At 44.9% G+C, this 72,089-nt stretch overlaps 1 long non-coding RNA gene across 2 annotated transcripts; it reads left to right on the top strand.

Moving 5' to 3' along the window:
- Positions 1–36,974: 36,974 nt before the first annotated feature.
- Positions 36,975–47,965, top strand: LOC137478790 (uncharacterized). 2 transcript variants are annotated; one of them, XR_011001793.1, is made up of 4 exons: positions 36,975–37,106; positions 43,481–45,470; positions 47,417–47,619; positions 47,716–47,965. It is a non-coding gene; the product is annotated as an uncharacterized lncRNA (long non-coding RNA). The 2 variants fall into 2 exon arrangements; XR_011001792.1 differs by having other exon boundaries at positions 47,417–47,965.
- The last annotated feature ends 24,124 nt before the right edge of the window (positions 47,966–72,089 follow it).

Raw genomic sequence — 72,089 nt, 5'->3', positions numbered from 1 at the left:
TGCAAACACCACTCACAACACCAGAACAAAAAAGAAGCCTGAAACGGGTGAAGGTTTCGCTCTGGATTTCAGCAGGGCTGGTTTGCCTTGGATCTGGAGTTGTGACAGTATCAGAGCCTTGGGGACAGAGCAAAAAAAACCTAATGATTAATATCCAAAATGAGCATCAGTACACAAATGGCTTTGCTTCTGAAGAAGAAGTAGGAAGACTGTCATGGGATTTCAGCAGCATCTGAAAGCAAAAATTGATTCAGATTTTTAAACAGTGACATTGATCTGGAAGCCCACAGAGAACCAGCCAAGTGTTTGGGAAGGACATAACATTTGTCTTGCAGTGAACTTTGCTCACTGGCACACTGAGGGTGGTGATGTCCAGCCTGACAGTGGCACCTTTTGTGGTCCTGAGAGAAAATATGATTATCAGAACATCCCTACTTCCTCTTTGCCTGTAAAATAGGAAGACAATTGAGTCATCTGCCCCAGCTGGCCTCACTGGCCATTCACTGGGGGAGGGATGGTCTTCTACAGCACAGCCTAAGGTCTGACTGTCTCATAAAGCAGGATGAGTTACCATCAGAAGTTACCATCAGAAAAAAGAAAGGTTTGTACTGCCCAAGTTTGGAAATGTTCCCTTTATTTAATATCAGAGAAATGGCTCTGCAGCTTACAAGAGGGCTTGGTAAAATGGTCATGGAAAGAGCTGGAGAGTTGGAGAATAGTCTCCTTTCAAGATATTTTTTCCTTTTGTACCTGAACCACAGCTTTGTTTTCCTTTTGTGAATGATCACAACTTTCTGGGTCAAGGCAAAGAGGTTTTCTGAACAGAGCAGGGCTATTCAGTACACACCAGAGAGCCACCAAACATCCCACCCACACCAGGCACCTCCAGCCACCAGCTCTTGGAATGACCTGGAGTGCCACTTAGCAACCCTAGCACAAAGCTGCTCTTCTCCCCTCTCCAAAATGAAAGGAAGTGCAGGAGATGTAGAAGTGACAGGAGCATGGGTCACCATGAGGCTGAGCAGAAGAAAGAGCAGGGCCTTGTTTCAAATGTAGTTATTTTTATGCTTGGCTTTCTCGGCATCTCTGAAGGCCTCTGTTCCACCATCTCCTGTTAAAAGCTGCTGGGTTTTGTTGTGTTTTTTAATATGGCCATAACCCCATTTTATGTAGAAGGGGAAATGCTGGCTCCCTGTGGCTTTCATGGATTTTCATATTGGTGTAATTCAAACAATATGATGGCTCAACTTGACGTCGTTTCCTGGCTGCACTGGGGCTCGTGGTAAGCCAGAGTTTAAACTTTATTGGGGCGCAGGATGGAGCAGCAGCCAGCACCACAGAGAGCCCTGATGAAGGCAAACAGTGGCCAGGCTGGTCAGCTCAGCCCAGCAAGGACACCTTGTAGCCCAGGTAGGTGCCCTCTGGCCAGAAGAGCCACCCAAAAATCTGCCACCTCCACCCAATGAGATGCAAACGCGCAAAGGGCCACAAGCACGTGCACAGAGACCAAAAACACCAACTCCACTCCCACTGCAACGGGCAAGAAGAAAGCACAAGTATAAAATGTCTGTGCTACATTCCCAGCACCTGCAGGTTGGCTTTTTGTGACCCCAAAGCCAGTCTGAATTCTCCTCGGAGTGTCAGGAGAGTTGGTGTTTTGTTCCAGTGAGGACAAGAAGCATTTGCACTCTGGTTTTAATTATAACTGGAGGTGGAAGGACAACGAAAAATTTGAAGAACTGAGGGTGAGAGGAAAGAGGTGAACAAAAAGTGGTGTCGTGGCATTTGTGCCTGTCTCCAGTTGTAAGCATCTTTAACAAATGCCTGCCTTTGTGTTGGGTGTTTGCACATCCCTGAACATGAACACATCTAGAGGCAGGGCTGGTAGCACAACCTCTTACTCAGCTTGCCAAACATTTCCAATTATAAAGCCCTGTTTTCAATTGCTAATAACTTTGTTAAACTTAAACCACTTGGGCTTCAATTTTCCATGCCAAGTGTCTGCCTTGGGCTGAATTTTTTGTTATCCCCTTTATTTTTTTTTTTTTTTTTTAGCTGTCAGCCAATAAAAAGGTTCAGCTGTTTCAGAGAAGATGGCCAGGGAAAATACAGGGGCTTGCAACACAGAAATATCCCAGGAAACTTGTCTTGCAAAATTCTATGTCTTCCAGTTGTAGAGAAAGGACTGGAAATCTGGAGTATCGAAAAACCTTATAAAATCTGAAGCAGCAAAATCGCTCTGAAAACCCTTTTTTTACCCAAGCAATAACTCTTACACCTCTGCAACTCCATCTTTCCTGGACACGTTTTAGCCTTTTGCCCCGCTGGCCATGGCAGAACAGTTTGACCACTCCATCACAGCCCCCCTGCACTCACATTAGGGCCAGAGAACATGGTTTTCTTTCATCCCAACTGTCCCATTAGCCACAAACCTCCCCTTCCCAAAGGCAGCCATCCTTGCTTTAACCTGCCGCCTCTCCCTCTGCATCGCTGCATTTTCCAGTTCCAGCAGGGAATGCAAAGCATAAAAACATAGTCCCTCCTTATAAAACCCACGTGATAGCAAAGATGTGCCATTTCCCCTTCTCCCCCCACGCAGCAGTACCTTCAGGATCCCTGGAGCTTGCCCACTTATTAATATCCCCAACGCTCACATCTGTTTCCGATCGGTTTATGTGAATGGGATTTAATAACAAATATGTTCCCCATCAATCCTGGCCCTTGCCGTGCCTACAGTCCCTAACAGGCTTAGGTATTTTCTGATCAGATCAGATGTTCTCTGTGGTTTGTTTGTCAGATTTGCTGTTTGGTGACTTTCTTCTGGCAAATCGTGTCTGAAATGTAAAACGTGTCGGGAAGTAGCATGGAGCCACCAGCACTGCTGGGTTCAGGGAAAGCACAGTGAGACAGGCATCCTGCAGCCCCACGTTTCCTGGATTTAGATTCCTGGCCTGATATACAGATATTCCAAATGGGAAGTTCACATTCCTCCTTGTATCACACTCCTGGGAGATGCTGGACACGTGGCAAATGGTACTTGTGCACCTCTGGCACCCAGAGGTGCCTCCCATGGCATCAAAATGCAGCTGAAAAAGTCATTCATACAGGCAGGTGTGGGAGGATTTCAGCCTGACAGGACTATAAACAGAGGGTGCAGAGTTCTCCGCTGTCACGTTTCTTAAAAGGTGGAGGAACCACTGAAATAATCCAGGTCTAACTCCCCTAACATCCACTTAAAAGATCTAGGAGAAATGCTACAGTTCAGAGGATCGTGAAACTAGAGATGCTGTGAAAAGCACTGGAAAGGAGGAAAAGAAAACAGTTTAATGTGATTTTCAGGTGGTCTTTCCCATGCACAGGTCTGGAAATAGAGCTGGACTAGAATGTCAGTGTGGTGGTTGCTGACATCAGGTGGGGCTTGGGAGCCTCAATATAGCTCAGGAATATTTAAGAGATGAAAGAGGCCAGAGATGGGAAAATCAGAAGCCCTGCAGTGGGGCTGTAAGCTGGGAGATAGGAAGTGGGAGTGCAAACACAGTGGCTTCCAGCAAGGCTGACATGCTCTCAGCAGTGAAGAATAGCACATCAGTAGGCCAAAAGACAGGTACAGAAACACAGGTGCTACCATGCTACAATAAAGATAAAATGCTAATGTTTGTTCTGCTTTCTGGGGAAAATGCTTCACTTAGTGATGTTATGAATTTACAAGTCCTCCTGGTAAAGATTATTTTGAGAGACACCATCACATACCCCAACTGTCCCTTTCCTACAGAAAATTCCATTTAATCATTGAGAAGATAAATTTTCTATTAGGGACAAAAAGCCCAAACCCATGTTTTCAGAAATAAAACTCACTAGATTTTGGGGGAAAAGTGGCTGCTCAAAGTCTATCATCCCAGCAAGGCACACACAGCCCCAGTACAGTAGCAGCAGAATTCAGACTGAGGCATAGCCATCAACTCCCACCTCATACATTCAAGAGGCCCAGAGGGAAACCCAGAGCAGTTTAAGACACTGAAATATTGTCTGAAAAAGATGGGAGTTTTCTTTTCTTCATGGTGAAAGCTGCTCTGCCCCCAGACAAGGTGTGCTCAGAGTCAGCCAGCAGCATTCATGAGAGATAACAGCACCATTGACCCTGCAGAACACACCCTGTGAACATTTCTTTTTCTGTTTTGCTTTCAAACAGTTCTGGCAGCACTGAGCAGGCTCAGAGGCAGAGATCACACATGGGTTGGAGCTGCTCAGGGTGGGGGCAACCCAAGAGAAGGAATTGGAGTATCTTGGAGACATTCCTTCCTTTGTCTGCACAGGCAAGAGCAAATCCTCCCCTCTCACCTTTTGGGTTGACCAAACACAAGCTGAATAAGCTAAAACTCTTATAGCCATCCTGCCTTGGACACTGTCCCAGCTGATCATCTCTGGCCAGACCTGGCTATGGACAGGTACACATTCCCTGGCCAAAGTTGTGCTGATTCCCAATTTCAGAGTCCCAAAGAGAGTGCCGGAAATCTGAGAGAGCTGCTGTCCCCCCTACAGCCTTTTCAGCTGGAAACCTTGCAGGGTGCAAAATTGAGACCAGGAGAGGCTGAAATCATTACCCAGAGCAGATTATGGGCTCTAATGAGGAGCCAGCACAGTGCTGGGCAGTGGGGCGTGCAGGGATGTTTCTGTTAAATCCATGTGCTCTGCAGCTCGGTCTCAGGGGAAGCACAGCCCACAGAGTCACAAAGACAGAAGAATGTGCATCACCACAAGGGAGAATTGAACCCACCCTCATCCTCCAGATGCCAGGTGGGAGGTTTGACCTTGGGCAGCAGACTCAGGCACAGACACACAAGTGCACGCAGCAGAGGAAGATGAAGTGCTTTTGCAGGTGACCCCAAGCAAAGTGGCAATCCCCAGTCAGCCAGGGTATCCCAATACCCACTTTGGGTCTGTAAGCTGTCCCCTGGGTAGGATTTCCAGGCACACAGGGTCGTATCTTTCACACTTTTGGAGCAGGGCTATAAATTATGGCAGAGTAACTTTAGTCTGCTCTCTCCATGCTCCTGGCGCCTGCTGGGGGGTTGCTGTTGTTACAGCTCCAAATGGGGACGTGTGCTGTAGGGCTGGGAAGGGACTTCCCTAACTGCTCCGTGAAGTGGTCACAAATAGGAAGAAAATGCAGTTTCCTACAATATTTAGCATTATATAGGCCCTCAGCAGTGCCACACTTTACTTCTTCATTTCTAGCATCCCCCTTTGAGAGTTCTACCCCACTTCATCATCATAAACATGTCAACAATCAGTCCCTGTGGAGGGCTCTGCTGTTTGTTCTTTGGCTCACATGGAGAAAGCATGTCCCTGCTCCAGCCCCCAGCACACATTTCTGTATCCTCAAAGGGGCTGGAGTTGGAACAGGGCCATCTTGTGGCTCCCGGACCTTGATAGTTAAGGAAGAAAGAAAAAAAAAATCTAAAAAAATAGTAATAAATAAAAAGCAAGGAACATGAACTTGATAAATACGATCAGCTGCAGGGAACGTGCCTGCAGCCTCCTGCTGCTGTTGTTGACACCAGAAAAGCTGCAGAGCCTGCGAGATGGGAGGAAGTTTTATTGTCTCGCTCCTACCAGGAGCACGCGATGCTGCTGCAGCTGCCTGGTGCTGCCCCAGCCACCCGCCTGTCACCGAGGAAAAAGGACATCACTTCTCACCTCCTGCATCCAGCAGCTTCCCTCTGCCTCTCCCAGAACCTCACTGAACCTTTTCAAAGGTTCAGTGGAAGCACTGGTGGAAACCAGTGCTGGCACGACTGTTTCCCCAGACTAATTTTTTACTACACCTGAAGTTTCCTGTCAGCCACCTGACAGCTCCCCTGCCTCCAGGGCTGCTAATTGGGCTAAATTTTGTGGCCAGACAAGGAGCAGCTGAGCCCAGGGAGAGGTGCCCCTCCAGGATGCAGCTGTGTGTTGGTGCTTTTTCTAGAGTGACTTCAGCTGGTGGGGCTGGGCAGCCCCAGCTGAAAATGGTTTCATGTTTTAGGAAGAAAGAGGACCCAAAACTCAGCTTGCTGCTTTGAGTCCATGTTCCCCATCAAAGCTCAGCAAGGAAGTTCAGGTTTCCTTAAACTTCACCAACACAGTGAGTTGTTCTATTAAAGGACCAGGAGTGAATTTCATGAATAGTGATGGAGAAGAAAGAAAGCCCATACTAGTTAATACATATATTATCTAAATACTAATTCAAGCAACTGATACTAGTTAATACATATATTATCTAAATATTAATTCAAGCAACTGAGCTGAAAAGAGATGAAAACTCCTTGGGGAAAAGGGAATCTGAAGCAGTGCAGTATTTTAGCAGGGACATGGTAAATAATTTTGCAGTGACAAGTCATGAATATATGTGATGAAGACAGAAATACATGAGCAATCCCACACAAATGCACTTTCAGAGCTTTTCCACCCTTTTATTTTCTTCCAGGGTGCAATGCTCCCTCACTTTTTCAGGTCCATGGCATTTGGTATAGGACAGGAGGGAATTACTATCTTTCATATGCAGAGTTTAGGCCCCCTGAAAGGAGCTGGATGGACAGTTATAAAGATGTAAACACTCTGTACAGACCCAGAATAAACTTTCCCAGTGCTTTGCTAAAAAAATATGGTGCAGTGCTTGGCTGGATGAAGCATGGTGAGAGCTCAGTTTTCATGGCTCATTTAGCCAGGGACTTTTCTTCAGGGACAGCCAGCAAGAGCACTGAGTTTTATCACTTTCTTCTGATGCAGGCAAAATTATTCTGGGTTTTGGACTGAGCTTGGCTTAATTCACAGGTCTTTTAAGAGGCTTCAAAGTGGTCACCTGGAGAAGAGTTTCCAAATCTGCCCCACTCCAAGACAGCCAAATCCTTTCTCACATGAACTTAAAGCACTAAAGTCTTTGAAAAAGAAAACCTCTGTTCAAAAATGCTTTTCTAAAAAATTGCTTGTCATCCAGTTATGGCTGCGTGGGTATGTCTCCTGGCCTCAGGTTTCTCCTGGCCTTTTGTAGAAAATGTTCAGATCTCCCTTCAAAGTAAAAGAAAGTAGTTTTTTCTTTAAAAAAAAACCTAAAAACATTTCATTTGGCAGAAACAGAGAGTTCCTCATGAACACTTTGGGTCCTTAATAGCCAAAGCCCTCTGGCAGCAGTGTCCAAGCAGCCCTGGTGTAGGATTGTCAGGGGCACTCAGGTATGAAGGTGCTGAGAGACCTGTAAATATCTGGACCAAGAGATGGAAAGAAAATGCAAAACGAAACTTTCCTGAGTAGCTCAAGGGTTCCTTTTCCAAAATTACTAGAAAACCTTTACTACAAACTCCTCCTCCCTGATTAACCCAGAGACAGATTTAAGTAGTGCTGTGCTTGGCTAGGGAGCTCTAAGGAGCCCTGGAGGCAGCCAGCTGAGATGAAAGGCCACAGCTGAGGGTTTCTGCAGAAACAAGAGCTGCACCATGAGACAGATGTTTTGTTATATTGATATGACGTGGCAAAAGGTCCTGGAAATGGGAGGAAAGGTGTCTTTGTGCACAGTCAGGGCCCTTCCCCTGCAGGGATGTAGGACACACAGGGATGTAGGACAAGCAGGACTGCAGGACGCACTGCTATCTGACACATCAGATATCAGGCAGGAAAATGAAAGGCACAGCCACCTCACCTGTGAGCACCCAGCCTCTCACTGCTCTGCTCCCACTCTGTGAGTGCCAAGGAAGGAAATGCAGCCCTGTGCTGGTTCCTACCCCAGGTGCACAAACCTTCCCATCACAACCTTATTACTACTGACCCCTCCATGCCCCAGCAGCACATCTGGGGAGCATTCCCTGCTCCCTGCATGTTTTAATAATCCCTGTCTCTCCACTCAGCACTGCCCCAACTCCCCAGGGGTGATCTCCTGAGGGACAGACCCTCACACCTGAGCACACACCAGCCCAGGCATCAGGGTGCAGGCAGCACCTGCCTTTCTGCACTAGCCCCTGCAGAACCTGCTCCTAGAGCTCTTTTACCCCGCATACACCTGCTCCCTAAATTCTCTCCTAGCTCCTGAAACAGCCTTTACTATCATTAGGAAGCTGAAAGAAAACAAACTTTCACATTTTTATTATTCCATTTATTGTTTTTATTTTTATCAATCCATTTAAAATGTTTTAAAATTTTATTATTCTATTTAAAACTTGTTTACCACCTGTTCCATGTCTCTGTTAAAATGTGACATTAATTTGGGTCCAGGCTATGCCCTCCCTTGTCATCAAATCATTGCACTTAGATTAACCAAGACAAAGACACTTTTTTTTCTTTCCTATGTAAATCTACTTTCTTCTCCATGCTAGACATGACTCTTGGCAAAGATGCTGAAGAGAGGAGCTTGGAGGAAATGAATAATATTTTTGATCCTAGAGAAACAAATGTCAAAAGTCAATCTTGAAAGATAATACAGCTTCAATTGACTCACGTGTTTGTCAAGATGCTGTGACTCCACAGAGCCCCAGCAAAAGGAAGAAGCTGTGATTTTAAGCTGCACAAACTGTTGATCTTTGGCATTGTTTGGACTTTTGCAATCAGATCTGTATTTCAGTTAATAAAAATACGGCAGTTACTCAACTTTTTTTATATTCAGGGCAGCAAGCAGACCAGCTTTCAGAGACACCAGCCAAGTCCTTCCAGTTAAATGCAATCACATGCAGCCACTCTCTTCCCTGTGACAAGGCAGCATGCCTGCAAAAGGGGTTCTCCCTCACTAATCCTGTCATTAAACCTGGAAAACAGATCCTGTTATTTTAATATTAATTTAATTCATCTGGCACATCATCACACAGCAGGACAAATTGATGTCGCTTCATCCCAGACAAGGGGAACCCAAACTGTCACCAGAAACCCAGGGCAAGTGTTCCACAGTCCTGTGACATGTTCTGTGTTATACCTGTGGCTCCAGGCCTTCCCTGAGCACGCCTGCAGGATGCTAGAAGGGTTTAAGGTCTCCCTGGTAAAAGCTCTATTTTCCCCCTGGGAAGTCCCACACAGGGTATTATTTTAGTGGTCTGTCAACACAAAGCTTCAGCCTGGCTGGGGTTGTGCCATCCCAGGAATATATTAATGAATCACTCCAGCAGAAGCATCTTAATGCAACCATCCTTTTAAAAAATCAATCAGAATTAAATGTAAACCGCAAAGCCAGTGAGTGGATGTATTGTTAAGAGGTTTTGATTAAAGCTTTTGAAATTAAAAGGATCAGACCAAGGATCACAGAAACATACCACAAAATCATCAAAAGAAGATGAGGAGCAGATTTTGTAGCCCTTGCTCTTGAGGGAGATAAATCAGTTCTTTACATTTCATGTAAGGAAAGAGTTGCAAAACTTGGCCTTTGATAGACGGAAAATCTTCTTAACTGATCCTGAGTCCTTGGAGCCTGCTTATCCTTTGTTGTCTCCCCTACAAGGAGTCTCTGGTGGCAGGACAGCTGCCCCAAACAGAGGTTTCCCTCCTGCCACTTGGCTGGATGTGCCAGGGTGAATTTTGGGACACCACCAGCACGATGACAAGCAGCAGATGCTGCAGCTCAGCCACCACTAATTGCTGAGAGCAGAGAAAGCTTTTATAAAGCAGAGATATCACTGAGTGAGGGAACTGCTTGTGTTTCCTGACGGGTAGAATTTAATGTTTTTATCATAAAGCTCCTTGCATTGAATTGCTTATGGAATAAGCACTGTGCCATATCCTGTTTTCTACAGTAAACCTTAAACATTGACATGAAGTTTTGCTTCCAATCACACTAAAAATGAGTGAAGAGCATTAAGCCTGTTGGCACTTTAACATGGTCAAGCCTTCATCCACCCAAAATCCCTTCTGAAACTCCATTCTTCTATTTATCTACCGAGCCTTCTCTTTCTATCCTAATTTCATCTAAAATTGACCCCTTGCTTGGATGTGCAGGTATAAAAATTGAGTGTTGGACTGAGCTTCTGGGTGTGAGTCTGAATGTGCACTATGTGAGCTGAAGGCAGAGGGATGTAACTGCTCTCCTGCAGTTACAGAGAGTCAGCAATCCCAGCACAGCTTGTGCAGTGAATAGAGCCCTAAATCCAGATGCCAGTTCACAGATAGTCTTTCTGTTCAATTACACCCAACTTCTCATTTTTAGGCTACCCAAAAGCCACAGAAATTATTCTGCTTTGCAGTATGCCTCTGCCAAACTAAAACCCAGCTAAACATATGCTTGAAGAAGCCACCTGATTTTTTTCTATATTTACTACACATTTAAAAGTAATATTTATAAGTGACAGAGCAAAACAAAACCAAAACAAAATCAAAACAACAACAAAAATAGGTGCTCTGCTGAGAATTTAAGTGGCAAGCTTTGCCCCAGAGTGCGTTTTTATGGGTTGGTTGTAAACCCCTGGAAACAGAAGGGTACATAATGAAAACATTGACAGATCCTTTCCTAGGATATTGCAAATGAGCACACCATAAAAATGACTAATTACAGTTATTGTAAAACTCAGCTTAGCTCTCAGGCCCAGCTGCTGAGCTCAACAGGGAGATGCAGACAGTGATAACAGAGGGTTTGGCCTCTGCTCCTGCTGGATTTTCCTGCATACAAACAGGCAGCTTCTTGTTTTGACCCTAATGAAGGGTCAAATAAATGGCCATGGCCACAACAGGAAATACATTTAATAATGTTGTGAGTTTAATGGCAAGAAGAGTGCTTGCAGGTTATCTGGCCTACAAAAATCCTGCCCTTTTTCACTGGCTGCAACAAGTCCACCCATAGTCCCAAGCATGTTCCAGCTTAGTAGACCTCACCTGTCTAATTCAGGTGGGCTTTGAGGAAGTGTTAGACCCTGTGCCAAACATCCAGACTCTCCAAGTGGTTTTGTCTGTTTTGTGAGAGTGGAAGGAGGTCTCTCAGAGGCTCGGAAGAGTAGCAGAGGAATGAGGTGAGGAGGTGGGAGCTGCCTGGATGGAGTCTGTCCTCATGAGAACACATGGGAATTAGGTAGTTGCTGCACTGGGCCTGGCTTCCCCCCCAAAAATGGCCAAAAATAAATGGATATTAGATGACAGGAGTACCTAGGCATCAGAAGGGGTAGTTAATTTTGTGTATACATATGGAGAAGTGTTGTTATTGCAAGCAACAATTTCTGCATGACAGCAGGGATGGTGCCCACTCTGCTGGAGTGCGAAACTGCTCAGACCAGGCTCCACCATTCCAGCATTGAGGGGTTGAGGAAAAGCCTTGCATCCTTTCCATCCATGCTAGAAAAGCTAATGTCAGCTGGCAAAAGCAGCAGGAAGATGGCTCTGGGCCTGGGGGAGATTTTGGAGAAAGACAACCTCCAGCATTTCCATTTCTCCCTGTCCTCCTTCATCTCCCTCCAAGCCCAGGTACCTCACCTTCAGTTCTGGGTTGGGCTGGACACAGATCCCCCGCAGTGCTTTCAGAAACCCCATCCCCAAGGCCAGAGCAAGCTGCTCTGCCTGAGGGACCGGCACTGTGTCCATCAGGAAACTGCAGTGGAGCCGGTCAGCTTTACGAGGGATGGAGGAATATTTCTCACTGCTGCAATAAAGGCTTCAGCAACAACCAGGGGACTGAGCCTGGCCATGGACACCCCCAAGGCCTAAAGATAAAGGGTTGGATTACACAAAGCAGCCTCTCATTATCCACTCCTTGATACTGGTTGGTAACAGTGTTTTTTAAGGAATCCCTTAATTAGGTTTTACAGTGCATAGGTTAGGCATTTTCCAGCAAGGGCTTTATTGTAATGGGTTACACATGTTCTCATACTGTACACCAAAATGAAACTTAGCTACAGGGCATTTCCTTCCGCTGCTCTTGCTGGGGAGCAGCTTTAACCTCTTTGCAGACACAAAGCCATATTTCACTGCTCAGAGGTCATAGCCACTCCCCTCTCCCATCACCTGGGTCAGTTCAACCCTTAAGTGTGCAGGGAACTTGCCAAGGTGCCACGGGGAGCAATCCTGAGGAGGTGGGGGAGAGGTGAGGCAGAGATGGAAGAGACCCAGGAGGGTAGAACCCAGCAGAGCCTGACTGCCAGCAAAGCCCAGGAGTCTCCAAGAGGAGCCCAGAGCTGGCAGCCACAGCACTGACCAGTGGCAGACAGGAGTCACCTGGGAGCCTCCTCCAGCCTCAGCAGTGATGCATGTCTGTGTCACACCTCAGTGCAGCACAGTCAGGACTGCTGGAAAAAGGGTGGGAAAAAAATTAATTCTATCTTCATTCATGGGAATGAAGACAGAATCAATTGGTAAAAGAGAAAGCCCAGGCTGGAATGGCCAGATATTTGGATAGGATTTGCCCACAGTCATCAGCTGTGGTAAAATGTTCTCCTGACCCTGGGCTCTGAATATGGTTTACAAAGAGCAACCAGAGCTGCTTTTTGGCCTGTAGAGGTTTTTTTCAGCTGGGGATTGCTGTGAGACTAATGAAATGAAAACTGTATTGGGAGATGAACACTGCTGGCTCACAGGAGGAACCTGTGGATTCCTCTGCTCTTCCCTAATGATGCAGCATGACCATCAGGAAAAATCTCCAGCTATGGATTAAGTGTGCAGAATTCACTCCAGATTTTGTGAACTAGCCAAAACTTGGGAACATCTGATCATCTTCCAGTTTGAAAACAGGGGTATTGAAGGGGATGTCCATATGGCAGATTCAGATCAGGCTAAAAAAGACACATTTACACACAACTTACAGGGAAGCAGTGGGACTCATTGCCATGGGATGTAATAGAAAAAATATGTTTACATTGGTTCAAAGGGCAAGTGGACAAATTCTTGGAAGAAAAAAAATCCTTCAAAGCATCTTAAACACCTAAGTAACCACACTGTGTATGGTGTTCCTGCAAGGCCATGGCATCATTTAGACACCAGGGCTTCACAAATAGTTTCTGTGGAAGGTCCTATAGGAAGAGGCTGACAACCTGCACAGCTGAGTGCACCTCAGCCCTGCCTGGCAAGTGTGGGCTCTGTTCTGCAGTTCTCCAAAGCCTCAGCCTGCAGCAGGGACCTGCTGATCCACCCAGCAGCCAAAATCCACGTTCCTGTTAGAGCTGCTGTGGAGGGATTAAATCTCAGTTCCACAAAGAGCCAGAGATGTGACAGCTCTGTGCATTCCAGGAGCCTGGCTGGAACGACATCTGTATGTGTGTTTCTGGGAACTGGAATTTGCAGCTGGGTTTTCCATGGCACCCACTCCTGTTTGCACTTGGACCTTTGAAAATCAGCCCATTAGCATGCTCACATTGAAGAAAGGAATTTATGTTGTCTTTATGCTTTAAGCCTGAATTTGTCCTGGGGGAGCAGTAGCAGAAAAAACAGCCATTTATTTTTAATAGACACCAGCATCGTTACTTAGGTCTGGTGAGCTTAAAGGATTGAGAGGTGAATGATACCATCAAGGAAACAATTTCTTCCTTCACTTTTTTTTTTTTTTTCACTCATCCAAGAAAGGAAATATCCCTCACAGGAACACAAGGGGTTAGGCTGCAGCATGCAGCCTAAGTTTTCAGCACTGCAGACCAAGTTTATCTTGTCTGCTGTCCCTTCACCTGATGCCTTGTGAAGGCTGAGCTAGAACAGAGACTAGATGGAGCTAAAGGATAAAGTAGGGATTTATTGAGAGGCCTCAAAAGATCCACTTTGGGCAGCACAACCCAAAATGGCCAAAAAATGGACAACCGGTCACGGGGGCTCTCACTTTTGTAAGTTTTGGTCCATTTGCACATTGGAGTTAATTGTCCAATTCCAGCTTTAGCCCGTGCAGTCCCATCCTTCTTGTTTTTCTCTCTTCAGCCCACGTTGTTTGTGCTCTTGGGCCTGAGGTTTGGATCAGCTGTCCTTGGATCCCCAGCTAAAGAAGGAATTGTTTTGGCTACATATTCTGTGAAGAGAGCTCACTGTCCTTTACTATGAAGTCTACACTTACACACTAAAGCAGTACAGAATCTGAAAAATATAAAAGCTAAAACCTGAGGCATCACCCCAAGGCACAAAGTTCCCTTCTTGTGCTGTCCCTTCACCACACTCGCCAAGAGATGAACCAGGTGACAGCAGAGGCGCCTGCAAACCCCCACATTCCTCCCTCCCCAAAGGAGGGGGAGGCTGCTCTCAGCAAAGGAGGAGTTGGGATTTATCTGTAGTGACAGCCTCCCACCCCTGGACACCTTGGGGTCACCACAGGCCAACCAGAGCACCTCGACTTGGCTGTGACCTTGCGGGAGCCCTGGCAAATCACATCTGGAATGTGTTTCAGCTTCCAGAGCAATAAATGAAAACACTGAACACAACAGGGTCGGAGCAATGCTGTTTGAAAGAGAAGGTAATGCTTTGACCCTCATTTGGCCCATGACATGTCTGGTTATTCCACCACAAGTTGTGGAAGTGTGGCTTGGGATGGGGAAAGGATAATAAGGTATTTTATCCTCAAATAATACAATTCATTTCAAGCTTCAGTGGCACCCAAGGATGGGCAATGTAACTTCCCCACACTCCAAGCCACTCCTTTTCTTTTGTCTCCAGATACTCAACAAGCAAACAAGCAGTGGATTCACACAGAAACAATTAAGATCAGAAAAGTTCATGCCATTTTTCAAACAGATTGGCAAATCCTGATTTTAGAAAAATTAGAAAATGACGAGTATAATTTGTAAACCATCAACAAATGGAAATCAAACTTATAGGCACAGTGTCAGCATTAAAATGATATGTGACCTCTCTGTCACTTTTCCTTTATTTTTTCACCACAGAACTGTGATTCCAGCACTCTGCTCCCTATGATAAGATGGGTCCCTTTGAAGGATGAGGCAGGGCTGGCTGCAGACACCCCCATACCTCCCTCTCAAACAATGCCTGCTCACCTTTCTCAGCATTCCTGGTTGTGTGGCCACCTCTACGGGCTGTTATCTGGGCCACAAGGAAAAGCACAAGTGCTCACATCATTTCTTTGAGAAAATCCATAAACAGAGGCTGTTTTCTGTGGCAAAATCCAATTTTTCCTTGCACATGAAGTGAATAGCATCCTTCTAGATGAGGCAATGCTTGCTTATTTTTCAAAAATGACTAGAGTAAAGCCTTTTTCTTGAACCTAAAAAGTTCTGAGATTGCAGGTCTAGATTTGGAATTTGGCCCTTGCCCAGCTGATGCCACTTATGTTTCCATTTATACTTCACTGTCAGCACTGACAGACAATCTCTTCTATCAGGTCCATTAATTTGTTGCTTGAATGGTTTTCCCCTTGGAAAGGCAACAGCTCCAAACAGCGAATTCTCATTTTAGAGCTCTCTGCCCTCTCATGCCCTCCCTGGATCCACCCTGGGGGTTTCTGACATTTCTCTGTGGGCTCTTTTGGAGGTCTCACCCACCTCAGATCAGTGAGCTGTGGGGAATTTGAGCCAGGAAATTCCATCAGAAGGGTTAACTCAGAATATATCACCACTGTGGATGAGAGTGCTGTGTCCCAAAGAGCAGAGACAGGGATGGGCACAACTGATGCTGGAGCCACCATACCATGGCACCATGCAGGTGCAGGGGACAGTCCCTGACCCTCCTTTTCACAGGCTGCTGTTGCAAGGTGCTGCCAAGAAAGACAATCCCCAGCACTCCAGTTTTTGGATCCATATGCTGTGGACCCTGAGTAGCCACAGATTTCCATGGTACCATTCCCACCATGTGGCCAGGTGGGTCCATAACCATGTAGCCTTCCTCACTCCCTGTCTGCTGGAATTTCACCATATCCATTGCTGCAGTGCTGTGTCTGGTTATTATTTTATAGAAGGATTTTACATCTTGTCCTTCCAGCCTGGTTTGTTACCACGTGTATGGATGGGAGGGAGAAAACAAATGGCTTGACAAATGACTTCACACAGGCTGCAGAGAGAACACAGCACACCACAGAAACCAGCTCCCCGTTTTCATTGCAGCAGCTTCACATAGCTCCTCACTGCCTTTTTCTGCCTGATTTTTAAATTTAAAAAGCCAAAAAAAAAAAAAAAGAAAAAAAAAAAAGCCCGACCACCCTCTTGCTGAATAACTGACTTACAGAAAGCTGTCGCTTTTTCTCTGAAAGCATTGAGGAACAGGGGCCTTCAATAGCTTCTTTGTGCAGTTTTATTTTGCAGCTCCCAGGCCAAGACAGCATTTCCTGACCTGTGAGGATATGCTGCCCTCTTCCCGTCCGGGAGGCTGCAGCTCAGCAGTGCCATGGAGACACACCTCCATGGATCTGCAGGATTAACCCAGAGAATCAGCAATCCTCCATTCCACAGGGACAGTTTCTCTGAGCAGTTAGGTAAAGGGTTAGGCAGGATTTATTAAAGTGTAAGGGATAAGGATGCTGTTCAAGCAGGCTCATCATGACCTCACGTCCCCATCTGTCTTCCCTCCTGCCCAGGCTGCAATGCCGAGCTCCTCCACCACCACACACTTTTCCTTGACACCTCTCCTCACCTTCCCCATCATCCAAGAAGGAGATCTCTTTCCACACCTAACATAACTGTGTGATTCTGTGATTCTGTGATATCCTATAAAAACAAAGAAAATTTCCAACTGTCTTGTACTAAAATGTTCATTTGTGAGACTCCACCAGGAGTTTGAATGTTTTGAGGAAGACAGTGTTGGTGAGTGAGCAGGAGAGAGCACCAGGAGCCTGCTCACCCAGTTAAGAGCTGCAAGCCTTTACCTCCCCTTCGTGCAAGGGGGACAGAGGAGGACTTTCCACCCCCCAGGTTGTGACTCTGGGTTGTCACACCTGCTGCTCCCACAGGTGCCTGTGTGACAGGAGACCCCCTCCAGCAATTCCCCTGTGATTGCTTTTATCAGGTGCTGAAGATTAGAGGCACCTTGGAATAGAAACTTCAAGGAAAAAGGGAATGGGGTAATTACATTTCAAAGAAAGTGCTTGAAAGAAACCTTTGAAGGCCTCTATTCAAAGGTTCATGACTTGATAGAACCGTTTTAAAAAGACATAAATTCCTGTTTGGGTTTGGGATTGGCTCCTACCCCAGCAGGACAGAAAAGCCTCCTTCTTTGTAGGAACACAGTCCCAGCACAACACAGGAGATGAAATCCATGTGATAACATCTGAAATGGCTTTCAACTAAAAAATCCAAAGGTAATATATTAAGGTAAGGCCTGCTCTGAGCTATGCATTAATAACTTCCGTAAGAAGACCTGATCTTGTGCTCATGAGCTTTTAGGTAGCCTAAAGAGACTTAAATGTTTGTTGTGCTGGCTGCATATCAGATATTCCCAGTGCAAATCCACAGTCAACGTTTACATCCCTCACTGCTGCAATGTTTCCACCTGATTAAAGCATGGCAGCCACTTCCCAGCCAGCCCAACAGCTGAATTCCGTGGCCATCCTGAACTCCAGGCCAAACAGGGGCAAATCTTGGGTACAGCTTAATTTTGTGCTGCTCTCTGAGGGCACCCAGTCCTCCCTTCTTGTCCCAAATATTTGCCTTCCTTGCAGTAGCATCACCACACAGGAGTCACCAGGCCTGACAGCACCAAGATATACTCAGGCTGGCAAATTGTTATTAATGGCTCAAATCAGCTCACAAGCACAAAAATATTCTGTCTGTTCAATTTCCTGGTACAGTTTCCTGCTGGACTTTTTTCTTATGTTTGGAATTTTATTTCTCTTGGAAAAAAAAATATTATTTTTCTAGATGTACTGAGGAAATAGCTGATCTTATCTCCTCTATTACAGGTGACTTCAAAAATAATACCTCTAATGATGCACAAACCTCCATTTACACAAGACTGGGTTCAGCTAAGCCTTTAGCCCATGAGCAGTATGAAGAGTGTGTTTCACAGGATTCAGCAGGATGTGTTTTTAAGGATATTCTCAACCAATTTGCTCACATGGGGTCAGAGGTCTTAGCAGTTCCACTCCCGGCCTCGTTTTGCTGCTTTGCATCATAGCTCCAGTTTGGCTACACCTGAACCTGCATGGGGAGACCCTCCTTGACCCTTTCTCCAGCAGCAGCCCCCATCCTGGCTCTGAGCTCTGCCTGTTCCTGAAATTCCTGAAGGCAAACACAGGAGAGCCCCAAGGATGCTGGGCAGTGACCCCACAGGGAGGAGAAGGTCTGACTAATGTTCAGCATGAAGAGCCTGCGGTTCCTGCTCCAGCCTTTGGAGACAGGACAGCAAAAGCATGCCCAGTGCCCAAATTCTGGTGGAGAATTCCTGGTCAGGTGCTGGGATACAGTGACAGCACCAAGGAAGGAGTGCAGGCTGCCTCAGCAGGAGCCTGGCAGTGGCTGCTGTGACAAGGAGCGGGCAGAGACTGCTTCAGCCTCTCCCCTGCAGCATCAGCATCTCACAGGGCTGCACAAGCAGAGAACCAGGCAGAAAGCCAGGAAAGCTTGAGTTATATTCCTGATGCTGCCATTAATTTCTTATATGGCCTTGGGCAACTTGTATCACCTGCCAGTTTGGGTTTTTCCTTAGATAAAGTAGGGAGAACAGTTAACATTGTGGATTTATGGAGCTTAAAGCTCTACAAAGAAGAGTCTGGTCTGGCTTCTCTATATCAAAAAAACCCTTTAATTTCTCTCAGTTGTGCCTGAATCAAGGCCAATTGCCTATGTTTGACCAATATATATCTCTCCATCTCTTACAGAAGAACAACTTATCTTCATCTGAAACATCAAGAGATGGAGAAAAGCCAGCACTTCCCTTGGTATTTTCCCCCCTGTGATTAATTCCCATCCCTACTGAGCATTCAAATTTCATTTCCCATTTGAATTTTTTGGGATTCTTCTTTCAGCCACTACTTTTAGCAATGTTTTTTTTTTCTGCTAAATGAAAGTGTTTGCCTGATTCGGTATTTCTCCCCATGGCTTACCCACACTTGTTGGTGGGCCGAGGGCAATAATGGCAAAGATAATTAAAATCTGCCCTGTGCTTTGAAATACTAAGCCCATCTCTAAGTTCCATTATCCTGCTCAGTGTCAGAGGTACCACTGACAAGTACTTGACTTCAGCCTTTCAGGGGGTGCACGGCTGCCAGAGAAAACCAAGAGTGGAAAAGTTTTCTTCCCTTCAGAAAAACAGATGTTGCAGCTCCAATTTGTCTTCTGCCAAGACAAAGGAGATGCACTAAATTGATCTTTTGTCAGGGATTTTGTTTTGCTTCCAAGATTAATATCACAACAAACTGGGAGGCACCGTTCCTCAGGGTGCAATGTTGTATTGCAAAACTGAGCCTAAATACCCGCACGGAGCGTAATTTAGTGAGTCTGAAACTCTGTCTGCATAGGGGGAGATAAACTCTGTTCATCCAGTAGCACATTATCTAAACAACCCCTCTGCCTCAGCATACAGAGGCTTACCACTCACCTTCAAAGCCAGGCTATATCTTCTAGGCTTGATGCTGCTCACCACGGAGTGCCTGTGGTGGTCCTCAGAGCCCTGCCTGGTGGCCTTCAAGGGGCTGCTTGGACACACGAAAGGAAAGAAGGAATGAAGGGATGAGAAGGACAACCTGGGAGGTGGTTGGAGGCCTCTGGTTGGAAAGAACCACTTTTACCAGCCAGAAAAACCCCTCTCAAGTCATGCAGCTGGATAAGGGACATGCAGCAGAGGATGTCCATGGAGTGGAGAAGGTTCCAGGACATTTTCTTTATCCACACACCAGAACAGTGCAGCTTACAAGCTGGTTTGTCCCTAAGTATCATGTCTGCTTGTCTTCATTGATGGCATTCTCCTGTGGTACTTTCTGCTCCGTACCCAAAGTGACAACCCCGCTTCCCAAACAAACCCATCCCAGACGTGGATATCCTTCCCTCGTGTGAAACATCACACATCTTCACCAGCCACTGCTGTGTTTTCAGCAAAAGGACTAAAACTCCCCACTTGTACAACTCCCTCAGGATGAAGGGCAGCATGTAATTTAAACATATTGATTCAACACTCCACAGAACAACAAATTGCTCCACAATTTTTTTTACATGGCATATCCAATTAACAGATTGAAACAAGCACAACCACCAGACTGTGATGATTTTTTTTCACACTTCTTCATCCACCTGAGTAACTGCAAGTCAATATCACCAATGCCCAAATCTCTGTGATATGGCAATTTGTGAACAAGTTCTACACACACACTCAAGGTATAATGGATCAACAAAAATAACTTGACAAATCAGAGATTTTAGACTTGCTTTTTCCTCTGTGTTGTGGGAAATCTTTTACAATGCTAGAAAACATAACAACGGCACTACCTCAAGACAACAGCAATTCTCACTGGTCCTGAAGCTGACTCTTTTTCTGCAAGGGCTAGTCTGCACAAGGAAGTTTTGTAAGCTTAGTTATGCCAGCTAGGAGGGTGAAAAAACAAATACATCATCCCTACAAGGGAGAGAGCTGCACCAATAAAAAAGTCCCTGGTGTGGATGCAGCACTACAAAAGGAGGGATTTTTTTTTCTTCCTAGTATAGTTAATTTTGTTTGGGTAGTTCTGATAAACTACACCAGCAAAAGAAACTTCTTGGCTTGAACAATTGTGTTTCCAGAGTAGGCTGCCAGTCAGTGATACCTGTGTGTCAGCACATTCCTCCTGCTGGAGAGGAGAGACCTCACACTGAATTCGCTGAAGTCTTTACCTGGGATAGAGGAAAGCTATGAGAAGGATCAGAATATTCAATATCTAAAAGGAGGCCAAGACACCGTGTGGTGAGGGGAGAGCTCTGGCTTCTCTGAGCCCATCCAAAAGCACATTCCTGCCCGACACATGTCCTCTTGGCTGCAAAGTGAATTTCTTGTCAGAGATGATCCCCAGCCAGACCTGCAGCCATTCCTGGGATTCTGGCATGACCTGCTGCCCACGTCCATGGCAGGTTCCTGCTTCTTGTGGGGGTTTATAGTTGGATCTCAAGGGTTTTGGTCCTGCCTGCTGTGAGCTCAGCGGGCTGTGAGATGGGATCCTAGGTTGTAGCTGCACCACAGTCTGGGGATGTCATGGCAGAAAGTGTTTCTTTTAACCTAAAAAACCGTCTCCCTGGTTTTACTTGGAGGCTGCAGGCAAGGTATATTTAGAAAGTTCACCTTTCCCTTCCAATGCTACTGAGCCAAATGTTTGCCTCATGTGAGCCTGAAGTACTCACCCAGACTGGCTGAGCTGCTGTCATTGTGGGGCTGCAACGGAGCAGAGCCAGGTCTGCCTCACAGGGAAGGTTTACCTGAACAACCCCACGCCAAGTGTGTGCCACCCCTCACTGCAAATGGGCACCTGTTGGGCAAGTTGCACTCCCCTGCCCTGCCCTTTTCTGCAGGCTCACGTCAGTAATGTGTAGGTAAACTCAGGCAGGATGGTCTGAGAACCTCTCCATCCTTCCTGCTCTGGTTCTCCATTGATCTCCTCTACAACTCAGGCAAATTCAGAGCTCTGTGACAGGGCTTGCAGCCTGTGGCCAGGGCCCCTTCCTTCGCATCCTCTGAAGCAGCAAGTCCCACCTTTTCCTTCTTGCAGAGCTGCATTGGCTCCTTGCCCTCCCTAATCCGGAGGGAGGTCGTTTGTTGGGCTTTTCTTCCTCAATCAATCCACAGAAACAGGCTTGCACGAGTCTTTGTGTTTCTGCAGAGTGAATTCCTCAAGCAAGGTGTAAGAGTAATTAAAGGCACCAGGCCCCAGTGCTCTGCCACTGCCACCAGCGAGGGTCCCCCGGCAGCCACCTGCACAATGGGAGCACAGCAAGGGGGGAATCTAAAATCCACAGCTTTTAGAAAGCCACATCGTTTCTCAGCCCAGCTCTCTGGGGGGCAACAGATAAACAGCACTGCCCCGAGGAATTTCCTTCCTCCAAAGGTGGGAACTGCCCAGAGGAGCCACGGCCTCCCATCCTCTGATGACATCAGCTTCCTCGGGCCTGGGGTGAGGGGACTTCAAAGGAAGAGTTAGGGGAAAAAGCCCTCCTGGGAAAATGGAGAAGGTTTGATTCCTGGCCTGAAGGCCATCAGGCAGGCCCTCATTGCCAGTAGTTCACCTCAGCAGCCCCAGAGAGACCACAAAAAGGACAGGAAAGCTTTAGCACAGCAGAGAAGCCACGCAACCACAACCAGCGAGATGCTCCAGAAAAATGGTCCCAGCACAGCCCCATCTCCACCAGCATCTCAGCTAATCCACAGATCTGCCTTGCCAGAAGGCCAACAGCTTCCTGGGACTCACTGTGGAGTTTTGCATGGTAAACCCAGGTTTATTCAAAGCAGTCTCTGTCTAATGATGTGACATGCAACTTCCTTCATTCTACAGCTTCCTCTACCCTTAAATCTTGAAGAACTGAAATATCTTTTAAGTCCCCATGAGCTCTATCCTAAGCTTTGTTGAAATTTTCCCAAGAACTTCCTGGGGGAAGAGGAAAAAGAGAAGGGACTGGCAGGCAGACACAGTGACACTATGTTCACATAAGCTTCATTTCCTTAGGAAACCAGGCTAAAAATAATAGTCAAAAATCTTGGGCAATTGCCTTCAACTCAATATCTCTCTCTAGACAGGAAGAAAGGAAGGAATTAGCAGACTGTAGGTTATATTTCAAGGTTTGTCTACATGATTTGAAGCATAGAAATTAGAAATGAAATTAAGAAGATATATTAGGTCGTCTTGCCCTTCCCTGGGGGAACAAACCTACAGCTGTTTCCCTTAGCATATATTTTAGTGAAGTGTGCAGCCTCATTTCAAATGATCCAAATGATGAAGCTTCCATCAGTTTTCAACAGGGACCTATTCCCTTCCTTATGTATCTTGCTTTTTTTTTTTTTTTTCTTTTCTTTCTTTTTTTTTAAACAATTTCAACCTTTTTATCTATTGCCCATGTTTCATCTCATGACTTCCAGCACACCTCTTAATTGTTTTATAAGCTCACTGGAGTAGAAAGGTAAATAGTTCTATGCATGCCACCGACATACTTCAAATAGCATCACAGGGTTCATTTCATGCTTTTGGCTAACTTAGACGTTCTTATTCACTACAGCTTCATGTTTTTAACTGTGTTTTTCCTGGAAAGATAAAAAAAAGGGGTGGGGGGGGGGCTTTGATTAATAAATTCCAGGTTTTTTTTTTCAGATCTGAGTTTTTCAGACTCCCTGTCCTGGCCACATTTCAGTTTGAATTTGAAAGGCCCAGCCCAAAATATCCTCAAGAGGTTTTTCTCACTCCCCTTGACTTTTCAACTTCAGTTTTCTGTTAAATAATTTAAAATTATCAAAAGGGAAGAGTTATTTTAATATGACATTATTCCCAAAATATAGGTCTCCTTTCTTGGCCATACAACTTCTTCTGTTATACAAAAGTCTGTTTCTTTTTGTCTGAGTGGGCCCTGGAGATCTGTGTGACATTTATCTCAAGTTGTCAAAGGGAGAGGGTTGAATCTGTCCTGACTATCAGAGTTTTCTGGAAAATCTAGGGCAAACCATATTTCCCAGTAAATTGACTTTTTCTCTCCAAGATACGTCCTTTGAGCAGGTCTGAATTTGAGAGCAAAAATCCAGCCACTGAACCAGCACAAAATTGAGAAGCTACCCAAGGATGAATTAGCACTGTCACATATGCATGACAGAGAAATATATTTATTGTTGCTGCTTTGCAGCTATATAACATGAACAACTGTTGTGTGATGTAACCAGCTTCAGTTTCTCCACCCCAAACACAAACACACAGAGGCTTTGACCAAAACCCCCATCTTTAACATGTCTATTCCACAGTCTGAAGCAGAAGATGTGAAGATGTGTGAGTAGATGTAGTTTTCTTGCCCAAACTGCACTTGTCAAGAGCCAGTTTCAGAGAATTTTATGAAAACAAGATTTCCCATCTCACAATTGCCTGACTCAGAAGAGGAGCTGGTTTCTGGTGTTCTCACACCTCCCTGACGGAGATCAGCACCTCCACAGCTGCCAGCAAACAGTGAGGAAATGTGCACATATTTGGGACTCATCCTTCAGCAACCCCTGGCTTCCTCATGCACCCCATAACCCACAAGAAGCACCAGAACACCAAAAATTTCTGTGCCTGATCCCCTTCTTAAAAATGCCCCTTGTAACTGGTAACTGCTGGGGGGACAGAAAGCCTGGCTCTCTAGATGGGATGGAGAATACTGGGAATATTTTATGGGTCTTGATACCTCCACAGCCCTGCAGAGCAGAAGTTTCTCATCCCTTCTCCATTCACACATCTGTCTCAAGACTAACTCTACTGATGCCCTGAACCTGCAGCCTCACAGAGCCTGATGCCACCCACCTTTCCCATAAAACCAAGAAATAAATTCAAGGCTATATTAGGCATACTTAGAGGTACTACAAGAAGGTTCCAAGAAGTCTGAGCCCTTTCCTGAGTGCTGACAGATGTGTCTGAGTCACCTTGTTCTCTGCCATTCTCTGCTGAGTCACTTCATCCCAAAGCACCAGCAGCAAGAGGAGAGCAAGGGGAAGAAGGGAGCACAGCCAGCAGAGGGTAAGCAATAGGAGCAGAGGGCACTAGGCTGGACCTCATCCCAGCTCCTCTGACGTCTGTTCCTGGTGGGAAAAGTGCTCTGGGAACACAGCTTTCATGAGGGGCAGGCAGTGACAGGAGAGAGAAAGATATTGGTACCCAAACCCAAGCAGGATACTTGGAAAGCAACAATATTGTACCAAACTGAGACTGTATTTCAGAGTGGCCTTGTGCCAGAATACACGTGTGTGTGTGTGTGTGCGTGCGTGTAAGAGCTCATGTGCACAAGTGTACCAGCACTGTGTGCACATGCACACACTCCACACAGTTCTGATTGATCGAGCCATGTTTTGGCAAAGTCAACAACTAATTGCAAACAAACTGCACTTTTATTCAGCCCCCAAACCAGCTGCTTTCAAGGCTGTACCAGTGGGAAATAAAAGCATCACTAGCTATTGCTACATGACCCAGTAACTTCAGATGCTGTACCTTCTGTTCCATCAAAGTGCTTTCCATTTTCTGGCCAAAATGAACACTGAGGTGCTGAGAGTCCATTCATCTACTTATTCAGGGCTCAGCACCACTTTCCAGGAGCACTATATAAATTCAGAAGTTGCCTGAAATAATAAATAACTGTGACAGGTACAGAAACAAAGCCTGTAGCACTAAGGCTAGTGTTTCCTCCTCCAGAGAGGTTTTTGTTCCCCTGTGTCTGCAGGACAGAACATTCCAGCGATGTTTCAGCACTGATGGGCTCTCGAGCCTCAGCCAGGAGAAAAGTCAGCTTTCTGGCAGAAAACACTGCATAGCTCCTGGAACTGAGTGAAGAAAAGGAGAAAAGATGAAATACTTTGTTTACCATATCATGACATCACCATCATCACTGGAGAAAAATGCAAGTTCATCTTTCTTCCCGGGGATGATCCGTATGACCCGAGTGATTATCCCTGCTGGATAGCACAGCGTTGTCCTTCCCCTCCACACCAGCACACGCCGGCGTGTTTGACCTCGTGGCCACCAGCTCCAGCAGGGTTCAGATGCAACCCACAAAGCTCCCAGAACTGAATTCCCTTTGCAAGATGTGATGTTTTTCCTCTTGGCTGAGCCTGAACTTGCACCCGGAGCTGCTGAGCTGTGCCATCCCCTGGGACAGCCCGTGGGCTCCGTGGAGTCGGGGAAGGATTTCTGCCCAGAAAGGCTTTGTGTTGCCCACTGTTTTAATCATCAGCATGTGCTGGCACTCAGAGCAGGGCAGAACATGTCCAGGCCTTTACAGAAAACAAAACATTTCCTTCTGAGGAAACAGTCACTTCAGCTGGCATCTGTCACTCAGGTGCACAGAGGAGTTGTGGTTCTCTGGAAAACACCTGGCTACGAGGAAACATTTGGCTTAATTCAAACATGTCTAGGTTAGCAAAATCTTTTTCATATAGGGTTTCTTCTCCCTCCTCCTTTCACTTCCCTTCTAGCCCTGTCCCCCAAAACTCCAGTTATTTGCAAGGGCTCTTCTATTTACTATATATCTGTTTCTGTCCTCTGGTAACTAAGCAGTGTTTGAAGCTCTCACAGGACAGGTAAAGCCAGGATATCCCAGGACATCACTTTTTACCTTTTTTATTTCTCCCTGGTTCTGCTCCCATGGCCTCCCAACAAATCTGGTCCATCAAAACCAGTTTTAGGCTTCATTACAAAGGGAACAGGGTCAGTTTTCTACTGGAAAGAGGGGCTGCTGCTCCATTATGGGAACAAAAAGTGTCTGAAAGTGTGCAGAACTGTGTGACTGTTCTGACAACCAAAAATGCATTAAAACACAGTGGTAAATGGCACTGTAGTCAGTTGAGATGTCCCTGTAGTGAGGGTTTCTTCCACCTAACTGGAACTCATATTGAGTTGTCAGAAAGCTCCAGTAAATCTTCCTACTGACTCAAGACCAGAGCCAGGGGAGTGCTTTACTACCCTGAGATGGAATGGAAAACCAGAGCTCCAAAATCCTTGCAAAGGGATCGTCTCAGGAGGGGAAATGGTGTGGATCAGCTGAAATGTTCATTCTGGTTTTAATGTTACAGGCAACAGCAAAGCAAGATAAAACTGTTTTAAAAAAAACCCAGATCTCATGCTTTCCATATTTGAAACCACTTGGAAATGTTTTCAGGACTGGGAGATTTACTTAACTGGTCCTTGTACATACAAACACAGGCAGGTTGTCTTAGATTAACATTTTCTGATTACAAAAATCTAGTCAGAAAATTCCTTACCAAACATTTTACATAATTACAGCTGCAAGAAAATGCCAAAAGAAAGCATAAATTTTAAAAAAATCCTGGAAAATATTCCCATCTGAATAAAAAATAACGTTTTGAAACAGTAGTTCATTTAGACAGTGTTCCTGTGGAAGTCAGAGATCTGGTAGGAGCCCAGGCAAAAATGTGTTCAGGGGTAACAGCACCCAGTGCAGAGTTACCTCATCCCTAAGCTGCATGTGCCAGATGGACTAAAGATCATTTGGTCTCAGCAACCTCTTTTTTCATTATTATCTGGGAAAAAAAAAAAAAAAAAAAAAAAACATCTGCTGTGTGGAACTTTGTCCTGGAAGTGAGCAGAGCACCCAGACCTGGAGGGGCTCGAGGGATTTCTTCAGGCCCTGCTGCACACCCTCCCTGGACACAGCCTTGCACCAGTCCCAAATAGCCCAAAATAACCTGGGTCTGTGCATGCAGACAGGCTGCAAAATTCAGAAACACCAGCTGAAAAGGCCATTCCTTGGTGTGAATTCAAGGGGATTCGAGGGACAGTAATTCATTCAAATGTTGACTTGTTATTGGGCTCTCCTTCACAATTGCTTCTGGAGTAATTTTTGCCTCAACAATTTTTTAAATTGAATCCTATTTAGATGGGAGTCCACCAGCACTTCATTTTTATTTGAATTTTATGATTCAATTTAGCATTTAGTTTCAGTTGCAATCTGATTTTATTGTACTTGTTCCTGGTGGAAAATGTATCCACCTATTACCAGCACCACATAAATTCAGATGCTGTCTCAAGGAACATTCTCACACGTGTGAGAGCCTACATTTCATATATAATATGATCTACTTGTTGATAAGTCTTGTTGCATGACTCAGTGCCATGACCTTTCCATAGGAGGTATTGTTTCAATGCAAGATATGTCACAAAGGCAAAGGACTGTGACTTTTCCTGCTGCTGTAGCTTGTGGGATCTTTGGGGCTCATCCTCAGAGAGGTGGAGATGCTTCAAGCACACACTGGGTACTTGCTCCAGCACAAGTGTTGATTTGAGAATATGTTCCTTCTCCAAATAGCTGATATTCACATGTCTCCAGGGCTTCTTTTTGTATGAATAAAAGGCTCTGTTTCATAGATCTGTTTTCCCTTCCCAAGTGGGTTATAGATGCTGAAATAGCCCAGCAGTGGTTGCACTGCAATATTTGCTCCCTGAAGGCATTCAGAAGAGCTGCAATATTTCCAGGAGGACTGAGTATTCATGCTGCAGCACCACCACATCCACTGCACTCTCAAGAAGCAAAATGAAGCCAGGAGGGCTGGGACTGTACCATGGGGGACACTTTCCAGGCAGTGGGGATAGAACAGGGCTGCCTCAGAGTTTCCATCACCAGCTGCTTTTGTTCCACATCTGAGAGAACAAGGAGAGGAGGTGACTCTTTAGGGGGCTTTTCTAGCCCTGTGATTTTACACTCACACCCAGAATTCGAATTTTGGGATCTGCCTGCAGACAGGGTGAGTTATCAGACACCTCAGCAGCAGCCCCTGCCTGAGCTGCCTTACCTGATGCACAGCCTGGTTTCCTGCGCCACAGTGAGCTCCACACTCCTGTAGCCAGAAAGAGCTGCCTGGCTTCAAGTCAGGATCACTGCAATAGAAAACAAGTAGATCATTCCAGATTCCAAGGCCTGCAGGCCAGATCACTTTGGAACATTAACAAATTAAGAAGAAATTCAGATTTAATTAATTCTCTTCCCCCCCCGCCCCAATATTATCCAAGAGCTTTTGTAACATCTGAAACTTTTATCAGAGTTGACAATGGTATAAATACCTCCCTGCCAGCTCCTAGAGTGCTAGCAAACAATCTTTCATCAGGCAAATGAACTCTTACAGACGGAGCAAGATATAAACACCCATATGTAAAGCACATTCTCTGGACTGGGTCCACCATGAGCAAAACCCTCCTGCTTCCCTGGAACCAGCAACACAAACTCCCTTTATACATCTTAAGTGTCCACAGTCCAAACAATAACACATTAGCATGCTCTTGACACTGCTGTCAAAATAAACAGCTATTTATTAACATTCTACAAGGCATTATTTTTAAAAGAAATCAATCGAGCAATAATGTCAGAAAATAATATATATCCCTCTGTTCCAGAAAACAGCATCTCCCTTTTACTTAAGACAACATCTGGTCCAGATAACAGCTGCCAAGGGTAGAGCTAAGAGTCACTGTGATTGCTGTTGCTTGGTGGTTGCTGGAGTATTTTTGAGAACAGCATTTTTCACTATGTGGTATCACTGCCAACTGTTCCCTGGGATCCCAGGAGGACAATGCATTCCCTTTCTGCTCTCACTGGGTAAGCAGAATAAAGGCTGAACATGGTGCTTGCTCTCACCCGTCAAACCTGCACTAAATATAAAAAGATATTAAAAGCTGCCTCCCCCTCTCTCTTTCTGAGGTGAAAACCTCCCCATCTTCACACAGGGAGACTTTTGCTGCCTTTTGTTCCTGTTGGTCAAGCAAATTGAAAGATATCAAGGAACCTCTTGAGAAAACCAAGAGAGGAAACGTGAATGCTAAGTGAACTTACAAACAAAAAGCTATTTTTAGTGCTGGGGGGAAGCTCTTAGCATTGGACAAACAATACAAGGAAGTTTCAGACACTGACTGCTAAGGAGAGCTAATATCCCCTTGTCGCTGCCACACCTAGTCTGGATACAGGAATGCTGCTGGATTCTCAGGCTTCCCACCACCCCCAAATTATCCACCTTCCCCTTAGCACGGTGCAAAAGTTCAGGGTTTGGGCTGAGAGCACCTGGTTGTTTCACACACACACAGAACCTCACCCTCCTACTGGCACAGGTGACTCAAGGTCATGGTGTGGGCCCAGCATGGGCTCTGTGGCATTGGTGGGGGTGGCTGGTGGCACTTCCATTTCCAGTGCCACCAGACGTGGTAGCAGAGCACAGCTGGAAGCAGCCAAAAGGCTGAGGCCAAAGAGCAAAGCAAGTCTTGTGCACTCCAGGCACAGAACTGGGACAGAGCAGTGGGGCAGAAGCGGGAGAAATGACATGGATGGCCTTGGGACAACCCAAAAGGGACTTTCCTAAACACGGAGCAAAGTGTCTATCGATGGAGTCTCACTGGTGCTCAGCAGCTGTAGATTCAGGACATAACAATGTCCCTTTGGGAGCCTCCACAGATTCCCCTTTTCCTCCTAGAATTTCAGCTCTCCACACCCACAGGCAACACAAATACTATATCTGTCAATCAGTTATCAATGTGTAGGTCCTTTGGGGTGGCAAGCTTGTACACAGGAGTTTGTCCAGTCTGTCCAGTCCTTGGTCCAGCTGCATTCCTGTTCATTTATTCATTTGCAACCAAAGTGAGTAGTCAGTGGTCAACAATAGTCAGACTTCTATACATGAAGGACACTGCTTCCCTGGAGACTTCTCCCAGCCCTTTGCATTTCCCAGAGACCTGTGCTCAGGGAACAAAAGATCCTGGTACAGCAATTTCAAGGAGCAGACAAGTTTTTACTTTTGCTGCTGGTTTTGCTGGGAGCTTACAAACACTTAAAGCCAGGCTTTGATGACAGGGTCAATCAGAGGCTGGATGCAACATGGAACTGCATAAAAAAATAGAAGCTATACAGGACTGCTGAAGTCCTTATGTGGCCCTGGTGCTTATATAGACTCACAGGAGGTCAGTCAGGGACATTTTGCAGATCTGCCTGCCACAGGGAGAGAGGGATATTTATTACATTGCAACTAAGCCTCACTCAATGTGCCCTTCCAAGGACAAAATTCAGCTTTGAACTGGGCCACAACAGAGAGAATGTAAGCAGCAGGTTGAAGGAAGTGGTTCTGCCCCTGTGTTCAGCACTGGGGAGCCCACGTGTGGATATTGCATCCAGCTTTGGAATCCACAGGACACGATCCTGAGGAAGGGAAGGGAGCCAGTGAGGCCAAAGCACATGGCATGAGACAGCAATGGGGAATCGTAGCTTCCATGAGACTATGAGCTAACAGAAAAGATCAGACCTGCTCTCTCTAAAGTGCACAGCTAAAGATAAGTTGCAGCATGGGAGATTCAGATCAGCTATGAGGAAAAGACAATTTTATCCTAAGAATGGTAAAACACTTGGACAAGAACTCAGAAATCTTATATCCATATAGTCTTTCAGTGAATCTTTATCAGTTATGTAGGGAAGGTCCTCTACACCCATCAAGCACTCGACTCTCTTTGAAATATGCTTTTTTTTTTAATTACTCTTTTGTCACTGAATGAATCCCTTGGTCGGTTTTCAAAGAAAGTCACCTCTGACTTTGGATTCCAACCCTCTCCTAGAGGTTTTTAAATAACTTTGTCCCACAGATATTTTGTCCTTCTTAAATATCACCTGTAGGAGAGGAGAGGGTTGTTGGTTGCTGCTTCTAAATGATTTTCACATGGTTTTTAGTGGTGTGGGGAAACAGTGATTGCAAAAATCCGCCAAAGAAAAAATATAAAGAACTTATTTCTGATCTGGATCTTGGTTCCAGTGCAGGGTTGGTCTGTATCTGCAAAGGGTTAAGGATTAGCTAATGGAAAACATTTGAGCAGCTCTGATAACAGAGTGGAGCAAACAGTGGGATCGAGCTCACAGCGCTGCTGGTCACATATTGCAAATCACAGGCAGTACCAGCCTCATACCCTTCTGTTTCTGCTTCTGGGCTTCTCCTGCAACAACTCACCTACCACCCCTGAGAATGCTTTGGGATCCCCCTTCCACCCACCAGCTGACAGATCTGCAGCCAGGCACCAGTGTCCCCCCAAACCTGCCCACTGGCATCACACAAAAAGGAGACGCTGATGTTTCAGAGCAGGCACTCCCAACTCCAGCAGTGAGGAGGTTTGGTGGAAACTGCACTGACTCTGAAACACTTTGGCTGTGGATTTGTTCAGCTTTTTGAGAAGAGAGATTGCTTGGTAGGGCAGCATGAGTGAGCTCTCTAAGTATAATAGTGCTCAAGCACAAAGGTGCTGCAGCATAAAAACTAAAATACACTGTGAAAGACAAGACACTCACAGAGTCATACAATTCTGGGATATTGTCTATCTTTTATCCTCACTGATATCTGCCCAATTCCACGGGTCAATAATGCGGGACTGGCTTGAGGCACTGCACTGTTCCCCACACACACCTGGGACTGCTCCCTGCAAAAGCATCTTTGCACCCAGGAGAGTCCAGATGTTGGGCACAGCTGGCACCCACATTAGGAGAGGCTCTTGAAGTTGCTGTGGAATTTGACCACTGTTGAAGCCAAGAGTGGAGTGGAAAAATGCCTTCTGCTCTGTCTTATGCTTAAATTCCAAAGCTGCACCTCACTCCTGTCTGTTCCAAAAAGAAACAACAGTGCCACAACCATAATTCAGTGCAGCTGCTGTTGAACAGTGCTGGGGAGATGTAAAAATTACTGTTACTATGAGCACACACTTCACCTTTGGGATTAAGCTGCCTGGTTTCCTTGCACTAACATGCAAAACTCACTTTTTCCCCTTTTCCTCCAAAGATGAGCACAGCTGATGGTGCAGGTACAAAGGAACCCAATGGCACTGATGTCAATGGAAAACCCCGACCCCCCACAGCACTTTGCTGATTCTCAGGGGCTCACTGAGCTGTGCATCACACCCCAGAGCAGACAGAGCCCCTCTGACAGTGACATGACACCTGATCTCCCACGACACCATTTGCTTCTTATCCCCAATGGCACCTCCAGTCCCGTGGCTACAGAAAGTGATGAGGCAGCTGCTGCCACAGTCTCTGGGGGTAAGGAAGCAGGAATTGTGTGGATGAGGCCCTCAGCCCTGTCTCAGATGTTGGCCAGCACCAGCTGGGTCAGGGGAAGGTGTGAGGCAGCTGTGATGCCTCGCTGCAGCCTGCCAGCCTTAGGAAAAGATGAAAACAAATGAGTTTATAACCTTTTGTCAGCCTGTCCCAAGGATGTAACTTCACAAATATTTAGGTCAAATGGGGCACACCCTGTGCTGCACAAAAAGAGAAGGGAAGAAAACCCAGGGCTTCAGCTCACAAATGCCACACTCTGTGTGCTAGATAAGATTAATCTGGCGACTGTCACTTGCTATCACTGTGGCTGCTGCCCTGCTGGCTCAGCCCGAGAGCTGAAGGTGGCTTAGGACAAAAGTGAGGTGAATTCTTGCCACTGCAAGCCATCATTTTCAACATGACAGTCATAAGAAAACTATAGTTAGTCAAAGAAAAACAAGGATAAACATAAGCTAAACTAAGCATCTCTCTGCTGATGTTTTTAAACTCAATACAGTTTATATGAGGGATTCACCAGAGGGAAAATCCTGCCTGGATTCATGGGAGTGCACCCACTTTAGCCATCAGTGCCCAAAAGGTCACAACAGTGTCCCCACAGGCATGTTGTAAAGGTGAAAACCAGGTATAGAGGCATGTGGCTCCTCTTACCCCGGGTTCCTTTCTTATCCCACTCTGCTCCTGGCTGGGACAGGAGCTGGTGAGTTCTGCCAGGTCCCCAGCCAGAGCCAAGAACCACTGACAGCCACAGGCTGCTTCTTACTAAGTCATGGCAGGTTTCTCAGGTATCACAGGAAGGATCACTAAGGTTCCTAATTACCCTGGAACTCGGTTTCCTCATGGCAAAGCCCGACTGGGACAAATCTGTCTCAGCAGAGCCTGGGGCTCTCATCCTGCTCGTGGAAATGGGTGTCCACTGCCATTCCAATACATGATGGAGGGAGGATATAACCTGGCCACAGGGATTTATCCAGAGCTGTCCTGAGGGCAGGGAATTGGGCTGGCTGCAGCTTCCCTGCACTGCTGGTCCCTTCCCTGCACTGAAAATCCTGATCTGAGTGCTGGGCAGGGCAGAAAGCTGCCATCACCCAAGGCCACATGTCCTGTCAGCAAGGTGGGACAGGGGCAAAACCACATGAAAGCTCCTTCTCTGCCCCAGTCTGAGCAAAGGGGAAGGGAAATCTCAGGGGCAAAACCACATGAAAGCTCCTTCTCTGCCCCAGTCTGAGCAAAGGGGAAGGGAAATCTCCCTTGTGGTTTGGCACAGAAGGGTGTCTCGTGTCCTTGGTGTCCCCAGGGTGGCATCACGGCTGGCACATGAGCACAGCAGAGACGTCACAGCTCTGTGAAGGGGACAAAGGCCAACTCAGAGACAGTCTTGAGAGCTGGCAGCCTGGCCCACAGCTCTTTTCCTCCATCAGCTGTTCATCATTTGCCTCAACTGTGTTAATTCACACATTTCTCTCTCCCAGCTCCCATTGTTTCTGAGCAGGGCATTGTCATGGGGCCAGTTCTATATTTATGACAGGATGTCAGGCTACACTTGCAGTTGCCTCCTTTGAACTGGATACTTTTACCTTCTATGTTGGCAAGGATGCAATTCAACAGAAAGGTAGAAAAATAAACATATGTTTATTTAAGACAGGCTTGGTTGTATCGAAATGCACAAGTGGCACTTCTTCCTATTGGCCCTTCCACCCTCCCAGCCAGGAGAGCACAGGTTTTTTCATGACATAAACAAAAGATTATTTCCTAAGAAGATTGAGAGTTTCCTTTAAAGGAAAACAAAACAAGAAAAAAAAAAAAAAAAAAAAAAAAAAAAAAAAAAAAAAAAAAAAAAAAAAAAAGGAGGAAGGAATCTGCAGAATAGCCCTTAGGAAGTTGCAGCTCTAGAGGCCCTTTAGTCCCTCACCAGCAAAATGTATTTAAATATAGCATGGCCTGCCCAGAGCACAGCCTGAGAAATGCCATGTACCCAGCAAAGAAACCACTCTGCAGCCAGGGCCAGAGGGTGCCAGGCTTCAGGCTCATGCCCCTTACCCTGATAAGGGCCCAGGATCTGCAGCCAGGCCTGAGAGCTGCATCTTTGAGTTGGCTGTTTCAAAAAGTTTGAATACGATTTATTGCATTTTCATTTGCACACACTGCCTATTTTTTTTTTTTTTATTTTTTGTGCATCAAAGCAGTCAAAGCGGGCATGTAAAAGCCTTTATCCACTGACAGATGCTGCCAGCCAACTTCAAACCAGACTCAGGATATGAAGCACCCACCTCCTCTGCCCCTCACCCTAAGACCACCAGGATCTCTCTGTGCTCTTCAGGAAAGGAGAGGATTCCAGGAGATTTGAAAAGCTCCAGCCTCATACTCCTTGCAATGCTTTCTCAAGACTGCTCTCGACCATGAATAATTTCTATCTGTTATCTCTTGGACAACCAGAGCTCTGTGAAGTTTTGCTTGTGTGAACCCCCCCACCTTGCTGAGATCATGAACCTTCATGTTCAAATGCAGCAGGTTAGAAAGTGGGTCAGAAACTTCTTCTTCTCAAAATAGCATTTTTTTGAGGCGAAACTAAAATGTTTCAAAGCCCAAGTGCCACTCATGCCTCATGGGAGTTGCAGCTCTGCATCACATCCCTGTTTTTGCAATGGGTGAGGAGTGAGCTACATTTCCTCTGACAGGTTGTGATCTCCCCAGGCAGTGAAAAGGGTGATGCACCAGTGACAGGAATGGCTGGGAATCCACCCAAGCAGCCTGGCCACTGATGGGAATAGGGACATCTGCAGTCAGGACTGGAAGACCCATGAACGGGAATTTCAAGACACAAATGTTTCAGCCTGGTTGAGATTACTGTCATAGTTTCCATTTGGATCAGCCCACTTCCTAGACTGAATTTACCTCTTTCCCCTTCATCTCCCTGGAAAGTGGCTCACTTTGTGATGGTGGAATTAGCCAAAGCTGAGCCTTCCAGGCAGAATGTGGGTAGGAGTGTTTTGTCCAATGTTAATTTGGAGCTGTCCCTTGTCACTGCAGCCTCCATTTGAGGCTGTACCTGCTGTGGAGCCACGTGGGGACTCTGTGCTCCAGGACACTCTGACCTGTCTCCCACACACTTTCCAGAGCACACACCAGTATTAACTGCATTCAGCTGTAAGGAGAAGCTCTGAAATAACTCAGGCTCTCTGGCAAGAGACTTCTGTTGTAACAACAGGCTTTGGCTGTGAATTTATCTGCCATGGATCCTGCATCCCACACAGCACAGGGCAGCTACAGCAGGCTGAACCCTAGAATGCCATAATATAAGCAGGAAGGGCTGTAATTTGAAGACTTTCCCACAACAAGTAAGTAAAACAGTCTCCTCTTTCAGAAGGCAACATACTTCTTGCATAAGGGTCCTTTAAAACAATATACAGAGCTGCTGAACAGGAGTCATGGGGGGACCCTCTCAGATCCTCAGTTCATTCTCAGATTTAGCTGATAGTTTCTCTCTGACTGCTCCAATTCATACAGAGGAGCTCCAGGTTTTACTTGCAAATGCAGAAAAGGCTGCACATCCCACTGGCTGTTTCTTGAGCCTTTTGCAAGGATAATGGTACCGACAGAGAACGTGTGAGTTTGCTCCTTGCTTCCAAATAATCAGAGTCCTGGTACCTCAATGTCCCCTGTCCAGATGGAAGCTGGTTCTGCTCAAGCTGCATTTCCCATCCCGAAAGACTCTTTGGGGAATTCTCTTCAGATATCAAAGATCAATATTAGAACAAGCTGCAGCTGTATCAGATGAGTTTCAATAAATGACAGAAAACACCAGTACAGACATGACAATTGTCTTTTCTCTGTCCAGGCTTCATATCTGGGATCCAAAGTTAATTCTGGAAAAAGCAGAAAGCCAGTTTATATTATTCTGTCAGACTAGCTGTTATCCCTGGATTCAGGGCAAGTAGACTTACTTTATGGAAAGAAACAATGTTCTCAGCCCTCTACTGCAGTTTGCTCACTATTTCCTGCTGTCTTCAGACCTGGCCATCTTTTAAACATCCCAAAAAAATCTGGACAGTATTAAGAGACTAGGAGACCATGAAAAAAAAGGTGAATAATGACATAATCTAGATATAAAGACACACCAGTAAATGGCTACTAATATATTTTGCAATTACATTGACAAGGCAATATCTAATACCAAAGCCACATTTCAAATGTCAGAAAAAGCCTTTCAATGTACAAGAAGCCTTTGTTAACCTCTCACCCTGAGAAAATCATTACTGGTCTTTGGGGACATGCACTACACAGAAAACCCTCTGTGGGTTCCATGTCACAAGAGCTTTGGAAACCTTTGTTACAGCTGTGGGGGGTTCTAGCACAGGGACAGTGACAAAAATCTACCTTTGTTTGATGCCTAAGTCCTAAATATTGTTAGTCTACTGCAATAGCCAGAGATGCTGCAGGTCATGACAGAGCAGGGGAGACCCAGGGCTTTGTGGATGGGATCACAGTGTCCAAGGAAAACCACACAGCCCATCCAGATTGAGCCTCCCTGTGTTAATTCTGTGCAGTGTGGCTTGGGAAAGGGATGTTTCTCAAGGGGAAAAGGGATCTTTGAGCACTGGGTTACAGATGATTTGACTGTCCACAGGTAAGCTAAATGAGAAGATTGTAAAAAAACATTTCTCACTCACTTATAGGATGGTTTGGGTTGGGAGAGACCTGCCACAGTCAGGTGGCTTCAAGCCCCGTCCAACCTGGCCTTAAACACTTACCTTTAACAGGGACCAAAAAATCATTATGTTTGGCAGGGTGCAAGCAGCAGAAACAGAGTAGGAAATAACAGTGCCCAGCACTTCTAGAGGACTATATTTCACTGCTGCACACCGAGTTTGGAGCAGTGGAAACAACACAAGCTGTACAGCAGAAATCAGTCATCATGGGCGCTCCTACTTCAGCAAGTGCTTCAGAAAAATTTATGGCTAATCAGGAACATGACATTATTGTGCCCAGCCAAGTGCAGATGTGGGCTTGCATAAAACTTTCCTTATCATTCCTGAAAGGGATGTGCTGCAGTCTGTCACTGTTCAATAAACAACTCCACGGCCAAGATCTCAAGCGCTGCCGCACCGTGTCCTGATGATCTGCACTTTCCTTACAGAGAGTCAGAGAAAGATGCAACAACAAGCACGTAACAAACACATGGCCACAGCCCTTTTGGGCTGATGGGTTTCCAAAAAGGGGCAAATGTTGATTACTCGTGCATGTTGTTTTGCCTACAGAGTAAGGAGTCATCCAAAGTCGAAAGAAGCCAGTGAAAAGTCTCCCACTGGATTCACTGGGCTTTGCATCTACCTTAACATTAGACAAATTTAAATTACCACCCAAGCATAGGCTGTGTTTTGGAGAAAGGCAGACAACTAGAAAACATTCTAATTCACCAGTCTTCAGATTTTGCTTTATATTTTTGTTAACTAATTTTCTCCGTTTTTAAAAAAAATTATTGAACAACTGGTCCACTGAAGTTTCCTCTTCATTTTTTTATAAAAAAGAGCTGCTGGGGTACAGGTGCATTGCCTTTACAGCCACTTCTCCTGATTTCACATTTCTCCAAGCCCTTGTTTTCCCTGTCCCTCATGTCTGGCTGGTCATCAGTCCGGCTTTCTTGGGATGTCGCACTGAGCATTCCTCATTTAGACACAGGGAGGGGCTGGAGAAGACATCTGGTGATTTTCATCCTGCAGATTTAACATGAAAAGGGAATTGGGAAAAGAAAAGGTAGCCTTTCTGAGGCCATATCCTGCAGCAGCCAGGGACCCACCTGGTCCCTGGAGAGCATTAGAAAATCCTCAATGTTTTGCTAACTCGTGAGCTGCCTCACACGGCCCCTGAAGAGCAGGGAAGAGCCAGAGCACAGTTAACTTCAGTTAGCCACTCCCTAACTCTCACAGCTCCAGTGGTCTGCTCCAAGTGAGAGCAGAGAAGCTGCCCAGGGCATCCATCAGCCCTGGGGCAGGGAATGGAACCAGATCTCCCTTCTCTGCACTGCTGGAGCTTGAACTGACAGGAGAGGAGGCAGTCTTGGAGCGCAGGGGCAGAAGGGCTTCTGTTGTGCTGACCCCATCTCACCAAATGCCATCCAACCCAAACAAAATAATTGCCTTTTGCCATGGAGGAACAAACTCAACTCTTACAGGGCTTCAATCTCTTTCTACCTTTTCCTTCTTAGACAAAGGTCCAATGCCACATACATGGACTGGAAACCTTTTGTGGATGATTTCAGAGACTCAGTCTGGAGAAAGTTAGAGCTGAATTTGGAATTATTTCTCTCCCCTGAAAGTTTATTCAGCTGTAACTCTGAAAGTTATGTAAGGGAACAGGACAAAATTAGAATATTAGATAAAAATAGCACTAAAAGAAATGTTCATCTTCCTCCAGCATTTTGAGGCCACTTTTCTGGTCTTTTCTGGTTCTTCACCTAAAGCAGACCTTGCTCTAAGCTGGCATCTGGCTGAATGCCATGGCATTTGCAATGCCCAGGCAAAAAGTCACCTAGGATGGTAACAGCCTGGTTTCACATCCATTTGTGGCAATGTCCATGGCTGTGCTTCCCAGCCCTCAGAGCTTTACTACAGAGCTTAAACCCAGGTCCTGACAGTGAGTCAGCACCAAGCTGTCAAACCAAGCTGAAACCTCCAGGAAGCAGAATGTTCTCTCTGCATACTTTTTGTACCGCTCAGTACATTACATAAACTCCCAACGGGGAGAGCCATAGCAATGCTTTGGAAGGATGTATTTATTCCAGCAGTAACTCTAGCATTTAAACTTTCTGACAGCTGCTGTGAACAAATATGCAATAAAAATCAAAGCCAATTCAAAGCTGGTATTCAGAGGTGGGAGACTGCATAAGCTTTGGGTTCTGGGCCATGCTGTGCTTTGTTTAGCATTCAGACAGTGTAGAGGACTGCAGCATCCCTTTTCCACACGCAAGTCAAGCCCAAGTCACTTTGGCTTCATTTTCCAAGCTTGGCTGTGTAAAGCTAGAGCTCTGTCTCTCATTATCTGAGCATTTGGCTGCCACGGTCTAAAACATGACTGGCCCATGACAAGCAGCTTGTAGGAACAAGGAATTTGAGCATCCTCAGCTGCTCCAGTTCACACCTTCCCTGCTGCTGCAAGCACCAGATCCTCTGTCAGAGACAGTGACCAAGAGCTGAGGCCAGGAAAAGCTCCAGTCACTGCCAGGGCCTGTCTGTCAGGGCCCTTGGGTATCCACACAATGCTCCTATTCACGTTCAGTAGAAATAAAAGTAGCCTGTGCTGCAGAGGTCCTGAGCTCGTTACATTCCGTCCCAGAATCACAAGAAAATGTAGGTCAGGAGAGACCCCTGGAGGTCAGCTAAACCACTCTTCCACAAGGACAACCTGGCACTTTTCTAGATGAGCTCATGATGACAGACTGTTCCAAACCTGAGTCAGGTGACACGAGGCCAGGAGAGAGACCCTACAACCGCCCCACGGGTTCCTGTGGAGAACCCACAGCCTCCCTTACAAATTACCCAAAGCAGAGATGGCAGCAGAACTTCTTCTGCTCAGAGCTTTTGGGGGAAGCCTGGGACAGTTGCCACGTGCCACCTGCCCACATGAAGTGGTAAGAGGAAGCCCACATGTCAAGGAGCCTTACTGACTTTGGGGAGTTGCATGTGACTGGCTCACTTAGCCAGATTACATTGAATCCCTGCTGTTTACAGCACTCAGGAGGGAATTCCAATGATTCCTCCCTCAAAAGAGCTAAGAGTGAGCTGTGTCCACAGCCAGCAAAGTGGTCCTTGAAGCAATCACCTCTCCACAACTGTGCACTACACCCTTCAAGCACAAATGGTTGCTGTTTCTACCCTCAGTAGGGTACCCTTTGGGGGGTCTGTCTTATCTGCAGGGGTGAATAAGGGTTCATACATAGAGAGTCTGGATATTTTGTTAAGTAACAGGAGGTTTGTACCATACAGCCACCAAGATGGACAGCCTGACCCCTTGCTCTCATTGAAGCCCTTCTTTCATTGACAACAAGCATCAAGGTTATCATGCTGCTTATGCCAGTAGTCAAATTAATTGCTTTTCTAGAGAGATCTACAAAAACTGGTTTCAGGACCTGCCAGGACACATGCACTGCAGTTGGTCTGCTGTGGAAATACTTTACTATCCTTGACAGAAAAACATTTTTATCTGTAATCTTCTCTTACTCTTTGTCTCAACAACCTGTGAAAGAAGAAAGAATTTCTACAAGATCTCTTACTGTTCTGAGCTGCCTTGCCAGCTTTCAGTACTTCTGCAGAGCTGGTTGAAAAAAATATACACAGCAGAAAAGGATCCGTCAGTAGAACAGGGAGGAAATTGCATCCTGGAGCAGAGAAGGCTTTGAGTGATGTTGTCTTCAGTCTCCTGTGAAGCCAGGAAATTCATGATCCTTTCCAAGCCCAAACTTTGCCCACCTAAGCTATCAGACCACATTATAGTTTCCATCAGTTTTGCTCACTTCTTCCCTTGATCTGGTTCTTCCCATGACTCCTTGTCAGCCCTCCCTTGTCATTTCTGCCTCCTCTTGGATTTCCAGCATTTGAGACTCGGTCTGTTTTATCTTTACAATACATATTAGCAGAATCAAATAACTACACGAAAAAAAACCTGGAAACCCACAAAGGCAGCTGACTTATCGCCTGTGTTAGATTTCAAAATTCTTTGCAATTTGAGGAACAAAGGTCCTTGTTGAAATGTTCACAGTGGTGTGTCCTCTGGGACTGACATTGTTACAGAAGCTTCTGGAGGAACTGGATTCATCTGTGGTTTGAGGCAAGATAGGCACAGCAGGTGTATTCCCTGTCTCCAGCATCTTGGATCCTCTCCAAGGTGATTTCCATCCCCCCCATTCCAACAAAGCAGTGATCACAAGGGTCACTGATGACATTTTCTTGATCAATTCTCTATTCTTTTCCACTTCTGCCTCTATGACACCTTTACATCTTGTCTCAGCTTTCATGACCCCTTTCTCAAACATTTCTTTCCTGGGGATGCTTTGCATATTGAGCAAATGAAAAGACCTTCCCACTGGTAATTGGATTCAAATCAAAGAGAGGCAGGGGTGTGTTAGTTTGTAATTTTCCACTTTGAACCAAACTGTCATAGGAACTTCTAACTGTGTATTCTGGACTATCAACCTGAAAAGAGCAGAGTGATCCCAGACCCACATTCTACATGTGATTAAGCTGAGGGATAGAACAGAGCAGCACTGGAGGTACAGTTCAGATCTCTGTACTTGCTGTCTTTGCTCCAGGAAGCCACCAGGTTGAGCCAGACTATTGACCAGAGGGAAATTCCTTCCAAAACTGAGCTTGCAGTGCCCGTTCTCAGTCAGGAATGAAGGTTTTTCCACTCATTGCAGGTTCCAGAGCCACATCTCTGATCAAATGAGACAGCTCAGAGGAAAGTCTGGCAGATAGCAGCCTTAGGTAATCCTACGGGACTCCCAAAAACCCCTAAAACTGCAATGTAAGGAGACCATATAATAGAGGAATGATGTGCAAACAGCACAGATTCACTTAGCAGGAACTGAATGGCGGTGACATCCAGCCACCAACCTGTTGATGATCACAAATCACAGAACAGGTTGGAAGAGACCCCAAAAAATAATCTGATTCAAGCTTTGATGGGAAAGAGAGCCCAGACAAGACTATGTAGCACCTCAAACACCTCCCTGGGGAAGCTTGGCTGATTCTCCTCATGGTTTTTTCTTCTTACTCTGTAATATTTCTTTCTTATATCAAGATGATGGGATCACCCTGCCAACAAGGAAGGCCGTTTCCACTCCCTAGGATTTATTACTGACAATCCAAACAATGTGAGGGATTGTCTCATTTTTCTGCTGCTTTTTCCTACTGTCCATTTCAAGGCTGTGGAGCAACATCCACCCAGGTGCAGATGTCAAAAGCAATATTAAGAAGGTCATCTCTGGTCACAGGCAGCTCCAATTGTCAGAGGTAGCGGGATGCAGTCTTTTCCTTAGTCTCTAAGCACAGCATTTGAAATATCCTGTAGGATGAAAACAATGCCAGCTACAGCATTTCTCCCCTAATTTTTGGGAAGAGGGCCAGGCAATCGCCACAATTAGTCATACATTCCAAATGCAGTCCCCCTTCTTAGTTTCAGCCTCATGCCTGTCCTTATGTTAAGGATGAGGCTACGATCTCCACCCCAAAGAGGGTCTTTGCCTCAGTCACACACTATCAATCAGTCTGGCTCTCAGTAATGAGGAAAGATGCTTTCCTTCCTTCCACCTTCTATTTGGACCTTCACCTTCCCAGTGGGATTGTTTTACTGGGTAAAGGAAGACAGAAATAGACAGAGAGAAGCATGTCAATATGTGCATTGAAGAGGAATTAAAAACAAAACATAATGAAATACCTGAAAGCACAAGGGAATTTGCTGGAAACTAGAGGAGAGAGGAAAAGAAGCAGCTATCACGCCTTTTACTGCTGCACATGGAGTTCGTTTTGAAAAGTTTCCTCTCAATGTCCTGCTTTCCTCCCCCTGCTTGCCCACTCCCCTGGGGAGGAGAAGGTAGAGAAGGTATCATTACAATATTAATCACCTTGAAGAGGGTAGAAACCCAAGATTTTAAAACCACTGCAAGAGGAAGAAGCGTCTTTAGGGGAAAGTTCAAACAGCTTCTTTTGCTTGAAGACTGCTGGAAACAATATGGCAATCATTAGTTTCTCTCTCCCCAGTTCAGGGTCGTTCATTTAATTCACACATGATGAACAACAGACATGCACATAGGTCCAACAGCGATATTAAAGTTGTCTCTCTTGCCAAGAATCATGCCACTAGAAAGCACATGTGTGAGCCCATGTGGGTCTGGAAAGGGTTAATGGGCTGCTGGGGGCTCTCTTCTTGCACAGAGGTTTAAGGAGGGACAGCAGTTCAGATGGAGAACATGCTTCACTCTCACAGTGGGACTATCCATGGACATGGCAAGATGAGTTGTCTGGGAGGGTGGAGGACGCTGTCACCTTCAACTGAGCAGCTGCACTCACTCTGGCTGTGGCAAAAGCCTCCTGGAATGCATTTGAAAGGACAGCATCTGACCTGGGGTGGAGGTACAAGAATCCTCAAGTCCAGCCTGGCTTTTTTTGGGTAAATCCTGAAGCCTCACAAGAATGTTCAGCTTAGGCTTCACTGCCCAGTCTTGAATAACTGCAGGAAAACTGGGTCATTTTTTACCCTTATGTGGGAGTATCTCTGGTGACAACCAGCCTTTGCTCCCCTCAGACAGGGTAGATTTCCAAAATGACAGCTCCATTTCTACATGGACCAGCGAACACTTGGGGCAGTCTTCATTGTTTTCAGGACAGCCCTGACTGCCAGCAACTGGCTCTGCACTCTGCAGTAGAGCTAAAATGAAACATGTCATCCGGCCAGAGAGTCTCCTGTCCTCTGACAGATCACTACAAAAACAGAAGCTGCTGTCTGACCTGAATTCTTTCTTACATCTTCCCAGTGCCATGTGCTTGTTCTCCACACAAACAGTCCCTGCCACTGAATTCTTGGTGTCATTCTGACCTGGAGCAGTGAGCCCTGTAGCATAAAAGTTATTTGATTTTAACCAGAAGCCTCTGCATACTGGAGGAGGATATTTTCCACTCTGGCTCTGGCATTGTCTGCTTGGTGACCTTGAACAGGTAGTGTTATCTTTCTTCATCTCTTTGTCAAACAGAGACACTGGCACTGATGACTCCTGTAAAGCAGTTTGAGCGATAAAAAGCCAGGTGCTGACATTATTGTGCAGCGAGCATTTACTCTCATCTGCTTTAAATCTCTGCCTCCTTCATTTTCGTTGAATAACCCCTTTGTTCCTGTATTATGAAACACTGTAAGTAGACTCACAAGTGCTCACAGGAGTGAAAAGTGGACACAGACTGACAGCGAGCCCCTCCTGCAGGGCAGGATGTCCAGGGGCAACACCCCGGCCCCTTCGACCCCAGTGGGAATGCTGCCAAGGGGGTGACTGCTTTATTGCTGATTCACAGCAAATGATAACAAGAGAAGCATTTCATAGCATTTTCTAATCTGCTTCTTGAGGGTTTAGTCATCCCAAAAGTCACTATGAATAAGGATTACTCTTCCCTTTCAACAAATTGATCTCTCATGCAAAACTCTGCCCAGTTAACGATTTCTTCACTGCATGGTGGGGGTTTTTGTTTTTCTGGTGAAGTTACCACCATCTGTGGCCAAACAACACACTGAACCCAGTAACCTTTCAGAAAGATGACAGATGATGTCTGCTGCTCATTTCATGTGGTTTTTGCCCAGTACGGTCTCTGAGGAAAGGAAGAAGGTGCCAAAACTGAAATAAGAAAGATAACATTGGTAAATGTCAGAGCTCCCTGGTGAGTGCAGAGATCTCAAAGACTTGGGAATGCTGAACAGATGACTCACTGGGAAGGGTTGCCACATGTCCTGTTTTCGACAGATGGGACACTGACTTCTTGTATTTAGGATCCTAATGGCATTATAGTAGCAGCTAGAGGCCTTGATAGTGAAGGTGATGACTTTTGGGGCTTTGTGGGGTAGAAATTATCATGCAGGATGATGAAACTGGATTTAATGTAAAACTGAGTCCAAATCCTTGCATGAATATTTTGGAGCTGCTTACATCCAGGGCCTGGTTTACAGGTGCTGAAGGGCATCTTCCTTGCTGAAAAGAGAGATTTTGTCATAATTATACATGCAAATATAGCAGTTCTCGTTGAAATGCTATATATATTTTTCCCATTCCTTGTAGAGCCTGCTACATCTTCCAGTCATTTGGATCCACACTTCACACCTGTCCTGAGCTTAACTGGACAATGCAGAGATTTTGCCTTAGTCCCATGGACAGATTTCAGAATTATTTCTGTTCGGGTCAGTCCAAAAGCAAGTTGGTTTTGTTTTTTTTTTTTTTTCTTTCTGGCATTGAAAAATATGTCATGTTGAAAAATTAGATATCATTTCCAAGTGAGTAGGCAATGTATCCTCTGTGTGAAATGCTGAAATCACAGTCCAACTTTCCCATATTTCCCTCTGCATTTTCAGCCAAAACCACTGGCTGAACGCAAAAGTACATGAACAGCCCTAAATCCCACCCTATTTCTAATTGACTTCACTATTCAACAAATAAATAAAGCCATGCAGCTCTAATGTAATGATGCTTGTGATGACATTTTCCACATTCTGCTCCAGATCTCTATGTCATTTATCCCACCACGAGCTGGTGTAATGTACCCTACAGCAGGATGAAGAGTTTGGAGTCTGCTACTGTCTGTGAACTAAAACAGACCTGGAGTGAAATCCTGACCTCAGACAATAGCAGCTTTGCCACCAGCAGAAGTGGGACCAGTTTATCAGCCCAGGATTTCTAACTCAGGCATTAGAGGCTTGTATTTTTGACAGTTTTAATCCAGAAGCCCTGAGCTCGCTACCATCATCTGTGGGTGTGATTACATGGGCAGACAGGATAAAGCTGGAGTGCTCAGAGTATTTCTGCTCCACTTCTGCTCCCAGATTTGAATCTGTCACTCAGCTGGTCCTGTCCAGCCAAATAATTGTTCTTCTGGGGACAAAGTCCCACAGCGAACACGCCCAAGTGCCCTCCCATTTAACATGGTGCTGAAGGAATACTAATTTGTCCACTTCCCCCTCCCCTTCTTATCCAGTTGAAATAATAAATATTTTTCTCATGATTTATTGGATTTCAGTTTGTTGAAAAGATCCTCCAAACAAATGAAGTTTTAATGGCAACAAACACCAGCCGTAGCGCATTAGAAAATATAAACAGCAGCAGAGACCATTAAACAAAAACCACTTTGGATACAGCTGACACAGTGCTCAGCAATCTTCACCTCCCAAGGCCAGGGCCCGAGACAGAGGGTCACAGAGAGTCCCTCACTGGAAAAGAAATTTGGAAGGATCACAGATTTGAGTCCTCTGGATGCTGAGAGCTGCAAGAGAGACTTTTGAAGTGACCAGTCCAGACTTTGGGCTACTCAGGACCATAGGCAACACCTTAAACATTGAATCCCAGAATGGTTGAGGCTGGAAGGGACCTTAAGGACTATTTAGTTCCAACTGCCCCTGCAATGGGCAGAGAACTTTGCCATAGGATCAGGCTGCGCTTAGCCCCACGCAGCCTGGCCCTGATGAAGGGATCCATTCCAGAGATGAAGAGCCAAGGCAGCCCCCACACTCTGTTCCCTTCCTTCTGCCATGCCCACTGTGCACCACTTTCTGGGAGCCCAGTTTAGCCCTCCAGCTCCCCTCCTCTGTCTTGTGTTCTCCTCCTAACAAATGGGCTCAGGCTGGAGTTCCAGCACTGCATGGACACCTGCACAGCACCTGTGTTGGGCCCAGCTAGCACTGCCTCAGAGATGAGCACGTTGCCCTGAATGACCCTCCCTGCAAGAAGGGCTGATGTGCACCTCTCCGGGGAAATTAATTTGGGTCATTTTACCCTGCTCTGGAAGATGGATGCACCACCTGTGCACAGGTGAGAGGAGTCAGCACACGGCCCCGGTGCCACAGAGCAATTGTCACCCCCTCCAGGGCACATCCAGTGTGTTCACAGCCTGTCCTGTCTCCTTCTCACATCTGTCACATCTGTCTCTGCATGGGTAGAAGCAACTGAAGTGGTTACAAAGTGAGTTCTGTGTGCCTGGGTTTATTCTCAGTACACCCCTAGTTTCTCCCCTGCCCTCCCATCACACTGGCCAGCACAACTGGATGTGCAATCACTCTTAGAACCAATGCTGTCAAAACAAACAGACCCCTCAACTGCTTCTGGCAGGATGACTTTTTCTGACCCATTTTGACAGTATCAGAGTAGACAGTGAGTACTGGCACAGCTACATCTGCACGCTGGAGGCTGGAGCAGGGAGAGATCAGGTGGAGAGACAAAACACTCTGTTCCTTCAGAGCAATCACAGCAAAGTCCAAGCAGAAAGGGATTAAGAAGAGTTGTCCAACAACACAACATTTGTCAAGCCAAGTCTTAGAATGTTTCTGCACAAATCCTAAGGTCTCATCTATCCACAGCCTTTTCTTAACTCATAGATGCTATTCAAAACAGCCTTGATGAGTGCACAGCTGGGTTTGCCACCTTTTATTCAAACAGGGGAAGCATGGACCAGTAATGTGTTCCAGAGACTGGAAATCAGGATGTTTTGATTTGAGATAAAGTACAAAACATGTGTGAGTGACCAAAGACACCCTGCCTGAGCCTTTCAGGAAATAAGTGATTTAAGACATTTTACCATAAGAGCAAGAGTTTACTGTCAATAAACCATTGTTTACTGTCTACACAAGAGCTGTGGCTACTACTTTATTCAAACATTCATATTTTGTCTACTTAATCCATTCCAAGTCACTGCAAACAATTTCCCTTTCATCATGCGGGATGCCTGGGAAAGGATCCTGTCTGTCTCTATGGAATCCAAGCTGCACCTTGACATTCCCAGCATGTCCAGGGCTCCAACCTGCCCCTCCAGCCCTGCATGTGCCCTGACCTGAGCAGTCACCTCTTTCCTGCTCCCTGCCCAGCTCCAAGGGCAACCGGCAGGATTCACAAGGCACTTTTCCAAGGCCATGAAATGAAGTCCACCTTCCAGGAGTGTGGCCCCTGCCCATACAGCTCAAGCAAACTGCACACTTCAGCTCATCTCTGGAGCTCCCAGTCTAAACCCATGTAGTACCAGCATGGTTCAGATGCCAAGTAATGAAAAATAATGAGTTTCATTTAAATAAAAACAACCATAAAGCCCACAACAATCCACAGCAAAATTCTATTTCTACTCCAACCTGTGGGCTCACCATAGAAAGGCTGAGCCCACTGGGAAAAGTCATAATCCAGCTGATTGTAAACCACATGCCAAATACTTACAATCAGATTTATTTCATGGTTTAGAAAATCACTAAGTCATCACTATGAGCACCACGCTGAGCTGTGTACTGAAACACATCATAATTAAACTGCAGCAGATCAGAATTGTTCCAGGAATGAACAACGTCAGGAGCACAAAGTGGCCAATGTGGATTTGCAAGAGATCATGCAACAATGGTTGCAGGGCAAAAAACATTCATTTGTTTGAATTATGAGCACGTTAATTTCATTTTTAACTAAAGATCAGGATAGGATTCAGGTTAAGGAGAAGGCACCAAGAAGGATGAGGTAGGAAAATGAAGTTAATAAAAATATTCAGTTATAATAGCAAGGGAGAAAAGTAGAGAAATCAAAATACATTCACTGAGGAGGATGTAGATATAACCAGAAACAGCTCAAGGTTCTGTGATGAACAATCCCACACTGGTAACAAGCCTAATCAAAAGCCCATCAAAATCAAGGTCTTTCCACTGACTTTCCCCTTCGTGACTGCATGACAAGCAAAACTTTTCCCATTACAGACTGTCTGCTACAAAATCTTTTCTGTTTCTCTACACATTTTTCCACTGTTCTTAATAAAGTCATTTTCTTACATTATGTTAATATTTAAAAAAAAAAAAGAAAAGAGAAACCCTTCATAAATACACAATCAAGCCTGAGGTAATTTTCCTAAAATAATTTTTTAAATAAACTGCTCTGTACAAACTTCAGTCACTTCAAAATGCGCTTTGAAACTGAAGACTGTGGAAAAGTTAAAGAAGTGATTGCTGATAAATAGTTCCATATGATTTATCGAATATAATATCCTTCCCCCCACAACAGAGTGATTTTTCAGATCTTAGGGCATGGACTTGCTGCCTGCTAAGGGATGTGTGCTGAGATTTAATAAGGTATTTATATGCTGAAGAGCTTCCTCCTGTTCCTGTATCAAGCATCAGCAGTATTTTCCTAAATAGAAATATCCCTTAGGATGAAATTGAGCTAAACTGGTGGAGTTCTATAGAAGTGACATCCAAAAAATACTTTAAATGTTCCTCTTTGTTGTTGAAGCAGGAAAGATACCCTGCTTTAGTTAGGTTGTGGCAACACCCAAAAGTTTATCCTATTAGATGTAATAAAATGTGATAACATTGCATTTAGATGTCCAGCTAAATTCCGCAGAGATTTTCCTGGGGTCTGAGGGAGAATGGAAGTGATCACTGCCTGATAATATGATCAAACAGCAGATGGAGAGCTTTTGATGGTAAGATTATAGGGTACCATGTCTAGATAGCAGCTTGAAGAAGCCAAAACACCTTTCCCTCTTTCAGAACAGGTAATATCATATTGCACTGGGCCATAGGAATATGTGATCTGGAAAGACTCAGTGTGGAAAACAATCCCAAAACCAGGCACTTTTTCAGCTTCTCTCTATTGCACCATTGCCTTACAGAGCATTTGGAACACCTACCTGGGTAAGCTGTTCAGCTCTGCTTTAACACATGCATAGATGCCTCACACTGCCGTAAAAGATTAGCACTTTCTGCCAGAAATTAGCCAGGTTTAAATAGATCCCTGTGCAAAATCCTCAGGTGTGACCATCCTCCCTCTCCTGCCAGAGCAGCACGAATCCATGCATGGGAAATGCACGAACACAAACAGAGCAGGAACCCAAACTTTGTGCTTGGGCTGTTGCTAATCGTGTGAGGAGCTGGAGTACAAAGACCCCAAACTGGTTTTTCTTAGGATTTGTGTAAACCAACAGAGGTCTGATGTCTGTTCCATGGAGGGACAGCAGCTCCAGGCCACATTCCTCGGTAGGATGAAATCATGAATGTGTTTACCCAGCTTTTCACAGCCTTGGATCTGGCCATGATCCCCAGCCCCACTCAGGCAGAACGTGGGCAGGAACAGAGAGATCCATCTGTACCCATTTGTCAGATGTGAACTCAGAGGTCTTCAGAGTGCTTGGGAGGACATAAAGAGTGTTCCTTTCCAAGAGCCTTGGCAAGGAAATGGATGGGCTGAGCTCTCTGAGCTCTAAACAGGAAACAGGTTCTTCACTCTCAAGTGGCTCAATGAAAAATATCATCCATAAGTGACAGTAATGCCTCTGCTCACATGCAGCCAGAGGATGCCAGAAATTCAGGTGAGAACACACAAGAGCCCCTGAGGCAAAATACTGACACTGAGCAGACTGAGGCAAATGAGTTCAGGTTCCCCTAGATCAGCACAGCTGATATCCAGCTGCTAGGATCTTCCAAAGGTACCAAATTCTGGGCATTTAGGAGAGTCTAGAAGGAAAAATGAGAGGGCAGCAAAAAATACTGCAAGTGTTCACCCTAAAACTTCCAGAACTACAATGAAAACTTCCAGAACTACAGTATGAAAGCCCTTTCTATAAGAAGATTCAATAAAGGTGCATTTGGATGGGGAACATTGTCTGATTGTGCCACACGTCTCTGCAAAGTCACATAAATGTCCCCAGGTGTCCCAGTAGACCCAAGATGTGGCAAAAAAAAGCTCTTGCAGTGGAAAATGGAAGGGCTGGAACAAGATGATCTTTAAGCTCCCTCCCAACACAAACTATTCTGTGATTCTATGGGCAGCAATGGTCACAGGGGTGAGGAAGAAGCCAGCTCAGTATGAACATGTGGAACTCGCTCACATGTTCAGTGTTGTTTTTGTTATAGGGAAAAAAAGGCTGAGTGGGTGGGCTGAGAGTCCCCCACTCCCACAATGTGGAAACAATAAATCACAGGGAGCCCTGGAGAGCCACCTGTGATTTTTAAGTGTGAAAAACCCTCTTTCTCCTGACTCCATCATTCTGCCTGCCATCCTGTTCTCAGCCCAGCACAGGTTTCTTGGGAAGGGTCTCACAGCCCGCTGGGCAGGGAAGCCCATTGGTCTGAGATAACTGCTGAACCCCTCAGCTCCTGTCTTGCCTGGTTTTAGTGGTTTGACCCTTGACCCCACACAGACTTTGTCCCTTGACTGTCACACCACTACGTCCTGCTTTGGCTATCCCAGATTCCCATGACACTCAGCCCATGCCAGGAATGTCACATCTTTCAGCACCCCAGTCCTCCTTCACTGACTACAACAGACCTCCTTTGAGGCAGATCCTGTGTCACCCTCCTTGGCACTTTCTACCTGCCTCTGCCTTTCACATTTCTCCTTCCTCCAGAGATTGCCCAGTGGGGACTCCTGAAAATCCTAAATGCCCAGCAGAGAGCCAGGACTGGGGAGTTCATTGCTCCCATTATGGCCAGACTTCAGACAGCAGTTTCTGTAATTCCTCAGCCTCCTCTCCATCCTCTGGAAAAGGGGTCACCGTGTTGATTTATAAACTAAGGAATCAAATGCCTCTCTCAGGCCTGGTGGATAAACAGGCCCAGCTTCCCCAGCAGCCTTGGAGAGCTACATATGGCAAGCAGAGCTTCACAAAGGCTTTTGTCCACATTTCCCATCAGGCAGACTATAGGAAGACAAACTGTGGCCAAGGTTACCTTATCAGTGACCCCCAGCCTCTGGCCGTGCCTCAGTAGTCCCCAGAGATCTCAGTGTCCACACACAGATGCTCTCCCCCACCAGGCTTTCTGTCCTGAGAAACACTTCAGTCCTTTTCCTTGGGAAATGGGGGCTGCAGAGCATGGAATTAACAGCATTAGCCTCAGGGGCATACCCAGGGGGAGGATAGTAACCTGAAATTAGACATTTTTCACCTTTTCTTTGGGCTGTAGACTTTTCCAAGACAGTTTGGTCTCAATGTCCAAGGATGGATGGCATCCCATTGTCTCCATCACCAAGAGAAGTAGGAAATGTACAGAGGACCCAGTCAGGGACAGGGGACAGGGGACATCACCCTGTGCTCTTCTACCAGGAATAACAACCTTTCCTTGGCTCTCCTCTCTGCCTGCCCCAGAAGAAGTCTGCTCTTGGTTTCTGCTTCCAAAAGTCCCCTCTGCCATCCTTATAAATATGAAATATGCACTGCTATGTTTGCAATTATGGATGTTTAAATGAAATCTTAGTTGCAAGAAGAAAGTATTTTTAGTCATATTTACACTACCTAGAATGAACAATGACAATCCATATTATGTCAGATGTCAGAGCATTTGTTATTGTTGCTGTTGTTAGTCTTTTGACCAGCTCATAAGCCATAATTGAAGCCATTTATAGAAAAAAAAATTGCACTGTAGTCTCTCTTCTTCTCATTTTTTTTGCAATAAAAATCGACAAGCTAAACTCTGCTTTAGCTACAAAAGAGTTAATGTGAAGAATAACAGTGGGAACCATGCTCTTCTCAAAGGGATATTTATTTGGTTTTAAAGAACTCGTTCTTCATGCAAAGAAAATGAAGGTTGGAAGCAGAAGAGAAACATCTGCCTCCTCCAAAGTTATGAGAAACCTTGTTGCACATTCCTAACCTTTCTCCTGTCCTTTTGGCCAAAAATCAGTTACTTTTCTTTTAGGGTAACATATTCATATTGGGCAAGTGGGCAACCAGCACATAAGAATCACTCTTCAGAGATAGACAAAAATGGGTTCACTAAAAAGAAAGGGCAGAATATATTTTCCCTTCTGGGAATAAGTTTTTCAGTTACCAGAGAGAGATCTTTCTGGATGAAAGATCTGATCTTTAAGATCTTGGTAAGGCACAGGATGGTTGCAGCATTTAACTGCTTCAGGCTTTGGTGCAAAAGTCAAAAAAATGTCTTTCAAACATTTTTGACACAATTTTCTCACTCTGTGGGAAGAGAAAACTTAGCAAAATGTTGATTTATTTGAGATGGATGTTTATCTTAGCAAAAAGATTACAAATTTGTACCTATTTCTGCTAGGACTGGGAGTGGCCCTAACAACACAGGTTTGAGCCCTGCCCTGAGTCATTTGGGCTGCAGTGTCCACTTAGATATGACAAGAAACGTGGAGGAAACTGGACACCAGCTCATGTTGCTTACTAAATTCTATGGCCTTAGCCAGTTTGGCAGGGGAAGACTAGAATAAAAGGCTGTGGAGAAATTCTAGCATATCCAAAATGTATTACCAAAATATTTTTATGCTTTCAACAAGTCAAACGGAATGGATATTTTCATTTAATCAAACTGCTTTTCCATCTTTTCAGCTGCCTTTCCTATCTATTTAGAGGCATTTATCTTGACTGGCTGAATACAACTGTAAAAATATCAGACTAAAGCACTTAAAGACACCAAATAATGCTTTTGAGAACAGGTAGCTTTACAGAGTCCAGAAGGAAATAGCTGAAAGCTAAAATGTTTAGTTTATTCTGCAGAAGTGGGGCATAATGAAAACAGCTGGAAACAATTTCGATGGCAAGCTTCTTTTATACATCTCAACATCTCCCTAACCTCAGCATTCACCTTGAGTACAAATTGCCCCAGCAACTTGCAGTCCAGGATTAAGAAACTATTGCTTATTTAAATACAGATTTGCTGGGGATATCCACAGGAAATTTGAGGAGCTACTTACTGAATGCAGACCATTGTTTGCATTGCAGCAGCTCAGAGCAGATTCCAGCAAACCAAGCCCAGTGTGCAAGGCACTGTACACATTTTGGAGGTGCCCTCCTGAGCTCAAATTGCCATAATTTTCCACTATTACTACATCACCTAAGCACTCAGATCTTCATGTTGAGTTGAAAAGCTCTTTTTTCCCCCAAATCTGTCCCAACCCCATGCAGCTAATACCCAAAAAAAGGGGCTCAAATCAGCTGTAGCAGATCGGAGCTGTGGGCACAGAGGTGAATGTGACTGGTTCAAGGATACACAGGCAAGCTCTGGCAGGGTAAAAAGTAAATCCACATCCCTGGCACCAAAGCCTGTGTTACAACCAAACCCAGTGATTCTCTCTGATCTTACTTCTCTCTTGCTCACATAAATATTTGCATGGCCAGAATAAAACCACATTGCATTTTTGTCCCCTTAGGAAAAACAACAAGCACTTAAAATATTTCTGCAGTTTCCCCCCTCAACCTTTTTAAGGAGTTGGTGGGGAGAATATATTTTTATTTTTCTTGGCAAAGAAGAAAAGAAGGAGCAGCCCAGGTGGAGTCAGACTCCCTGAAAGCCCTTCATTCTTCAGCTCTGCCTGCCCTGGCATCACTGCAGAACAGCACAAGCACAGCTTGAGACTCAGCTCAGGTGAAGGGAGCAGGTCAGCAGCAGCAGGAAGGTTTTTGTGAGTGAGTCACTTGAGCGATTTCATGGGAAAGTTGTGCAATCCATGCTGGATTACCCGTGCCAACTACAGTTCACTTAAATTGACCCACATCTGATTTCAGTACAAGCATACACTGAATGTCCTAAGCAGGGTTGTCACGGAGGAAGAACGTGATTAATCCATCTCTGTCCTTCCCAGGAGCAATGAGAACAAATCACTCCCTCGAAAAACCATCCAGAGTCATCTCTGGCTCTGCCAGAGGAATTTCACCTGCCTGTGCCAGCAGCATGCTCAGCTCTAGCACAAGTACCAGAATATGCTCACATCCACACGGAACAGCACAGGGTGGAAAACCCCCACACTTTTCTCCAAGCCCGCCTGACCCCTCTCCTGAGAGGATAACTGATTGATTTTGCGGGAAAATCAAGCCCCCCGCACAGCAAGGAGAGGCAGGAGAGGTGCTTCCCTCCTGCTTCCCTGCGAGGGGCAGAGGGGGAGAGGGAAGGCATGGATATCTTCAATATGTTTGCCCATTTCAGGCCTTTATTCCTAACACATGTTTCTTCTTTTATGCAAAACACGTCTCCTCTGTTTTCTGTCTCCTTGATTTCATTTTAAAATGCAATATTTTTATGGCATGAAGAGATAAAGACATGAGGAAGGGAGGGAAAGTGGTACAAAAAGTAATTAATGTGGTGGCTGGTTATCGTAATGCACTAAGGACAACCAAAGCCATTCCCTTTGGAAAGGGGGGCCATTTCTCCTGCTGATATGCACAGGATTTTCACAGCTCCCATTAACACAACTGGAAACTATCCAGGTAACACTCTTGTCTCAGTCAAAGATTAGGCTACAATGTCTGAGATGAATGGAAGCCTTTCAGAGGAAGAAGCAGAATCACTGCTGGATCACTCCAGCCTTGTCTGCCATTTATTTAATTTATATTTGTGCTCTAAAATTCTTGTATTAATACATGAAGGTTCATAACTGAAGCAATAATCTGCTTTAAGGAGCTTTATTGAGTACATCTCTGCTGAACAGCTGAGCAGAAAGAAGTACAGGGAGGCCCTAGAAGTTCTACTCTGGAGTAAATGGGTTACACAGTTTGGTTTTATAAAATGTGCTTTGGAGATTTCTGAGATTTCAAGATATTCACATCTGCCCATTGATCCAATCCCTGGAGCAAATACCATGGCACAATACTTCCACGATCTTACTGTCCTCTGCTGTCCAACACATCTGGTACTGCAGAAGTTCCCACAATTTGAATATTTTGTCGGAAATAGAAAAGTCCAAGTCCACAATTTTTTTTTTTTTTTTTTTTTTTTTTTTTTTTTTTTTTTGTGAAGCATGGATTACACAAAAGAACCCAATCTGAAAACTGAAATCAGGCTTTCTCAGGGGAAGCACTGGAGGCTGGGAGGGTGTGATACCACCCTCCTTCCACAGGACAAATTCTTCTTGCCAAGCTTCAGGCAGCTTCCACTGGGAATGTGCACCTGTATCCATGAGCATTTTTGACTCAGGTTCATTGAAGGCCTCCTACACTGGCCCAGACCTTGACACATCTCAAAAAGGCTCTGAGCCACCCTTATTCCCTCTGTGCAGGAGTTTTTCAGCTGTTTCTGCTTCCAAAAGCAGCAGAACCAAGAGCTTCCTCAGTAGTTAGAAATCACCCTGAGCTGTGAGGGTCTGCCAGACCCTTCTCTGTGTCATCTCCCAAGAACCCTGCTGAGCTCAGCATTGGGTCCTGTCCATGCCAGGAAGGATTTGGGAGGCACAGCTCCCTGCATGCCCTGGGCCATGAGCACATTGCCAAGCACAGGCAAGCACCTCGACCCTGGTGATGGAAGTTAACAAGAACTGCAACAAGCTGGGACTCCTTTCCATACTAATCTGGTCATAACGTTAAAACAAACGATTTCCGGACTGCAATTATTGCACCTCATAGAGAAATTGCACAACACTGAAATTAACAACTGCTCAAGTGCATTTAATTACTAACAGATACCTTTAAACTTGTGGTTAGGAAACTGTTAGCCATTCCCAGAGCATGTGCCCCACCATCCAGTCCTGCTCTGAAGCATTTTCAGAATCTGCTGATCCATAAAACGTACCATTGGAGAAGGTTTGTTTTGGCAGGGGGCTCAGTTTTGTCCAGCAACTAATGGTGTCCGTTAACACACCATTACATACCTCGTTAACATACTTGGCAACTGGGATTTCCCCTCAAGAATACAGAAATCGTGTGTAAATCATAATTATTGTCCGCCTGGCAGCATCAATCATCACACATAAGGCATTTGTTCTAATTCTCTACCCACAAAATTGTTCCTTGCAAATGCAACTGGGGTTGTCCTTGCCCACGGCACCTTACAAGGAAATCACTGGCCCAGCCCATGTGCTGTGAGTCTGTAACAGGCAATTCCGACCAGGATGCAGAGCCATGGATCAGGATGGACTTGTTTTCTTTACTTAGGCCATGGGCTCTTTTGGGGTGCCTTTGGGGAAACCCTGCAGAGAAGGTTCTTTTATTAGAGGGGATCATCACTCGATTTTTGAATGAGTCCAGCTCCACGCTGTGACACCCAAGTTGCAAGCTGGGCTTTCAGCAGAGTTCAAAGCTGGTTCTCTAAAGCTCTGCTGAGAGTCTGGCACTAAGAAAGGTGGCTGAGAGGTGACAGCACAGATTAGTCCTTCTTTAAGTGTTTACACAGAGGGTTTGGTCCCCACTTCCAGAACTGAAATCCACAACTGGGAGTACAATTTCATTCCTTGAGCTGATGCATCTAATCACCTGACAAAGGTTTCCTCACATCCAGAATCATTTTCAAACATGTGGGTTGGACATTTTAAAAACACAGCAGTGATAAAATAACAATACCAACAATGGCAGCAGATGTGGCTGCCAAGGAACATTATCTACTTTATGGTTTATGACATAAACCGTGATAGAAAACACTTGCAGCAAGAGAGATTGGCATTACAGCCAAGGAAAAAATTCCTCTGTGCAGTTAGAACAAATAAAGGGTTGGAATCCCAAGCACTGCAATTTGTTGGGAATGGGAAGGAGTAACAACTGTCACACACCTCTCAGCTCTGACATTGCTCTGGAGCAGAGACAGTGGGGACAATCTTGTGTCCTGCTCTAGGACTCTGTGAATTCTGCTCTCCAACACAAAATCATGAATTGCACGACTCACTGCCCCCCTCATCTTTTCCTGGACAGGAAGGGATGGATGAGCATTCCCATCAGGATCAGCATTCCTAGCGCACTCCTGAGAGCCCCTGCCCTTCAGGGAGGAAAGTGAAGAAGCCTGGACTCACCACCTCCATTGCTTGTGCATTTTCCAAAGAAAGAGCATTTCACCAGAATTTCTGCTTCCCCCACCACCTCTTGCTCTGCTGGTAATTTGGAGGCAGTATTTAGCTACAAAAACAACAACAGCAAAAAAAAAAGAACAGGGAATTTGCACTAGTAAGATAAAACTTCTTTGACAGTTGCAACTTGGGAGCCTCATGACAATAAAGAATATATTTACGTTCTGTGTTTGCATTTACACTTAATCTCTGATTCCTTCCCAATACTCCCAGCCTGTATTGCTGATAGAAAAAGAGATGTACTAGAGACTACGACAACAGACTGTAGTATTTTCAAGCCTTGATGGAAATCTGCAGTGTATTTTCCAGGCTCATAAATCTCAAGAGAAGTGTTTCATTATTCTGTTCAGGCAGTGCAGAATAGCTGAGCTACAGATCCTCTTGGATGTTTCCTTTCTAGGCCATTCCATAGACAGGCAACATTCATTTCAGAAGTGCCCTTAAATTCTTTCACCAGCCCATTCCTCTTAAAAAAAGTTAGAACTGAAAATTCCTCTTTCAAGTCCCATACAATAAATTGCAACCTCGACATTCCAGCCTGAAAGGAGCATTTTTCCTCTTCAAGCACTTTGCCTTGTAGGTAGATGTGGACAAAAGCCATGACCTTCTTCAGCAAATCCAGGACAACAGAAGCCAAAGTAAACAGCTTTTACAGTGTTGTCTTGTGCTTAGGACTAACAGGCATAGTTTTCTTTGAGAACAAGCAGGATTGATTCTGATACCTTCACTATGAGTTAATAAACACATTAATTGCAACAAATCCATGAAGTTCATATATGGATCCAAATTAGACTTGTATTTGGTAATCCTCAATTCAGAACCACCTCATTCAGGCACAAGAATCTGTGAGATCCTTTAATACTTTTATATAAGTGCAAAGGATATTAAATCAGTTTGTTATTAAGCCATCTGGAAAATGTAAGCTGCATTTTAGGAGTGACTGCATGAATTGTCCAAATGCAATGCATTTTTCCAAGCTATTCACACTGAGGAAACAAAGGAGACATAGAAATACCTCAGAGGGTGAAAAGAGCTCTTTTTTCTGACCTAAAAATCACAAGAGTAGTGACTTTCATCAAAGAAGGTGGTGCAGAAACCAGTCTCCTCACTAAGTGCAATCCACACTCTCAGGAGCAGCTTTGCAAGGGTCCATGTTGGCACAACCATCCTCTTTCTTTAGTCAGTGTCCCAGAAAACCATTTCAACCCGGGAGCAAAGTGTTTCCACTCAGATCCTCTCTCTCCTTCTAAAGCACTGAGAAGTCCCCAGAAAAGAGCCCAAAAGGTCAGCCTGAAGTGAGTGGCCATAAAGCAACTTGTACAGTGGTCTAGTTCAGTTTTGGACCTGTAAAGATACCAATTTCAACCATTTCTAGGGAACTGGGAGGCCAGTGGGAAGCAGGAGCCAGTCTGCTCACAGAGGAACACAAGTGAGACAAGAGCATCCTCTTTTATATCCTCGCTGTAAAGCTTCTGTCAGGAGAAGGGAAGTAGGGGAAAGCAGGGTAAACAAATTAAGTCCAATCATCAAGCAATGGATGAAGATTTGCTACACCTTCTCCATCTGTCTTTTTAGAGAAGAGTAGGCCTATATTGAAAGATGAAGTCTTTGACCTTAAGTGATGAATGAAAACATAACTGATAATTCAAACCTGCCATGGGGGAAGTTTAAAGAAGGGTTGCCCCAAATGGCTTCAGTATGTTCAAAACCTACTGCCAGGAACATGGAAATTTTTTTTCCTGTGTTTGTTGGTTGCTCTGCATTTAAAACATCTCTGTATGTTTGTTTTTCTTCCGGTCTTTTGTGGTTGCTTTGTAAACATCTGGGTTGGGTTTTTAGTCCTTTGTACAAGAAGTGTGTGTGTGTGTTAGTTTTGCCAGTGGTTCTTATGTAACATTTGTGGGGATGAAGGAATTGGTTAAACCAGCTCCTTTGAAAAGCCATCCCAACACAAAACTATTCCAGGAGTATCTCATGAAATGTCCTCTTCCCCCTTCCATAATGTACCCTAAATTTTTCCTAACTAGGTTAAAAACAGAGCCCTCTCTTTCAGCGGTGATTACTCAACATGAAATTTATTCCTTTCAATCCCTTATTCCTGCTGAGTTTTGTGGTGGGTTTAAGCCACCAAAGGGCCCATATTCACTTTTAGTACAAGTGAACTGGCACAGGGGAGTGCATTTCTCAAAAATGTGGTCCTTCTCTGAGGTATGGAACACCTTAATCCAGCATAAAAAATGTCAACTCCTCCCAGAAGTGCGAGAGTGAAATTTAGCAGCAGAAAATAAATTCTTCCATTGCATTTTCCTGCAATAGATATGATGAGTTATTTGGCAGCTAAGTTCCTAACTTTAAAGCTCCTCTGAAAGCTTCTGCAGTTAACATTTTTATATTACCTCACACTAATTCTCCTCCAATAAATGAAGAGTTTTGTAGCTTTTAAGACCCAAGGAAACACTTTGTCAAACTCTACTTTCCTGTACAGTCCAGACCATAATTTTTTTACCTAGCATTTCCTACTGTAAACTTTGGGATTGGGGTTGTTCTGTCACAAGTTTTCAACAAACATTTGGTGTGACTAAGACCTCTCTTGTTGGTGCAGAGGTCCAGCCCATCATACCCAGTTGCTGATCCCTTCCCACTGCCTGAGGTGACAGCTGCCTCTTTTCCAGCCTGAGGTGAGAGCCTACATCAGTTTTTTTGGGAGACCACAGGGAGATGGAGTTTAAAGGAGAACTCCTCTCCTCATTTCCCTCATGCTCCAAATGGAGGAGATGAGAGAGATAAAAACAGAGGAGAATCCATGAAAGAAGAGCTGTAAACACTGAAGGGAAAAGCTCTGCAGGAGAAGGGGAGCTGAACTGGCTGACATTAGAGAGGTCAATATTATGGTGCTACATGACTTGTACATTAAAATCTCTTAATGGGCTCTTTTCCTTAGGAAAAAGAATTTCTTTTCACAGGCTTTTGTGATTATAGGGTTCTCTCCTCCTCCATTCAAAAATGCCCCCACAAAGCTCAGTCTTCTTAATATGTTTGGTCACAAATGGGAACAAGCTGCACTTTCTAAATAAATATTTTATGGGGTTTTTTTTCCTTCTCTTCAACAGCAGAGTTCATGTAACAGATTATCTGAACCAAATGGGTTTACAGTTTCCTACTTCCCCAGTTCCTCACCAGTAAAACTACCACAGCAGAGGCAGACCACACTTCAATACCAGCAGTGTAGTTGAAAGAAAATGTGGGGTTTGCTGTGCTTTGAATTTGGGTCGGCTTACCCAGATTTTATTTACCACTAGATTTTATTTACCAAAATTTTATTTACCACCAGACCACTAGTCAGTACCAGACACAGCTCTGCTCCTCAGGAGTGACCCAGCCTTTCATTTTGCACCCATGTCTCAAACATTAGCCAGGCAGGTAGAGTTTTAGGGAAAGGGATGGATTGCTACAAATCCTGATCTTAGAGGACAAATGTGGACAAAGGGCTCTGAGACAAACCTGTGGTTACCCAAGCACAGCCACCACTCCATGTTTTACATTTTGCTGGCTCCCTGGGGCCGTGGTTGCAAGTTGTGTTTGTCCAGACACACGGGGGAATGAAGAAGTGAAAGCAAGAAAGGAGAAAAATTATGCTGTCACCAAGAAAATGTTATTCTGACTGTTACTGGAGTTAGACGTAGCAGATAAATCTGTAATGATGAGGAAGGACAATGATGGAGCACTACAGCCCTGACCTGAAATTTCCTGAGTTCAAACAACATCTTAAGCTTTTTTCCAGGTCACCAGATGATGCAGGAGGTATCTATTCTGGTTTCTTTCATTATTGCCCCTTTTATGCCCCAATAGCTAACTAGATAGATGATAGATAGATAGATAGATAGTTATGATTTGGACTGAATATTGATAATGGAGTTCCATTGAACAGGGAGGCTGGACCAGAGGACCCACTGTGGCCCCTTCCAATCTTACCCATTCTGTGATAACAGGATTTTGAAATATTCCAGCCAACATCCAGGGGTTTCCCATAAAAGACTGCATGACAATACCACATGGCTATGCTTGCCATGTGTGCATGAATCTAATTCATAATTTTATGAATTAAGAATTCATAAAATAATTTCAGGATCATTGGAAGAAAGAAAAGGTAGAGGACCCAAAACTTCTGTTTCTGTCCCAAATTAACATTGTTTCTGTTCTTTGACTTCATGCAGGTGAAAAGGCACTTTTAGACAGCCAGAAATTTCTCTGAATGAAGAAGAAAACCACACTGGCTGTGAAGAGGGAAATAAACATGCATTGGCAAGGACCACACAAGACTAAGACAGTAAATATTGCAAGAGAACAATCACCCCCCCCAGCCCCCTCCATGATGTCCTGACTTGTTCATGCCACAGATGCCAGCACACAGAGTGACAAACACACTGTTGTAACTCTCCCATGACGGAGGTTCTCAGTCTGTTTTGAAAAACCTTAGGTGATAAACATCATGGGTGACAAGCACCCCACCAGTGACCCCTGCAGAACTCCATCCCCCAGGTTAAAAAAAAACATCCTTTCTTAATTATGGGGTGAGACTGATCTGGTAAACAACCATCAATCCCTCCAGCATCTCACTCAGCAGATCTTCACCTTCCGTAGTGAAGGTACCTCACGAATCCAGAACCACCTGTTGGTTTGGTGACGGCTTGATCTGCTCGCATGCTGACCACAAAGTGATGTGACACTCATACAAGCAAAAAGGAAACTCTTTGAAAGGATTAAGCATAGAGCAACCAAGAAAGACATTCAAATGAACAGGGTAATAAACTACAAGACATTTAAGGGCTGCTAAAACCAAAGAGTGCTGGTCACAAATTTGGAGAGTGCTGGTCACAAATGCAAAGCAATGATCTTGCAGACCAGACACGGGGGGTCATAACTCAACAATATGATGCAAAAAAGTCATGAAGAGAAAGAACATAATGAAGTAATAATAGGAGCAGTGGCAAAAACCCTGAACTCTCAGAGCCAAAATGGGAATTTTACTCCCATACATTCAAATTTCTAAAAAAAAATATATAGAAGTAGCTAAGCCATGCTCATAGCTTGAAGAGTGAAGGCTTCTTAGGCAGGAAACTTGTTGGACTCCTCTCCAAGAGAACATTTGAACCTCTCTATCTCAAACAAGTTCTTCAGGGAAGGCCAACCTGTAGAGTCTGTGTTTCTGCTTGCCTTAGTGTTACATCCATTTCAAAAACTTGCATAGGTTAAATGCAGAGCAGTACCTAATCACAAGAGTAAAATTCCAGTTCTTCTGTCTGTGCATAAATCCAAACTTTGGCAAAATCTGGAGGAGCCATATACTTAACTTTTGTCCTTCTCTGAAAGGACAAAATCTGCAGGATAGAAAAAACCCTGCATGTTCAGAGTCTGGAGTGTGTCCATAGCTCCAAAAATGAGGAGAAAACATCTCTGTGTCCAGAGCTGAGGGAATGGGATCTGAATGATTGTCAGTAGGAGAAAAAATATGAAATTTCAAAACAAGATGTTTTAAACTTGCTTTGAGGCTGAAACATGAATGTCAATATTCTACTGTGACAACCAAACACATATTTGTTGTTTTAAAAAGATCAACTAAATGGTTTAATCAGAGCTTTTGCACATAAACTCTATTCCCACACAAGAGAACCAGTTTGTTGAAAGCCAAGCGAGTACCAAACCAAAAGTCTGGATTACAACAAGAGGTCTCACTTAATAATTTGCCAAAACTGATCAGATTAGCACTGTTCTTCCACACACACAGTGCAGATAAGGCCTGAAATATTCACAAGAGGACCCAGCACCTGCAGATAACCAATAGAGAGCCATTCACATGGACACAACTTCTTTTCTCCTGGTGGGGACACCAGGTCCTAGACTTCCACTGTGGCTTTCTGGGCCGTTCCTGATGTACACGGGTACATCTTTGGCCAACTGTTACAATTAACGTGACTGTACAAGGGTAACAGAACGAGCCTGGCCAGAGGCAACTGAATAAAACATGACTTCAGACAGAGTCCCTCTTGGTTTTGCACTGTCAAGCAGCCAAGGCTACAGCTTGTAGCTGCATGAGGTGCATAGCCGAGATAAACAACCACTGGTGACATTTTAGGCCAGCTGAGGTAATCAATGAACATTGACTTCCACCACTATCTCAGATGAGTGGAAAATATTGGTCAGTTGGCAGCAAGTTTCCACAAGCTGACTTAGGATAACAGACCATGCCCTGCTTTTTCTGTGTTTTCATTCCGAGTTTTGAATAGCTTTTTTTTTTTTTTTAATACAGAAAACCTTTAAACCAGAGAGCACACACAGACCTCCAAGGCATCAGAGCCAGAACTTGGGTCAGGAATGCTCTGACCTTGATACAGGACAGATATGGGAGCTGTAGATTACCATTATTTTTTTTCCATGCCAGAACGAGTTCTCCGTGCCACACTCAGAAGACAGGAAGTCGTGATAAGCAATGTTTATGTGTGGTGCAAATCTCTTTAATGTGAAGGCATGGCCAGGGACTGGCACCATTGTCTGGCCAGCTCCAGAGGCACTGGAGGGGCCATAACAAGACAATTTTCCCTGAGGGATGGAATGCACTCTTTGATGGAGTTTGCCTAAACCATAAAAGCCAGCACACCCTCTCGCTCTGCAGAGCAGGGCTGACCAGAAGCAAACACTGTTGATGTTCACTTGCTGCAGGTCTGCACAACAGCTCTGACCGTGGAAGACAAAACCTAAGATGAAGCCAGAGGGATAAAAAGGCAGCATTTGTCAACAGGGCTGCAAACAGTAGATCAGATACTGGAGTAGGAATGGGAGTTGTCTGGTACAAAGACAACCCTGAGGTGAAAGAACCAGGCTTAAAGAAATCTGGTCCAAAAGGATCTTTCAAATCAAATCACCGTGTGGCTCTGCAGATATCAAACAGTGATGGAGTTTGTCAACAGGTTTATGGGTTAGACAAGAGTTCCACAACATGGCTGTGCTCAATTCCCTCATACCTGGTCTGCATAAAATATTACTGCTACAATGGTGGGCCAAAGTGGATTCTGTGCCTGTCTGCTCTAAATTCCTTCAAAGAAGGGCACATTTCCTGCAGATCCAGGCTTTTTTTTGAAGTCACAGAAATGTGAGTTTCTTTGGCAAAGTTTCCTCGTTTTCCTTGCTGGAGTTGGAGCAACCAAAGCAAATGAATCAGGAGCAAGATGAGTAAGTCCATATCTATCCAGTTGATAACCATCTTACAAAGCTGTTCAAGGGCAAAAAAGTACATTCTCCTGTATTGAATCAGGACATCATAACTACGAAGTGTTCCAAGTTAAACACATTCAAAAGCTGTTTGACTCATGTTTCACATTTAATTCTAGATCTCTAAAAAAGTTTACAAAAGCAAAGCTTGCCTGGACTAAACAACAGAACTGCATGAGGCACGTGGCATTAGCTCAGGCTTCTCTGGCCAGCTTTCTAAATGAAGTGTTTGGAAATAAGAGAAACACACAGATTTGGAAGGGGAATGGATAAGAGATTTAGTTTCTCCTTTTATAACAGAGTCCTAGGCAAATCTGAAGGAGCCTGCAAAGCTTCAAGAAGACATGCCTTAAAAGCAGCAGCAGCTCTGTCCACATAGACTGGAATTATTAAAAGCAAGGCAAAAGAGAAAGATTCAACACAGTGCTGGAGAGCTGCCGAAAAGCCCACATTTGTGATGTAGTGTTTGGACTCAAATCATGTTAGCAGGGCAAAATAAATCTGCAGAAAGTAAGAAAGTCTGAAGAGAGAGGATGTAGCCAAGGTCCAAAACCGGTCACAAATTCAAGTGGTGGGTAGTTCAAGAGGGAAGTATTTGAAACTCTAATTCTATATAGCAAAAAAAAAAAAAAGCTGGCTCTGCTGCCATGCTCAGGGTTTATTTTGAAGGTCACACATGTATTAGAGTACCAAGGGAGCAAAATCTGAGTGATCAACAGAATGGCAGAGCAAAGAGCGCTATAAAGACTTCATTTCCCTCACAGGTTCTACAATGGGCAGCTCAGTTACTGGCAGTGAGGATGTTATTTCTAATGTAAATATTTCGCTTTCAGCACAGCTGAACTGGGAGGGATTATAACAAGTAATGAATGAACTTCCAAATGCCTCTCCAAGCCAAAAACCCCAGTGATGGCATGCAGAGCTGAATCCTTTCAATCATCCAGAAAGAGATGGAGAGGATTTTGCATGGCTCTTAGTAATTACTACCTCCAAAACTGCCAGCAATGCCTTTTCCCACCCGTCTTGGTCATGGCAATTATTCTTCCAGGTTCTCACTCTTGGCCCACACCTCCATTGTCAAGTCAATGGAAGAATGACAACATCCACCAGCTGCCTGGACAACATCCAGCCTGGATTATTACAATGAGCTTGCATGAGAAACAGGATTAGAAAAGCAGGGAAAGTCTACTGATAAAGCTGCCCCATTTGTTTTGCTTCAAGATATTGAAGTTGTTCAGTAAATATCTGTAGTACGTGGGAGACTTCCCTGCACCCTGAACAGCTCCACAAGGATTGATCAGCTTCTGCTTTATTGCAAAATCAGAGAGCTAGGGGGTGATAACTGGGTCAGTCTCCGTGAAGATTTTCTAGGTTTAGCTTTTGTATCATTTTCTCCTTGAAACAGAAGAAACTATTCCTAGAAATTGCCTACAATGTGGTTGGGATGAAAAGTTCTTTGTGCAGGACATCCCTGTTTAATTTACAGCACATCATGATGTTCCCATGCCTCATAATAACATAAGTTAGCATCCACACTCTTAAAATATGGTCCAACCAGATGGGTTTGCATATTTACAAGTCTAGCAGCTAAATATTCAATGCAGCAATTGCTTATATCACATCCATTTTGTTAAAAGACACTCTGGAGTGTTATTCTGAAAACTAAAAGGACCACCCTGTGCTGAAATTGCAGGATATCACTGGACTGTGCAAACTGACTTGGGCCTGAAGAATTCATGAATGAAATTGCAGAGTGTGGCTGTCCATCCCGCAGTGTGCAGAGAAGGGACTCAACAACCAGGGAGGTCTCTCTGCACTGCACATTTACCTGGCCACTGAGTTCATCCAGAATCACCTCCAAGGGCTCAGCCAGTGCTAGGAAGGTGACAAATAGCAGCAGACAACCTATTGCTGTCACATTACGACCACCTCTCTGGCCTTGTGACTGACTATCCCTTTGGTCTGATTTTAGAACCTTTGTGGTGTTGGTATCACTGGTGTCACGCCCAGGCAGAACCTGAACTCAGGAACTCCTCTTTTCTATTCTGTTCTGCTTCTCTCTCTCATTTGCTTGCAGGCCCTTAGCAAAACAAATTCCTGGGAGCAAATTTTGTATGGTTAGATGTGACAAAAAGGACACAACGTAAGAGAAATTAATTTTAAAGAAAAGCATAGTGCTTGGCTGACCAAGAACCCTCCCACAGTTCACAATACTCTGTGAGATAACAGAGATACTTTCTACTGTCTTCCAAAATTAGATGTTTTCTGGTCTCCAGGATCCTGTGACTAATGTGGCTTTTGTTCCCATGCAAATAAAGCCTTTAATCCTCTCCTTTAGCCTTGTTTTTGGACATGAGGCAGGTAAAAAAAATGAAAACAGTGATTACAAACTATTCCCTGTTCTGGGCAGAGTAATGACAGCAGAAAACACAATCCCAAGTGCCAAGCAAAATGGTTAAGGTTAGTGTTATTTGTCATTAAAAGTGAAGAAAGAATACTAGCAGCCAGAACCTCTGTGAAGGGATGTGAAATCCATATTTTTTTGCACTTTTTTTCTGTTTTGACAACTAGGAATAATATTTTTCAATTGCTAGATCAACCCAAAAGCTGTGGCAAAGCAGCCTTAAAAGGGTTCAGAGGCTGCAAGAGCAGCAGAGAGGCAGGGATTTGTGAGCAGCTCCACACACCAACTTTGACCATTCCTGTGGATCCCGGGCCAGCTCCTGACCTCACTCAGATCCAGATAAATCCACAGCCATTCCAGCGGGGCTGTGGGGATGTGAGATCAGCGTTTGGCTGGTCGTGTTGGCTGAGCTGTGGCAGGTGGGCACTTGCCAAAGAGCTCAGTAATGGATCATGTAAACACCAGGATTGCTCACGACCATTATGTAACCTGCTGCTTTAGAAAGGGATTTACAAAAGGCACTGGTCTCCATGGCTCCCCTGCTCCACCCCTGTGCCATCACAGAGATCCTGTGTCAGGTCCACCCTTGCTGAGCACAGGTGGTGTTGTTTCTGGAGTTTCACATGGACACTCTGTCTCCATGCAGAAAGGGCAGTGCAGTATTTACGTAACCAAGCCCAGAACGAAGCAGGCCTGGGCTTAGCTCTGACTCTTTCCAGCTCCTCACCTCATACCTACTCATCCCTCCTGACCAGCATGGAACTGCAGGGTTTGGGAAGAATAATCAGCTCTGGAGTCTCTGGAGTCAGCTCAGCTCAGCTCAGCTCACCCTGAGAGAACAAGGGAGAAAATGCCTCATGGGAAATAGAGACAAAATAATTGTTTAGGCCACCAGGCACACAGGTCAGCAGGAAGTGAAAGGAATGAGAGTAGGGAGGGCAATGCTGGAGTATGGCCTCAACAGCCACCCTTGTTCATCCCCTACATCAGCAAATTCCTAAATATCTAATCCTTCCATACCTGCTCTCCTTCCCATCCAGACACATCCTCATCACCACGCCAGGCCCTACCCCAGTCTTCCTCCCTCCCAGTTCGTGTCCCACTAAGTCATGGCTGGTGACAATAACTATAAAAATAGCCCAAATTAAGAAAAACAATATTCTATTCTGAAAGAAAACTGTCCACAATCCACAGTTTAGTCTGATTCCTCGCTCTTTTACATACTTTAAGAGACATGACCATGTTGTAGCATACTAAAAGATTTATTTCTAATATGAAACACATATTTAGTATTGGTTTGGCTGTGGTAGGAAGGAAACCACAGGCAGCTGGCATGGATTAAGTGTTAGTTGCTTGATAAACCTGGAGTTGTCAGAACTTCCAGCTTCCCTAGTGAATCTGCTGCCATCCAGATCTAAATATTTGAGAAGAGTTCTTTTGGATGAGCAGGGCTTTGTTCTTAACATCTTAGCTGCAGGGATACCAACAAGAGATACATGTTTGCACACATAAAATTTCTATTAAAAACAAGAGCTGCCTGCAGCTTCTCTAACATTCTCTCTGTCAGCTCCCTGGGAACAGCATTAGATGCATTAGCAGTACCCTTCTGGGTCCTTCCAAATTATGAATATTACAAACACAGTAGCTCACTGTTTCCTGGAACAGCTTCACTATCTGAAATTTCCACTGTTTCAAGTTAGAGAATTCTGAGTCTTTTTTCCTCTGAATGCCAGACCCTGTTTATTGACTAATATTCAACTGTTCTCTAAGGGAAATGGAAAAAACTCAGGTTTATGATGTTGTCACCTGAATGACTGCAGTGCTTAACACAGTGCAAAATCTGAATTAAATATTCCAAATTAATAAATTCACTTCCACTGACTCACTGAAAGTATTGGAGCTTTAAAATCTTCATTTGGTAGTAAAACACTGGCACCCAAGTGTTTCCACAAAGCTGACATGGGAGGCTCTTGAATGTAGGCCAAACAAATTAATTTTGGAATTTGAAATAACATCCATAAGGATTTTTTCCTATTTGTTCAGTTCTGGTCACTGTTTCTTACTGACATACCTTCTGACTTGAAATAGAAGTGAAGACTCTTTAAAATGTCTCACAATTATTCATTTATGAAGTGTGGGACAGAACACTGAAAATTGAGATTTTTGCCTTAAAAATGTCAGTGCAGGTGTCTTGACATTCTCCATTCTCTACCATGTGTCCCAGGAACAGGGGTTTGCTCTCCATGGAAGACTGTTCCCTCAGCCTTGGAAACTCCAAGCACTCAAGTGTCAGGACATTCAATCCTCCTGCAACTCCCAAAGAAATTATTCCATGTACAGACCAACCAAAACCAATAACCACCATATTCCCAATACTTGCCTTTTGTTATATATGGTTCACATGATTTTAAGCATTTTCCTGTAACTTGCAGTTCCAAAAACTTTTAATTCCAAAAGCACCACAGGATCCCTTGATTCCAGGAGATGGTGCTTTAAGGGGAAAAACTCCAGAAGCAGCAAGGAAATCCAAACCATTCTCAACAGCACTGGGGTGTGTCCTTTACATTTCACAGCATCATGAGGGATTTATGTGCCTGTTTCCAATGAAGAGAAAAAGCAGGTTTACTTCGGACAAAGTCACCTCTGACAGCCATTTGCCACCAAGCAAAGATGATTAAACAAAACTTTCTTAGGAGATGGTTCCTTAACAGGGCACCCTGCTTGCTTGTCATGGGAGGAACATGCCAGAAAACACAGGCTTATGCCTAGCAAGTAATCTTGGATTTCGCAGCTCTAAATGCAATTTTATGCCACATTTTTGTCACCCAACCTTCCATTAAAGCTCAGATATTAACAGTGTCAGATGCCAAGTGAGCTCCCACAACCCCTTGGTAAGTGACTGCCACTAAACAAACAGTTTGCTTTCCTTGGCAACCTTACAAGTGATTCCCATGAGGATGGGGCTGCTTTGAGTTCATCCTCAGCAGCTTCAAATCACCAAAGGCCAGCGAGGAATTGTCCATACAGCACTGATTTTGCACGGGAACCTATAGAAGGACCATGAACTGAACACAGCTTAGTTATAAAGCCTCTTGCAGCCTGGCTTTTGTGGGTGGGTGTCTTAGGCTGGGGGTGTGTATCTGGATATCTGTCACCATCTGTTAGAGGTGGGGCAGTTATCTTCTGTTCATGGGCAGTTTTCTTTATCTCTTCTACAACCAATCCTCCCTCTGAGAAAGATTTTCTGTTCATGGGTCAATGAATGTCCCTGCATGGCTGACAAAATTCCATCATCCCATTGGGAGATGCTCCACCCAGGGGGAGGAGCCAAGCATTCCTACCTGGATACAATCTGACCTTGGGACACCACAGGCAGGCTTTTCCCACTGCATTCCCAGAGGAGCAGCTTTCTTCTCCACTGCATTCCCAGAGGGAGCCCAGGCCCATCTACAGCACCCCTGGAGCTTCAGAGGAAAACTCCACCCTTGTCCAGGATCCCTGCTCCAGCAGAAGCACAGCTGGCACTACAGGAGGGCTGCAGCCACCATGGAATGGGACTGCCGCCACCACCCTGACACACAGGTGTCAGGGCCTGTTCTGACTGTCAATGGGTTTGTTTTTTTGGGGGGTTTTACTATTGCATTTGTATTTTTAATTTTCCTAGTAATGAACTGTTATTCCTATTCCTATATCTTTGCCTGAGAGCCTTTTAATTTCAAAATCATAATAATTCAGAGGGAGGGGGTTTACGTTTTCCATTTCAAGGAAGGTTCCTGCCTTCCTTAGCGGGCACTTGTCTTTTCAAACCAAGACAGTGGAGAAGATTTCAGCCCCCACTGGCTGCCAAGGCAGAGGTGAGCAGCCCAAGGGAGGTTTGTCTGTGGGCACCCTTTTATTCTTCAGGTGTGTTTCCAACAATGAAGTCGCTGCACCAATTCTCCTGCAAATATTTTGGCCTTTGGCTCACTTTCCCCACACACCCCCTTCAAATGCCACTAAATTAGAAGTGAAAAATAGGACTTGGAGAGCACATTTAAGGTAAGTAAAGAGATTAAGGGGTTTATCTGTCAACACTGGATTCCATATGTTTTTAAATTAAAAGAAAAAACAGGAGACTAAGAGAGATGTTAATTATAAGCTCTTTTCTTCCTTTAAAAATGTTTTAAAATATTGCTTAAAATACCTAACTTTTTCTGTAGGTTTTGGAGAGGGTTTAAAAAAAATATCAGCATACATTTCAGACTAAACTTCAGTGTCTGCACTGAAGCTTGAATATGTTTCTTCTGGTACATATTATCAGAGTTTCTTTGCATAACCAACATTCACAGAGGAGTTATTTCATAGAAATCTCTGTGTATGACTTCACCAGTGCCAAAGCTCAGGCTCAGAATGATAT

This window comes from Anomalospiza imberbis, chromosome 9 (genome assembly GCF_031753505.1).
Source record: "Anomalospiza imberbis isolate Cuckoo-Finch-1a 21T00152 chromosome 9, ASM3175350v1, whole genome shotgun sequence".
In the NCBI taxonomy this organism is placed as follows: domain Eukaryota; kingdom Metazoa; phylum Chordata; class Aves; order Passeriformes; family Viduidae; genus Anomalospiza; species Anomalospiza imberbis.
The sequence above is the reverse complement of the archived record's forward strand: the minus strand, read 5'-3'. Positions and strand labels throughout refer to the sequence as shown.